Below are 72,089 nucleotides of genomic sequence, written 5' to 3' on the forward strand. Positions count from 1 at the left end.
AAAAAAAAAGGAAATATTTTCAAAGTAATGACAATCAAATTCAAATATAAATATATATATTTAAAATACTGCAAACTTGAGTTATTGAATTATTTTAGTGCAAATATGATAGTGGCTGTAGTTTATTATCGATCCGGTTACGAACTCGAAGCTTATCCTACAGAAAAGGAATGGGATATTAGATTGCTAATTGAACGTTCTCGAGCAATAAAATGTCCATCAGTGCAATATCACTTGGCAGGCACTAAAAAAGTATGTATTTTATTTTATTATTTGCATAAGAAAGAGCATATATGTAAAACTTCTTATTTACATAATTATATCAAATGATATATATCAAAGAATATTAAGTTATATTAAGTATTAAATGTATACCTGAACAACAAGAATTAATTTTTATATTTATTAAGCTGAAATAAGAGTTTTAAGTAATACTTATTAAACCAAAATGTTTAAAAATCAAATTTCATTTTTAGGTACAACAATCTTTGGCTCAGTCTAGTGTATTGAAAAAATTTCTAAAGGATGAAACATCTGTTGCAAGAGTGCAAGAAATATTTACTGGATTATACACATTAGACTTTGTAAGTAATCTGTTATTAATCAGAGCATTTAATTGTTTAATGTTTAGATGGAAGACACAATTTTTAAAACATTTTCTCATTTAAATATCCCCTTGAATGATACATCTAAGTATATTTGTTTCAATAACAGAATGAGGATGGAGAGAAAGCAATAGAAATGGGTATAAGTAAGCCAAACAAATTTGTTCTCAAACCACAAAGGGAAGGAGGAGGAAATAATATATATAACGAAAACATAAAAACGTGGTTGAGTTCGATGAGGGACTCTCAGGAGAGGACAGCATGGATTCTTATGGATCGTATTTATCCCCCTTTACAGAAAAACTATCTGATACGTGCTGTTGAAGACCCATCATTAGAGGATAACTTTGATTTATTGGAAGTTATAACAGAACTTGGTGTATATGGAGTGATAATTGGGTAAGTGTAAGCCAGATATCTCGTATTTAAAATAATTATTTGCTGTTAAATAATATTAATAGATGTAAATAATATTTTTTAGGGATAGCAATAATATAATAGTAAATAAACAAGTTGGACATATTTTAAGGACCAAAGCGTCGAGTGAAGACGAAGGTGGCATAGTGGCAGGTGTTGGTGCTCTTGATAGTCCCTATCTAATTAGTTGAAGCAAAATTATTTTTTAAAATAATATATATAATATATATAATAATATTAATAATGTATAATAATAATAATAATAATAATAATAATAATATATAATTATATAACATACTATAGAGTACAAATGCTATGCAATATTATCTGTGAATAAATGATATGCCATTAATTACCTTTGTCATAATTATTCTCATTATTCATTGTATAATATACAGTAAACATAGATACAGATATACATAGATACAAATATAGAATATATAGGACCTTTCACTTTCCAGATGATTAACTCTAAACTCTACCTAGATTTTATATATACATATTTTCTTACTCCAACACATTTAATAGCACTGAACGGATTAAAATTGTGCTTCCCATACAGTTAGATTCATTTATTTTTTTGAAATAGAATTTTTTTATTTCACGAGATTTGCTTCTTTAATTCACAGATTCTTATTTTCATCAATAAAATGTATATATGTATGTACTGCATAAAATACACAAGTTAATACATGGATCTTGTATAAATCAATTTCATGTGAATGATTAAATAGCATTTTAAGCTTCTAGAAATTATTTTTAAAGATTTAAGAATAATGGTTATTGTACATTTCAGATAAGAATCAAGATAAAAGTCAAATAAGTTTTTTTACAAATCTTTCATGAAACAGCTTTGCTCGACAGTTATATGAAATAATACAAGAGAATTAATATTTTTTAAAAATTTTATTATAAAACAATATAATTAAATTTAAATTATAATTTTTTTTATATGAAATAATAAGCGCATTATTTTATAAAATCTTAAAAATATATATATGTATATATACATGTATAACATGAGCTTTATGTGTGTATTTGAATTTTATAAATTATTTTACATCACATAATTATATAACAATTTTGAATGAAATTATTATATTATATAACAATTGTAACGATTTTGAATTATATAACAATTTTGTTATTTATTATTTATATAAAAAATATACATACACATCACGCGCGAGAAATTAAAATATATTAAGAATATATATTAAAATATATTAAGAATAATAAAATATAATAAAATATATTAAAATATATAATAATAATAAAATATATATATATATATATATATATATATATATATATAATATATTTTATTATATATTTTAATATATTTTATTATTTATTTTATAATATTATTTTATATTAATATTATTAAATATATATATTATATAAATATATTTATATAATATTTATATAATATATATTATATAAATATATTTATATAATATATACAGGGTGGCTCATTTTAATCCATCCAGTCGAATATTTCGAAAACTAAGCCGGGAGAGAAAAATGTTTCAGACAAAAGTTGTTTGGTTTCGAGGGGGCCATAAGATGATACCATTGGTTTGACCTTGAAGAGTCATTGTTAATTGCAATTGTTAATTGCAAATTCCATATTTTTTTAAAAAACAACTGTATCTTTTCTTTACACCAATTGATTCCTCTCATTATTTTGTACATAAAAATATTAAGGTAAGATAATTGAAAAATGAATATTTTATTATATATTTTATAGTTTATAGTTATGTAAAATTAAGAAATTATTTCAAGTCTCATAACTCGAAAAGTATTCGATGAAGAAATACTTATTTATAGTGTTTTGGAAAGCTCTCGAGATAAGCTACACGAATATGTAATAAAAAATAGGGAGTTCCATTTAAGAAATTGAAAGTGACCTTTACGTCACCTTCAAATGACTCTTCAAGGTCAAACCAATGGTACCATCTTATGGCCTCCCTCGAAACCAAACAACTTTTGTCTGAAACATTTTTCTCTCCCGGGCTTGGTTTTCGAGATATTCGACTGGATGTATTAAAATGGGACACCCTATATATATATATAATATATAATAAAATATATTAAAATATATTAAAATATATTAAGAATATATTAATTATATGTATTCTCTCAGTCATGATCAAGAACTTCCGTCGAAGATGTCGTCTCCAGGACCACGTTATACTTTTTCTAAAATGCAAATTATTACTTCAATATAGTATTGGATACCGGTCCCCTAGAATTACAACGAGAATTTTTATTTACATTCCGAAAATGCTAAACATACGTCAGTCTCGGCTTTCAGCGCTTCGAGTTCCATCTTCTTCCTTCTGTTAAAGAAGCCAATCTTTATTAGACCCAGAATCAACAATATCAGCAATGCAATCCCTAGGATCACTGAAAGCGCTATTATCCACACGGCTATTCGCTGAGCAACCGGCGAGCCTAAGAACGTCGTGGCAACCAGAACGGTATCCGGTTTATGTCCTTCTCTTTGGGTGATATTGAGATGAGGTCCGGTTATCGTAACGCTACCTTCAGTTACGTAAAATACGATATCTTTGTTCTTCATCAGGTCAGCTGCAAGCAGATAGCATTCAAAGAATATGAGCTCTCCTTCATTTATCAGCCACGTGATTATATTTACCGGGAAAATTCGACAGTTGGAGATCTAGCGTTATCAAGAACTTCGCAACGGACAAGGAACTTAGAAAAGGTCCCAATCTGCAGTCAATCTTCGCGCATTCAACCGCGTCATTTGTGCAATTGATGTAAAGCGTTCTATTCTCAGATGGTAGATTCATCGGGGTGTCTTCCTCAATACTGAACCTCGCGTACGTTTTATTTTCAGGACTCAGCAGGATCACGTTATCCGCCATTTGTTTAGACGCGATGGAGAGCCCATCATCCGTTTCGTTCGAGTCGCTGCAGTAAAATTGATACGCATCCATTCTGCCAGTAGTGTCGTTAATACTGACGATTGCTACATCTGCAGCATCATGGGATTGTCGAATATGGGTCGGAATTTTCACGGTCAACACCGCCTCCTCGATAGGACTTGCGCCGAATTTTTGGACCTCGTAGAAGTGTTGGAATCTGACGCTATTTAGTCTCATCCCGTTTTCCTCGTTGCGTAAATACGAGTACAGGTTCTCCTGTGCCTTCCTGTGATAAAAATATGTTTCATAAATTATTGTATTTATATACAGGATGTTAGAAAAGTCTGGAAACGGTCAAATATCTCCGAAAATAGTGGTCCTGTGGGAAAATGTTTCAGACAAAAGTTGTAAGATTTTAAGTGACGCAGCACACAGTAATATTACTATGACCTTGAAGAGTGTTGTTAAGGTCACGTAAAGGTCATCTTAAATTTCTTAAATGGAACCCCCTATTTTTAATTATATATTCTTGTAACTTACCTCGAGAGCTTTTCAAAACACTATAATAAAGTATTTTTTCATTGAGTACTTTCCGAGTTGTCAGACTTGAAATCATTTCTTAATTTTACATAAACCATAAAATATCTAGAAAAATATTCATTTTTTGATGATCTTACCTTTTAATGATTTTACCTTAATACTTTTATGTACAAAATAATGGGAGGAATCAATTGGTGTAAAGAAAACACAGTTATTTTTAAGAAAAAATATGTAATTGTTAATTGTAAATTACATATTTTTTCTTCAATCATCAAAAAATGAATATTTTACAAGATATTTTACGGTTTATGTAAAATTAAGAAATGATTTGAAGCCTCACAATTCGGAAAGTACTTTAATGAAAACTAACTTAATTATAATGTTTTGGAAAGCTCTCGAGATAAGCTATAAGAATATGTAATAAAAATAGGGAGTTCTGTTTAAGAAATTGAAGGTGATCTTGACGTGACCTTAACAACACTCTTCAAAGTCATAGTAATATTACTGTGTAATGCGTCACTTAAAACCCTACAACTTTTGTCTGAAACATTTCCCCACAGGATCACTATTTTTGGAAATATTTGATCGTTTCCAAACTTTTTTAACATCCTGTATATTTTATTAAATAATATATTTATTATATTATAAATTTTATAAAATTTTATAAAATTCTTATTATTTTCATATAAATTATTATTATATTATTATTACAAATTATTATTATATTTATTATTATATTATTTATTATATTATATTAATTATTATGTATATTATTATTATATTAATTATGTATATTTATTATTATATTAATTATTATTTATATTATATATTATTATATTAATTATTATATTATTTAGTATAATTATTATAATACTATTATTATAAATTATTATTATAAATGTGTAAGGTTTAAGGTCTTTTCACGCAAAATCTTGCAATTTCCATGGACAGGTACCAACCCGGCGATGGCTATATCAACGTCCACGTCGAAGTACACAGTGATGGCATGACTATTGTCATCCCAATTCGCCTCGTCGCTCTGAGTGCTTATATTTGCCCACAATTCCACTTGTCCAACGTCGTATCTTATCGCACTCGTGTCCAGCTGCAGCGTCAGTGTTTTCTAAAAAATAAATACACCATTATATCCGCCTTTTGTTCATCGAACGAGCCGACGCATCGTCATACATTCGTTCTCAGGGGATTGCCGATGTCGCAGGTCACCTCCAGGACGTCGCCAGGGTTTTCCGTGCACTCGGGCGGGACGCTCGCCAATGGCAGGGTCTCGGTGAAGACGCGTACCCTCGTCTGGTACGCTGGTTCCCCGTGATTGTAAGCGTCGACGCGCAGGGTGATTGTCGGCGCGGAACCGATGGTGTACCTGTCGCCCCGAGTCGAGTCGATCGACAACGCGACCCGGAGATCGGAGACGCATACGTTGTCCTCGCCGCAGTCCACCGCGAACGGGAGCTTCACCAGATCTTCCATCTTCGAGCGATGCTTGTTTATCACGACGCAGGCTACGCAAGACGAGGAGCTTCCGTTTCTGGCGTCGAGGTCGTCCTCCAGCTGCATGGACACCGATATTTCGAGCGGGTCTATGATGTTTCCGATGTTCTCCTGAAATAGACGGGAGCGTGAGCCCTTTGATAGAATGAAAACAATGATTAATATCGACGTGACGCACCGTGAGATGTATCTCGAGTGAATTATGCGCGACCGTAGACTTAGATAGGGTGTAAGGCAGCTTGTAGGTCTGCGAGCCGTCGTTACTTCTTTGCGCGCGATACGTAGCTCTGCCGTGCAATTGATCAACCTTCAGAATCGCGATAGATCCTGGAACGACAGCAGTTCCAAGTTGAAATGTTACACTTAAAATGTTGAAAATAATCAAGTAGCAACAAAGTTCATATGTAAATAATACATACAGGGTGTCGGATAAGTTTTGACGAGTTAAAAGTAAAAGAGTCCTGAAGAGAAAAGCCTTCTTTCATTATTAATTAATTTCTCATTAATTACTGCAAAGATCACAAAACGGCAAAAGACTTTTCTATTCAGTTTAACCCGCACTCTTTGGGTGTGTAGAAAATTATCGGACACCCTATATAATAAAATAAATAAAAAAAACAATATATGTAATAATAAATAATATATGTAATAATAACAAATATGTAATAATATATGTAATAATAAATAATATATGTAATAATAAATAATATATGTAATAATAAATAATATATGTAATAAAAACAATATATGTAATAATAAATAATAATAAAAATAAGTATAAAATAATAAAATAATAATAAATATAATAAATAAATAAATAATGAATAATAAAAATAAGTAATAATAATAGAAATAAATAAATGATAAATATAACAAATAAATGGGGTGTCGGATAATTTTTGACGAGTTAAAAGTAGAAGAGTCCTGAAGAGAAAAGCTTTCTTTCATTATTAATTAATTTCTCATTAATTACCGCAAAGATCACAAAACGACAGAAGACTTTTTTGTTCAGTTTAACCCGCACTCTTTGGGTGTGTAGAAAATTATCGGATACCCTATATAATAAAATAAATAAAAAAACAATGTAATAATAAATAATAATAAAAATAAGTATAAAATAATAAAATAATAATAAATATAATAAAATAAATAAAAAATAATATAATAATAAATAATAAAAAAATAAGTATAAAATAATAAAATAATAATAAATATAATAAAATAAATAAAAAATAATATAATAATAAAAATAAATATAAAATAATAAAAATAAATAAATAAATAATGAATAATAAAAATAAGTAATAATAATAGAAATAAATAAATGATAAATAAATAAATTATAAACATAACAAATAAATATATAATGTGTATAAAAAGTGTGACGTATAAAATATAAAATTACGCAGATACTGAGGTACGTATGCGCCCTCGTAGGACATCCAGATGTCGATGAGGAAGGACGTTGAGTTCCGCAGCAACCTGACCTGCGGATACGTCAACGTCACGTTCACAGTCACGACCGGCGCAGATCTCAGCAGGACCACCTCACCGGATAGATAAGCGCCCACGGCGACGTCGGAATAGTTGTCCCGGTCGACGTCTCGGGGTTCCGAGATGGAGATACCGAATCCTCGCATCGTCGGTGAGAATCGCGTGCCGATCAGTCTCTGGCTGTACCTGCGGGAGACGCCGTCCCTGTTCCCGTTGAACACGTACACCGCGCCGCCGCTCTCGTCCTCGTAGGGCGCACCCACGGCGATGTCCCCGTAGCCATCGTAGTCGATGTCGCCCAGACACGCCACGGCCGACCCGAATCTACCGCCGACAACCTCGCCCTCGATCGTCTGCAGCTCTTCGAAATTGTTCTAAGTTTTCCATGTAAGAAGATATATCATTTTTCAATGATTTTTTGAATTTTTCTTATTGTATAAAAACGTGGTTTCGCATCTATCGAGAAATTATTTGAAATAGAAAAATAAATAGATTAATATATATTTATTTATTATTTATTTTTTTATTTCAAGAAAATTACGGAAAATTTCTAGGAACATCTTAATATTTAATATTAAAATTTATAAAATATCACTTTAATTTTTTTCTTAATCTTTCCTTAATAATTTCTTTATCTCTTTTTTTATTGAATGATCTCGAGTCTTAATAATTTGAAGATTCATTAATAATTTTTGATTTTTAAGAAGTTAAGATTATTTGGAACTATTCCTTTTTTATTCAAACATAATTATTTTTATTAATTATTATAAATAATTTTACAGGATTATTTCCTTGTATTTTTATTGCTTTCAGGCACTTAAGATTTTACTTATATTTGTCATTAACTATTAATATTAATTAATAATTAAAGATTTTATATACATAAATATCAATATATTAAAGAATTTAAATAAATTATTTAAATTAAATTAATAAAGATTTTAACTTATTAAATATTAAGAATTTTCATAAATATTAAATAATAAGAATTTTTATAAGTTTATTATTTCTCGTTAAAAATAAAAAGGATTTTAAAAACATCAAGCTCAGAAATTCGACACGTTCTTATTGTTACATTAATTTTAATTGCTTGTTATTCAAGATTTTTTACCCGAGAGATTCAACAATATTATAGAAAGATTAAATCTTGAACTTTGATTCCCAATAGATATCCATGCTACCGTGTATTTATAAATTAGTACATTTCGTTGCCCCGTAAAGATGTAGACGAGGCCTTCGTCCATGTCCTTGGACCATTGTGGCGCGCCGACGATTAATTCGTGTCGGCGATCGTTATTAACGTCGCAAGACGTTAACGCGGCGCCAAAAAACTCGCCGTATCGCTGACCGTGTATCACCATTTTGATAAACATGCGCTGATTAGTTTTCGGGGGAAAGGCAAATACGAGAATCTTCCCGTACATGTTGGCGCTTTTCGGCGCGCTGCTGGCGTACCACGTGTCTTGCTCGTTGAAGTAAGTCCCAGCTGTTACAGCGTATCCTGAAACACACCGTGTACATATGTTACAGGATTTTGTAAATTCTTCTAGAGTTTGGTCTCTAAAATGACATCTCTTTGTAAATAAACAGTCGAAATTTCGATTAAAATCAAGAGCTGTCAATTTTTTTCCTCATATATTTATCACACTTTAATCCTTTATTAAGTAACATTTACAGGGTGTGCCATTTTAATCTCCCACCCCAAATAACTTATTAGCTAATAGCTTGAAATCATTTCTTAATTTTACATAAACCATAAAATATCTTGTAAAATATTCATTTTTCGATTATCTTACCCTAATTTTATATATAAAATAATGAGAGAAATCAATTGGTGTAAAGAAAACATACTGTTGTTTTTAAGAAAAAATATGTAATTTGCAATTAACAATTCCATATTTTTTCTTAAAAACAACTGTATGTTTTCTTTACACCAATTGATTCCTCTCATTATTTTGTACATAAAAGTATTAAGGTAAGATAATTGAAAAATGAATATTTTACAAGATATTTTATGGTTTATGTAAAATTAAGAAATGATTTCAAGCCTCATAACTCGAAAAGTACTTGATGAAAAAATGTTTATTTATAATGTTTTGGAAAGCTCTCGAGATAAGCTACAAGAATATGCAAAAATAAATAGGGTATTCCATTTAAGAAATTCAAAATGACCTTCACGTAACCTTCATGTGACTCTTCAAGGTCAAACTAATGACATCACCTTATGTCCCCCTTGAAACCATACAACTTTTGTCTGAAACATCTTTTTCTAAAATTAAAAATAAGAAAGTTATTTGGGGGACATTAAAATGGGACACCCTGTATAGCTGTTATTTGGTGTTTGCTGGGAAAAAAGGCTGAGTCTTCAGTTTTTTTAATAAAATATTCTCTTTACAATAAGAATAAAGATTAATGTTTATAGCTTTTTATATATTAAAAATTTCAACGATTTAAAAAATGTTTTAGAAAAAGAAACAGAGAGATAGTATTTGAAATATATTTCTTTTCGGAAAATGCACATGTAAAGAAAATTAAATTTGATATATTAAAAGAAAAAGATATTTATAAACTTAAAATTAATTATTAGTTTAAAATAAATTTCAAATGATACACGCGCTTCTAAATTTTTATTAAATTAATAAAATAAGTAATAAACTTTATCATTAATTACCAAAATAAATTAAAATAAAATAAAATAAATTAATTAATAAAATATAATAAATTAATAAATTAAAATAAAATAAAATAAATATTAAATAAATTAATAAAATAACAAATTCTTGATCAGCAAAACTGATTTGGTCATTGCTAGCTTGAAAAGAGAGAAGGAAAAAATGATGATAAAAGAAATACATTTTTACCGAAATAATTGTAACTGTGAACCTGTTGCTCTCTAGCGAGCGAGGGAATTATCGTACGCGAGAATGACCCGTCTAACGAGGTAGTAATTAATATCGCATCGCCTTTCCAATTGTACACGCCTGGGGCACCGAACGTGACCCTCGCATCGTCTCCCAGGGAGTTCACGTGCAAGGAAAAGCCAATCTGGCCCATCCCGTAGTTGTAGATGCCTATGTTGTTTTTCGACGTAGTCTGACCTTCAGGATTCGAGAGTGGTAGTAATAACTCCTCCGCTTCTCTCTCGAATACATCAGCATCGGTGATTCGTGTCGTATAACAAATACCGTTCATGAGCCAGTTGGGTCTGTTGCCGTTCACGATATTGTTTATCCATCGCGGTCCACAAACCTTCGACGAAAATTAAAAATAAAATTAAAAATCAAAAATTTAAAAAAATCAAACGAAAAAATTAAAAATGAAATTTATTAAATTATAGAAAAGAAAGAGAGAGAAAAACAAAAATAAGAAGCTATTGTTATCTTTTTTATAATTTTCAATTTTTAAAGAGATTAAAAGTCTTATAATTTTTCCTGGATATTCGATTTTTTTATATTAAACATTTAACAATTAATTAATATTCTTCTATTAATATTTTATTAACAATTAATTAATATTCTTTAGTGAAGAGTTCTTCTTGTTATTTATATTTTTAAATTTTATTTATATTTTATTTAAATTTTATTTATATTTTTAAATTTTGGAAACTTGATTCAGAGAGGTCATCAAAATAATCATACGTTTCAGTGATAATTACACGTAGTTTTAAAATTATCGCATATTTTTCTTCGTTCATAGATTGTATTCTGACGAAGTTGAAATCGATCATCTTTACAAAAAGATAAGTGAACAGTTGTCATTTTTATTTTTAAATTTGATAAGAAATTTTGAATTTTTAAGTATTATCTTGTAATCGAATGTTCGATATTAAATATTTACATAACACTAATTAATAAATATTCCATCAAAAACTGCTTAGCACGATAATAAAATATTCTTATTATTTATTTAAATCTCGACGATTTAATTAATCGCACACGAGACATTAATTATTCAATATTTAATTCAAATATTCTTAAACGATCAAGTATCTGTGCACAGAATTTTATTTAAAAAAATTCAATTCTCAAGAAAATTTGCAACGTGATAGCCTTGAAATATTCGTAGCTACAGATATTGAAAGAAATATTGATTATTAATATATTATTATTATATTGAAAAAAAATTGCAAGTCAAAATTAAAATATTCGTCATTGTTTAATATTTTTCAACGTATAATATTGACATAACAGATGATCTGAAACATGATCCTATTTTGTAATACATGTATTGTAAAAAGAAATCTGAAGAAAATTTTGAATTTTTAAATATTATCTTGTAATCGAATGTTTGATGTTAAATATTTACATAACATTAATTAATAAATATTCCATCAAAAATTGCTTAGCACGATAATAAAATATTCTTATTATTTATTTAAATCTCGATGACTTAATTAATCGCACACGACAGATTAATTGTTCAATATTTAATTCAAATTTAAAAAAATCCAATTCTCAAGAAAATTTGCAACGCGATAGCCTTGAAATATTCGTAGCTACTAATATTGAAAGAAATATTGATTATTAATATTGAAAAATTTGATTATTAATATTGAAATATTAATATTGAAAAAAAAAAATTGTCAAATATTTTAATTTTGACAAAAAGTCAAAATTAAAATATACGTCATTATTTAATATTTTTCAACGCATAATATTGATAATTAATATTGAAAAATTTGATTATTAATATTGAAATATTAGTATTGAAAAAAAATTGTCAAATATTTTAATTTTGACAAAAAGTCAAAATTAAAATATATACGCCATTGTTTAATATTTTTCAATGCATAATATTAACATAACAGATGATCTGAAACATGATCCTGTTTTTTAATACATGTATTGTAAAGAAAAATCTGAAGAAAATTTTGAATTTTTAAGTATCTTGTAATCGAATGTTCAATGTTAAATATTTACATAACATTAATTAATAAATATTCCATCAAAAACTGCTTAGCACGATAATAAAATATTCTTATTATTTATTTAAATTTCGATGATTTAATTAATCGCACACGAGAGATAAATTGTTCAATATTTAATTCAAATATTCTTAAACGATCAAGTATCTGTGCACAGAATTTTATTTAAAAAAATTCAATTCTCAGGAAAATGTGCAATGCGATAGCCTTGAAATATTCGTAGCTACTGATATTGAAAGAAATATTGATTATTAATATTGAAAAATTTGATTATTAATATTGAAATATTAATATTGAAAAAAAATTGCAAAGTCAAAATTAAAATATACGTCATTATTTAATATTTTTAACGCATAATATTGATAATTAATATTGAAAAATTATTAATATTGAAATATTAATATTGAAAAAAAAAATTGTCAAATATTTTAATTTTGACAAAAAGTCAAAATTAAAATATACGATCAAGTATCTGTGCACAGAATTTTATTTAAAAAAATATACGCCATTGTTTAATATTTTTCAACGCATAATATTAACATAATCGATGATCTGAAACATGATCCTGTTTTTTAATACATGTATTGTAAAGAAAAATCTGAAATATACCAATGACCGAGGGAAGAAGGAGGGTGTCTTATTCTTCCTTGCGCTTTCCTGGCTCTCGCTCGCCAGTTTTGAATAAATTTCTTCTATTATTATTGCGAAAAGATGAGAAATACCACAACTCTCGGCTCGGTCCTGTTTTCTACGACGACAGTCGCGCCGATCCAAGCGTTGTCTTTCAGCTGATGGACCAGTCTCTCTCGAGGACGCGGACCGTTCCCGGTCTTATCGATCGCCCACTCCTCACACACGCCGTTCATCGAGCACTTGAAGACTATTCCTGGCTCGGTCACCAGCGGCAACCCGCTGGAGTTGGCTCGGGGGGCTCCAACGAGCAGCAAGGACTCTCTTGGGCTGGTGTAAAGAGCCACCGAAAATCCAAAGTAGCTGCGACGCCCACCTGACACACGTGCAGGATCATCATACACCTTGGCATTGAGCACGTCGATGTTGTATGCCATCGGCCTGCGTTGCACGATCGTCAAAACGAGGATGAAACTGGCGCGTAGCATTTTTTCTAGGAAGGTCTTCAGGTCTCACAAGGTGATCTGCAAGAAAACTGCCAAGTGACTGATTTGTTTCGTCGCCGGATGTGGTGCTTGAATACCGCAGTATGACATCACTTACGTTAGTCAACGTTTATTCGTGTAAAACGCTCGTGGAAAACGCAAGGGACCTTCGTTCTTGAACGCAGAATAATTACAGAGTAATATAATAAATCGTTGACGCAGACGCCGCTGTTTCTTTTTCTCTTCTCGTTTATTCGTCATCAGTTAATAAAGATGTATATAAATGCGCATGATTAAATAATGTAATATACAGTTATAATAATTCCTCTTTTTTCTTTTTCCTTCAAATCTCTCAACGCATAGGAAAAAAATGTATATCAATTTATTACTTTTTTTTTTAATTACTTTCCATCGCACAAACCATGTCAACAGTACAATATATCATCAGCCAAGTCATCGCAAGATGCTCTTAAAGCTAATGCGGATGTGTGTGTGTGTGTGTGTGTGTTAATTCGCATCTATAGTTCTGCCTTGATTACATGCAATTTATTACGTCGCCAGATCCGCGAAAAATGTTTCACGCAATAATCGGCGACCGGTTTCTAGATACTTGGATCAAGTCGCGATGGCATTACGCGAGAGGAGAGATACGGGGAGCGGTATCAAACGGTGTAATTTCGTTTGCCTACCAGTGACTTGATTCGTGAACACGTCGGAACGCATCATCGCAAATAATCGATAGTATTTAAGACGTATTGTTAATGAAAATTTGGAGGGGAAAATACAGTATTTCCTCGTCTCATGCCATCTGACATCGAATAGAGTAGGATAGTTTAGAATTTACAGGGTGTCTGAAAACTTTTTGCAGACCCGAAGTGTGAAGGTAGATTGGCTCGAATTAAGAAGGAAAGTCCTCTATCGTTTTGCGATATTCGCAATAATTAATGAGAAATTAATTAAAGTGCGCGGCGCCGTCTTTACAGTGAGACCGCCTTCGCCGCCGCTTCTAGCCACGCGCATTGGCCGATCTTCTTTAATTAATTTCTCGTTAATTATTCCGAATATCGCAAAACGGTAGAGGACTTTTCTTCTTAATTCGAGCCGATTTACCTTCACACTTCGGGACTGCGAAAAGTTTTTAGATATTCCGTATAAAATTGTTTATCTTGCGAAAATTCTCCGGCGTCTCTCGAGGACAAAATCATCTAGGAATGAGAGAATACCAGAGGGCGATTATCAGTTCCCAAGCTAAAAATAACACAGGCCCCGCGAGGTTCAATTACAAGAAGCAGAGTAGGCACGTTAGGTTTTCGAGGTAATTTCTAAGTGAACAGCTCAAATATCGCTATTTCGGCCAATTTCACGAATTTATTACGGGGAAAACAAATCGTATTCTTATCCTATTCTGCTTTTCCTAACTTCACGAAAGCTCCAATTTACGCAGGCCTGCGTAATCGGCCACTTTAGGACAATCGTGTAAAGCGCAAAACTTGATTCATCATCGTAAAAATGTTGCGAAGCCAAACGTCTCCTCCGATCATGAGACGAGGAATTATCGTGCATTCACGACGCGGATGGGATTAAAAGATACGGACGATAGAGGGGATTCGGAATCAAATCAAAAAAAAAAAAAAAAGGGAATTGATCGCGTATTCGCGTGCGATCAACTTAGTGTTATAAAAATATACTTCAAGGAATCACAGATTATATTATGTACAAATGGAGAAAGAGGAGGGGGGAGAGGGGGAGGGAAGGAGGAGCGAAAACGAGAGCGGTTTAATCGGAAGAATCGCTCGTGGTCGTGGCTACCGTTTGGGGCTGGTGGGACCGATTACGGTAGCTTCTCCTCGTCAGTTCCTCCACCTTCTTTCGGAAACACTCTAGAGTTTTCAGTTTTTGCTCGTGATCGGAACCCGTATCGTCCGCACCCTCATCGTTTTCCTCAGTGGTACGCGTTTGCTCGCTGTTCTTGCCCCCCGTGGTCGAAACGCCTGATTTAATGCCGCTGTCGGGGGTGCAAGGAACTTGAGGCGATTTGTGATTCGGCGTCGACGGCCCGTCCTTCCCGGCGCTACCGTTCACCCGATTGGGATGATTCTTGGAGCCGGAAGCGGTCCTCTCCGTCTCCGACTCGTCGTCGAGCTTCTGCCGTTTGCATTGGGTCTTACCGGAACAGTTCTCATGACGAGAGCTGTTCTTGCACTTGCGATGCTTGCGCCTTTGCGCCTTCGTGGACGCGTCCGAGTCGGTCTTCGAGTGTTTTCGCTTCGTTCCGAGAGCGTTATTGTCCTCGGAACTGCTGCTGTTGCTGTTGCTGCTGTTGTTGTTGCTGCTGTTGCTGCTGCTGCTGCTGTAATTGGAGCGTTTGTCATCTTTCTCAATCGCGTTGGCGACGTATCGCGATCTTCGGGAGATGACGCCGGAACTGGTGCTAGGTTGAGCGGCGTCGACCGGTCGCTCGTCGTCACTATCCGAATCACTATTGACCTTTAACACAGTACACTTTCTCCTGGCGGATATTCTTCTTCTGTCGGTGAATAATTTCGAGTGTTTTCTCTTGACGCCCTTTGATTTCGATTTCGACTTGGACCTACGTCTCGCGTGAACATTGTCCCCCTCGCTACCGGAATCCGAGGCAGACGGCCGCTCCAACGCGGCCATTCGCATGAGTTTCTCCCTGCGATTTGCGATAAGCCGAGTTATGCGATTCGGCGATTCTTCGAACGGCCGTTCGGGAGCTACACCACCTTCTGATGCTGTAGTATCTAGGATGAAAAATAATAAAATGTAATAACTGAAGGAAAATTATATATAAACAATGTCGAATGAAATATACAATGCCATAGATGGAACTTTTGTTGAGCGACAAGCTATAAAACAAGAGTGGGAAACGAAGAGTACACTGAGAAAAATATCTGGTTGCATTAATTAGAATTCTGGTAGATTCAACTAGTATGTCTGTTTAATCAGATGAATCTGATTAATTTCTTCCTGCTAAATTTACCAAATTTTCTGGTTAATGATACTAAACTCGCCAGCACCAAGTCGTCTAAAATTTTTGCCATCTAATTCTTGTAGGAATTACCAGATGAATCTGATTAATTTCTTCCTGTTAAATTTATCAAATATTCTGGTTAATGATACTAAACTCACCAGCACCAAGTCGTCTAAAATTTTTCCCACCTAATCTCAAAAGTCTGTTTAATATTCTGAACTCCAACAAGATTATTGGATAAATTCAATCCAGATTATTGAATAAATTATTTTAAGTTCAGTTTGTTAGAAATTAAACTGCACTGAGAAAAAAAACTGATTGCATTAATTAGAATTCTCGTAGATTCAAGCAGTATGTCTGTTGGAAAATGGACGAACCAGAATTCTTGTAGGAATTACCAGATGAATCTGATTAATTTCTTCCTGTTAAATTTACCAAATTTTCTGATTAATGATACTAAACTCACCAACACCAAGTCGTCTAAAATTTGTTCTATCTAATCTCAAAAATCTGTATAATATTCTGAATTCCAACAAGATTATTGGATAAATTCAATGCAGATTATTGAATAAATTATTTTAAATTCAATTTGTTAGAAATTAAACTGATAAACAGTGATGCAAGAAGAGGATGCAGCTCAAACACAATCAGAGAGCTAGCATCCTCTTTCTGGAACTATTGCTCATAAGAAAAAAAAAGATACTTTGGATTTAATGTTAATACTAGTTCTTTATATACATTTCATGGCAAATATTTAATACGAGTAAAGTTAAGAGTGGCTCGCCGGCTAGCGGCAAGCAAAGAAATTAATGCAACAAGAAATTTTATAGATTCAATCAGAAAATACTAACCAAATCCTTAGTAAAGTCTATTAAATGTTCTAGTTATAAAAAATCGAGTCTTATCATGATAACTAGAAATTCTTGTTTGATTTAACCAAAATGCCTTCAAGTCTTGTTGGTACAATCAAACAATTTTTCTCAGTGTAATAACCGAAAGAAAATCATATAAACAATGTCGAATGAAGTATACGATGCCATAGGTCGAACTTTTGTTGAACGTCAAGCTATAAAACAAGCGTGTGAAACGAGGAGTAATCGATAGAAAATATTAAAATGTACGATTATTGAAACAGAACAAAATAGAATCATGTGTGAAGTTTGAGAATTTTTAAATATTCTTTTTAGCAAACACAACGCTTGGTCCATTTCCCATCATCGCTCGCGACACATGGCTATATTTTCGCGTGCGATCTTTTCGAGATTAAGAAACTCTGTTATGCTCTCTGTACCCTCGAAATCCGTCGCGCTGTACGGCTCGCCTGTTGCCGGGTTGATCTCGGAGTCGCTGGGGGTGTGCGGCGTTGGCATGTCCTCAGAGCTCCACCCTTCAATTTCTCGCTGTACAAGGGAATCGAAGAAGGCCATCATTCGCGGGTCCTCCTTAGTCGATTGGTGGCTATAATCGTGCGTCATGAACTGTCCGCTGCGTAAAACTAGCCCTATATATTCATCGTGCGTGAACACTCGGCGTTGTCTCTCGCGCTTGCCAGCGTCTCTCTGGAAAAACACGATGATCAACGATCACGAAAAAAATCCTAAGAATAAGTCAACTATAAAGGATTATCGGATAAACGATTGGCAACCTTTAAACCTCCCAAACATCCGGTTCCAAGCGGGAAGGGGCTCCAGATCTTGATGATCTTCTCGACGCCGGACGACGCGAAGATGCAGCTCGCTTGATTGTAGCGGACCTGATTGACGATCGATCTATGACCACGCAATACCATGTGGGCGGATTCTACCCACGGTTTGCCGTCCATAGGGGGGATTTTCCACATGTACAAGTTAAAATCGTCCGAGCCTATCAATCAATTCGACGCATCATTAATTGTGAGCATTTTCTTATGATAAGTAACTATAAAAAATAATTTAGATTTTATAGGAAAAAACATTAAGAGTATTATTATATTAATATAAATATAAATAAATATAAATAAAATAAAATTTAATAAAATAAAATAAAATAAAATTTCTATAAAATTTAGATTTTATAGAATAAAAAAATATTAAGAGTATTATTATATTTATATTAATATAAATATAAATAAAATAAAATTTAATAAAATAAAATTTCTATAAAATTTAGATTTCATAGAATAAAAAAACATTAGGGGTATTATTATATTAATATAAATATAAATATAAATAAATATAAATAAAATAAAATTTAATAAAATAAAATAAAATTTCTATAAAATTTAGATTTTACAGAATAAAAAAAACATTAAGAATATTATTATATTAATATAAATATAAATTAAAATGAGAAAATTAATATAATAATAATTAAAAATAGATTAGAGTTAAATATAAAAGTAAAAACTCTAAATCATTTTATAAACATCTAACAAACTATAAATACAGGCTAACGTTTCTCGTGTTAAATATACCTACCTGATAGAACGTACTCGTCGTTCTCACCAGCGAAACAACACGATTTCATGGTACAACTATTATAATACCCTGGATGATCGAATTCGCACAAATACGTGGGAGAATCGACCGCGTAAAGAACTGGTGGTAGTCTTCTTCGTAAAGCCAGCAATCGGTTGCCAACCGAATTAAACCTGACGTTCATACAGCTCTGCTGCGGACTTCCATAGGACAATACAGGCCTGTAAAATGGAAGAAACGTGAATAGCGAGCTCGAAGTCGCAAGCTACATCATTCTGACATTTTTAGCGATGTTCAAACTTTATCTGTACAAATCTTCATTCACTTACTCCAAAGGTTTTCGTACATCCCACATACTGACACCTTCCTTAGCATTGGCAGTAGCGAGCATTCTGGAATCCACAGGATTAAACATGACAGAGTGAAAGGCGCTTTTGTACTGCGCCAAACAGAGAGTCTCCGTGGTGCTATTGCTACGTATATCGTAAATCAAGACTCTCCCGTCGTCGCAGGCGCTAGCAAAGACGTCATCATTGTGCGGATGAATGGATAGTCCGTAGACTGGTTTCTCGTGTAGGAAGTAACTGAGTGGGTCGCTCCTACAATAATCAAAGAGACATTTGTTAATCGCAAAGTGGCAAATATTGGCTTGATATTTTCTCTTCTGTTCAGAAAAGCTGCTTTACGTTTGCAAATTATGAACTATGACTTGATCGTCGTTCCCCGCAGAAAATATCTTGGTCTTGCTGCTGTCGTAACCGAGGCAAAATATATTGCTGGCGTGTTGGGCCTTCATTACAACGGGCTTGCCCATACCCTGTATCGCCTGCTCCACTCTCCATAATAGAACTCTTCTGTCATCGCCCCCTGTGACAACAAGACACACATGATTCACCTTTATTATCAATGATTCATCTTTATCATATATGACTTATCTCTGTCGAAATTTATTTTTAATATCTTCCTAATGGTATATCTCTCTTTTACTGAACTTTAGACCAAAGTATTATTTCTCAAAGACATTAACATTTCCGTTGAACTTCCAGCTTGAAGTCAACGGGCACTGTGTCATGAGGGAAAAAAAGGGAGAAGAAAAATACAGTCGACATCGCAAGATCGTTGGCGATTTTAATTCAATCTCTCCCAACTTTGCTCCACAAGATCAGAAGAGACTTGATTAAAATCGTCAAGGAATTTAAAAAAAAATAGCCTCTCTAAAACACACTATAACTATAAACACTATCACGAGGGGAAAAAAGGGGAAGAAAAATACAATCGACATCGCGAGATCGTTGGCAATTTTAATTCAATCTCTCCCGATCTTGCTCCACAAGATCAGAAGAGACTTGATTAAAATCGTCAAGGAATTTAAAAAAAATAGCCTCTATAAATCATACTATAAACACTGTCACGAGGGGAAAAAAGGAAGAATAAAAATACAATCGACATCGCGAGATCGTTGGCGATTTTAATTCAATCTCTTCCGATCTTGCTCCACAAGATCAGAAGAGACTTGATTAAAATCGTCAAGAAATTTTAAAAAAATAGCCTCTATAAACCACACTATAACTATAAACACTGTCACGAGGGGAAAAAAGGGGGAAGAAAAATACAATCGATATCGCGAGATCGTTGGCGATTTTAATTCAATCTCTTCCGACCTTGCTCCACAAGATCAGAAGAGACTTGATTAAAATCGTCAAGGAATTTTAAAAAAATGGCCTCTATAAATCACACTATAACTATAAACACTGTCACGAGGGGAAAAAAGGGGAAAGAAAAATACAATCGATATCGCGAGATCGTTGGCGATTTTAATTCAATCTCTCCCGACCTTGCTCCACAAGATCAGAAGAGACTTAATTAAAATCGTCAAGGAATTAAAAAAAAATAACCTCTCTAAGAACCATCCATCAAACTTATATAGGGGACTCGATCTGAACCCTAGGGGGAATTATGCGCAATAACGGAAAAAAAGAAAAAAAAAGAAGAATATCGAAGCCTAACCGGACACGAGGAGGTCGCCCTGGTTCGAGAACTCGATCGCGTTGACGCATCCGTAATGCGAGAGCAGGTCCTTCCTGTAGAGGTTCTCGGAATTCTCGAATCTGGCGTTGACGAGACGCCTGCAGTAGTCGTGCCTGTCGTCGATCTGTCGCGCGACCACGTACGACAGGGCGCTGCACTCGGACGGATTCGCCTCCTCGGCCTCGGTGCCGCCTCCCCCCGCCGTCCCGCCCCCCCCGCACGACTGCCGCAGACGTCGGCGACGTCGCCTGAGGCTGGCGGCGCGATACCGCACGCGACTCTCCTCGTCCATCTCGGCGGCCGTCCGCGGCCGGTCGTCCCTCCTGGACGACGTGGTGGTCGTCGGCATCGTTGGGAGAATCCTAACCGTGCGCCTTTTACTATCCTTCGCGGGGGCGAGACACGAGCGCCGCGCTTCCTCCTCTCTCTCTCTCTCTCTCTCTTTCTCAAGAGCGCTGTTTACTCGGAGCGAGTGTCGTCCACCGGTCGCGACAGGGCTCCTCTTCTTCCTTTCTCACGAAAATTGTCGGGCGAGCGCCGCCAGCAGCCTCCAGCAGCTGCACGCCAGGGGCACGGGCCGATACGCGAACGCCACGACGCACGTATACAAAATACCACGACGGAGACACGAACTCGACGGTGCTACTCGAGCCACGACACCGTCGTGGTGTCACTACTACCACTACACTACCGTCCTAAATCCAATCCGATCGGCGAACCGACAGGCCCCGTCCTGTCGCTGCTCGTCCAGCCCGATCAGCTGATCGGCCCGCCCCGCCCCTCGCCCCGTTCCGCCCCGCACGCCACCAACCCGCGCGCGCGGTCGGTCGCGTTCGGCTAATCGGCGCGCTGTGACTCAGACGGCGCGTGCGATCGCATCCTCGTGGCGGTGCGTATCGGGTCTAAGGTCTCGCGCAAACGTGGACGTGTCGTCGTTGCCTCGATAACAGTTTTATTATTCGGAGAAATTACTCGTGCGTACTTCCGTACTTCCGCTCGCGCACACGACGTAAACACGCGGGCATGGAGACTGGTGGCGCCCCGCGGACGATGCGCGTACTACTTACGGGCCCGCCAGGTGAGCTTCGAAGGGAGACTGGATTTTCTTAATTGAAGTCATACGTGAGAGAGAGAAACATTTGAGAAAAATGGTTTTTCTCCTCAAAAAATGAAATATTTTTAATCGTATGTTATATATATATATATATATATATATATATATATTCAGATTTATTATTAATATTAATATAGGAGTACTCAATTTTTCCGATTTAGATTTTACTATAAAATCCTATGAAAAAGATATATATAATAGTAAGATAATATATAAGATATAAAACTCTTTAAAAAAATAAAACTCTATAAAAAGATAATAAAATAACATTATAAAATTCTTGTAAAAAAGTAATAAAACTCTATTAATAATAAAATAATAGATTAGAAATAGATATAAAATTCTTATAAAAAAATAAAACTATAAGATTATAAAACTCTATTAAAATTGTAAAACTCTTTTAAAAAGATAATAATAAAATAATATACAAGATCTAAAACTCTTTTAAAAAAATAATAAAACCCTATAGAAGATTATAAATCTCTATTAAAAAGATAATAATAAAATAATACATTATAAAATTCTTGTAAAAAAATTATAAAACTCTACAAGATTATAAAATTCTATTAATAATAAAATAATATAGATACAAAATTCTTATAAAAAAATAAAAACTCTATAAGATTATAAAACTCTATTAAGATTGTAAAACTCTATCAAAAACATAATAATAAAATAATATACAAGATATAAAACTCTTTTAAAAAAATAATAAAACTAAAATATTATAAAACTCTACTAAAAAGATAATAATAAAATAATATAGATATAAAATTTTTGTAAAAAAATAATAAAACTCTATAAGACTAGAAAATTCTACAAGATTATAAAACTCTATCAGAAACATAATAATAAAATAATATAAAAGATATAATACTCTTTTAAAAAAATAATAAAGCTCCTCTAGAATATTATAAAACTCTATTAAAAAGATAATAAAAATAATACAATAAATTTACTGCTTCGTATCCTATATGATTGTCTTTCCTCTCGCACAAGAAAGCTAAATAAATAAATATTTTTTATGCGGACAGAAGCACCTTAATATAACGCATCTAAGACTTTAAATATTGTATAAATCATAATATAAATAATTTAATTAAATAAATAAATCATAATATAAATAATTTAATTAAATAAATAAATTTTCTCATCAGATTTATGTATATATATGTATATATAAATCATTCCAATGATAAAATTTATTTATTAAATTATTTATATATATTTATACAAATTATTATATATATATATATATATATATATATATATATATATTTATTTATAATTATTTATATTATATATATATATAGGTATAGGTAAAACTACGGTGTGCAAAAGGATCTTATCTATCCTGGAGAAGAAGAGCAAAAGTTTTGATGGGTTTTACACGGAGGAGGTACGAGATCACAGCGGCTCCAGGATTGGTTTTGACATCGTGCGAGTACGAGATCCCGAAACAAGATTGTCCTTGGCACGACTAAAGTAGGTGTCTTCTCACTCGATACACGTATGATACACATGCAACTGAAAATATTGTTATTGCTTTCACACGTAGGAATTTAATAGACGCTCGACAGGCTTCTAGACATCAGGTAGGAAATTACCACGTTTTCCTGGATAACTTCGAGAAGGTGGCGCTTCCAGTATTGGACTCAGATACTGTAAGAGTAACATTTCTCTTAAAGTTAATTGGTAATCACCTCCTCAAAATTCGACGACATAAAATTATGCATTCCTTTTTCTCCACAGGATATATTATTCATTGATGAGATTGGCAAGATGGAGTTATTCAGCAAAGACTTCAAGGGGAAAGTAACGGAGATATTGTTGGGGTCCTCCAAGAGAGCTTTCGTGATTGGAACTATTCCGCAGATGCACAAAGTACCGCGAGAGCACGTGACGCTGTTTGAGAAGTTACACGCAGATGAGAGAATCAAGATTCTGAACGTGTCTCACGGAAATCGAAACCGCTTACCGGAAGAAATTACTCATCTTTTATAAACACACCTCGATTAATGCACTCGTAATTTATTGTGTCGTCATCTCATATATGTAAATGCATAAAGTAAAATATCGATTTTTATATATGTACATTATAAACATCATTTATTATTAACAGAAAACAAAATGTTAGATCAAAGAAATCCATCCAATCACGATAGATTTGTAAAAAATTGTCACAAATAACGTGACAAGTTGTGCGATTGGATGGATTATTGTACTACATAATTATGCTATCTTGCATATGCATTTATATATTTTCATAATAATTATTATATTTAAATTCCACCATTGGTCATTAAAGAATCGATTAAAAGTATCGCGATATAAGAGTCTGTGTGTTTCATATAAACAACAGATTATAAGTTAAAATGTATATAGAGTATCCCAAAAGTCCCGGTCGAATATTTCATAAACTATGCACTTTAGAAAGAAATGTTTCAGACAAAAGTTGTATGGCTTGAAGGGGGCCATCAGATAGTGGCAATGATTTGACATGGGAGAGTCATTTGAAGGTCACATGAAGATCATCGTCAATTTCTTAAATGGAACCCCCTATTTTTTATTACATATTCGTGTAGCTTATCTCGAGAGCTTTCCAAAACACTATAATAAAGTATTTCTTCATTGAGTACTTTTCGAGTTATGAGGCTTGAAATCATTTCTTAATTTTGCATAAACCATAAAATATTTTGTAAAATATTTATTTTTCGATTATCTTATCTACCTTATTTATCTTAATAATTTTATGTACAAAATAATGAGAGGAATCAATTAGTGTAAAGAAAAAACATAGTTGTTTTTAAGAAAAAAATATGTAATTTGCAATTAACAATTACATATTTTTTTTAAAACAACTATGTGTTTTCTTTACACCAATTGATTCCTCTCATTATTTTATACATAAAAGCATTAAGATAAGATAATCGAAAAATGAATATTTTACTAGATATTTTATGGTTTATGCAAAATTAAGAAATGATTTCAAGCTTCATAACTCAAAAAGTACTCAATGAAGAAATATTTTATTATAATGTTTTGGAAAGATCTCGAGATGAGCTATAAGAATATGCAAAAATTAATAGGGTGTTCCATTTAAAAAAATTGAAGTATCCTTCACGTGACCTTCAAATGACTCTCCCATGTCAAATCATTGCCACTAACTGATGGCCCCCTTCAAGCCATACAACTTTTGTCTGAAACATTTCTTTCTAATGTGCATAGTTTATGAAATATTCGACCGGTCGAGAACTTTTGGGACACCCTGTATATGTGTTGTGTGTGTGGAAAATATATATCTGGGAATCAAAATTGTTTGCTCTCCATTGACATTTGGTGCTCGCGGATATCTTTAACGAGCAAGGTGGTCCTATCGATTGAGGGTACAAAATAGAAATGTTTTCTCTTCGCGTTATTTTATACAAACAAACACAAATCACTAGTGTTTAAGTGGGCTATCGATTTTTCTCATCACGGATAAAATCATTTTTCTTGTCATCTACGATATATTATTCATAGATAAGAAAAGCCAAGTAGATTTGTCTGTATGTTTCTAAAAATAAGCAAACTTTTCTCACTTTTGTACCCATCAATATAATGCATTCTCATTTGCATTATTTTATAATACAGGAAAAATTCCTCCTGTAATTGCCTAGAAAGAATATAATAATTATTGTTATGGAGAAGCACCTAACTTGTCTCTTACCTTCTCCATTTTGGTATCAAATATATTACGCACACTTTGATTGGGCTACTTATATCTCAGTTATTTTATTTTTATTTATCAATAATACCTAGAGGTTGTTCCACTAGCACATGAACTTTAGTAAAGAATTGGCATAAGCCATCGGCCTTACATTAGGATGAGGCTGTAAGAAAAGGGTACATTAAACGATTTTTTTTTTATAGCTACAATACAAAATGTAAATGTATACAGGATGGCCCCGAACGTTCCAGCCAGACTTTGAGAGCTTATAGGAAATTTAATTCTGAACAAAAAGTTTCCTATAAACAAATAGAAAGAAAATGAAACTAAATAAATTTCTTGAAAAACGTCTTTATTCATTGTCTACTATTACGTGCTATTACTAAAATATTAGTTAAAAAAAAAATTATTTCATAAAAGAAAAAGATTTTTATTTTTTATTTTTATCATTTTTTTCAAGAAATTTATTTAGTTTCATTTTCTTTTCACCTTTTGCTCTTCCTTCATCAGAGGTTTTTGAGCGATAACTTCTGAAGAAAGCATTTTTCGACCTATGTTTATAGGAAACTTTTTGTTCAGAATTAAATTTCCTATAAGATCTCAAAGTCTGACTGGAACGTTCGGCGCCTCCTGTATAATAAATAATGTGAATAAAGTATACCATTGCTTCGTACGATGTAAAATATGGTTTCATATCTTTGCCGTTAAGTGTGATAAAGGCACCTCGGTTACCCATAGTATCGCTGAAATATAAGGAAATAATCCTAAGATATTATTGATAAGAATAAAAAAAAAAATCTAATAAAAATAATTAAATTTAATATAGAGTATTTAAGAATAATTTTAAATTCTTTAATTAGGAATTTAAAAATAATATTTCATATTATAATAAATCGTGAAGGAATTAATCAATATTGAAATGGAAAGATAAAAATAATTAATCCTATACTTAATCAGTTTATAGAAAATTTTATTCTAGTCAATTTATAGAAAATTTTATTCTAGAGGGGTCAAAAATTGAAAATAAGTTTATTATCATATTCAGTTTCATTTATAAAATTTTATATTTGATTTTTTTAAAGTTAAATTATTGGAGATTAATTTATTAATCCCCAATAATTTAATTGGGGATTATTAATTGCGGATATAAAAAAATAAAAATAAAAAAGGCGAGATAAAAATAAAAATAAAAAATAAAATAAAAAAATAAAAATAAAAATAAAAAAGACGAGATAAAAATTAATATTCATAACATAGCTATTATATGAGGTATAAAATAATATTTAATTAAAAAATATTAAATTGACAATTTAGTGTTTCTTTTAAACTAATTCTTTTCATTAAAAATATAATTAAATAAGATACATACACTCAATGCAATATTGAGTCATTGAAATTACATCATCATACAATTATAATGAAACATTAAATTATCAAGGAGATTGCTAATACAGACTGTATTGTTACAATGCATACCAATAGTTTGGAGCGGAGAATACTGTGATACATTTTCCATCATGCCCAACTTCATAACCGTCGTTCTTCACTTCGTGGCTCCTCACGATGTAATCGAGAGAATTTATCCTGAGGAAGTTCTGCGTGACATCAGGTCCGAATTGAACTCCTACGCCTCTCTTGCTGGGTGCCCTGCCCTTCTGCGGTTGCGGATCTGACCACAATAATTCGCACATCAACCCTTCGTCGGGTGGTTGTCTATTTCTGTCGATTTCCCTGATTTCTTGTAACGTTACGTCGTCCCGTGAAAATAATCCACCGTGCATCACCTGGCGATGATGAGTCCATTATAATTTCATCAAAATGATACATGCAATATTTTCTGCAAGGTATAAATATAAATTATGCGAGCTCTTGGATGATACATCATACTCACAAGTACTTTATTATTGAGGCAGTGTGCTAGGGGGAGCCAATTATAGACTTCTGTAAACAATTCTGCCATTTGAGTAGAGTATTTAGCTTTCACTTCGCCATCAAATCCGTACATTTGATTCATCGTTGCTGATTCATGATTGCCTGAACATAAACAAATGTTAGGTGTAAACTCTAATTCCAGAATGGCGAGAAATGTGGATTACGTACCTCTTGACATGAAAAAGTGATTTGGATATAATAATTTAAAACCGAATAGAGTAAATATACATTCTACGGAGAAGGAGCCTCTGTCTACAAAATCTCCATTAAATAACTATGCAATTATTAAGGAATATATTCTTGGATTAAAAAATTATAATAAATTAATATAAAATTTAATAAAAATTTATATAAAATTTTATATACGTGTATGTGTTTTTTTTATATACAGAGTGTCCCAAAAGTCCCGGACCGGTCGAATATTTCATAAACTATGCACTTTAGAAAGAAATATTTCAGACAAAAGTTGTATGGCTTGAAGGGGGCCATCAGATAGTGGCAATGATTTGACATGGGAGAGTCATTTGAAAGTCACGTGAAGATCACCGTCAATTTCTTAAATGGAACCCTCTATCTTTTATTACTTATTCGTGTAGCTTATCACGAGAGCTTTCCAAAACACTATAATAAAGTATTTCTTCATTGAGTACTTTTCGAATTATGAGGCTTGAAATCATTTCTTAATTTTGCATAAATCATAAAATATCTAGTAAAATATTCATTTTTCGATTATCTTATCTTAATGCTTTTATGTATAAAATGAGAGGAATCAATTGGTGTAAAGAAAACACATAGTTGTTTAAAAAAAATATGTAAATGTTATATAAATATGTAATTGCAAATTACATATTTTTTTCTTAAAAACAACTATATTTTTTCATTACATCAATTGATTCCTCTCATTATTTTGTACATAAAATTATTAAGATAATCGAAAAATGAATATTTTACAAGATATTTTACGGTTTATATAAAATTAAGAAATGATTTCAAGCCTCATAAATCGAAAAGTACTCAATGAAGAAATACTTTATTATAGTGTTTTGGAAAGCTCTCGAGATAAGCTACACGAATATATAATAAAAAATAGAGAGTTCTATTTAAGAAATTGACGGTGATCTTCACGTGATTTTTAAATGACTCTCCCATGTCAAATCATTGCCACTATCTGATGGCCCCCTTCAAGCCATACAACTTTTGTCTGAAACATTTCTTTCTAAAGTGTCGCCATAGTTTATGAAATATTCGACCGGTCCGGGACTTTTGGGACACCCTGTATATATGTGTGATATCAAAATCTAAGGTGTATTATTTTTTATAAATTAAACAAACTATCATCTACATTTCATCTATCTTTATAAAGGATACATATGGATTAGTCTCTGATGGTAATCCGTTCAATTTAAATATATTAAGCAAGTCGTAAAATTGACCATGAATGTCGCCACAAATTGTGAATTTACTATCCTCTGGAATTGTAATATCCACTAAACTAGGTTGTGCCATAAACCATGATTTAACGTCCAACAGAATCTTATAAGCATACTTGCGATGCAATTTATTTTGATTTTTATACCACTGTAGTAAATCTTGCATAAATTGCAATGTGACTTTTCCGTCAACCAATTTGGGTCCTGTGTATTCGTCCTCAATAACTAAAAAAATAATATCAAGATACTATCTTTTAATTGCTTATTATTAACAGCTCTAAATTCTTTGCATTATTTAACAAAATTTCCCATTTGAAAACAAGCAGTGTATAGCACTTTCTATTTTGTTTCTTCTTTTCTACAAAAGTTAAAGAATGTATAATCATATTCCAAAATTATATAATAAAAATTATTATAAAAATTACTTAGTAATACTACCAACTTTAAATTATTTGCATTTTTTGACAAGATTTTTCATTTGAAAAGAGAATATATATAGGACGACATTCTATCTTGTTATAAAAGTTAAAGAATATATAAACACATTAGCATAAAAAATCATATCAAAATTGCTGTAATAAATCAAAAGTTTGAAAATAAAATAAAAAATAAATAAATAAAAAGAATATATTTATAGTTTTGTATAAATCAATAAATAAAAATGAAATATAAATATTATGAAATATAAATATTATTAATGAAATATAAATATTATAAATAAATAAATATTATAAATATCATAAACTGACAAGTAGAATTTAAATAAAAAATAATGTTAAAGTAATTTATTCGTCTTATATTAAATGCACAATCAAATAATTGCTCACCCATGGCTTCTAAATTGATCATATCGGCTATATTTTTCTTTTCCTCTACAGAGATAGCCTTCTGGAAGGCTAATAATTTAACCATCTTATTACATTCGACGAATCTCTCATTTGCATCCTTGTCATTGGGCCTGGCCTTTACAACAGTTCTGTAATCCGTAAGGGCTAGTTTGAACTTGCCAAGAGACATGTAAGCAGCAGCTCTGCGATAGTAACCCTTTACATAATTTCTATCTAACTCGATGGCTTTGGACGCATCTGTCAGTGCGTATCCAAAGCATTCCGTCCTCAGGTAAGCGATACTTCTATTGCCATAGTACACAGCTACTGAGGGATTTAATTCTATGGCTTTGGTATATAATTCAATGGCTTTATCATACACTTGATCTGGAAAAAAAGGAAAAATTAATATAAAAATAATACCAAAATTTAAAAATTATTTATCATTTTTTGAAATTAATTTTATATTAATTTTATATTAATATTTTTTATATTAATATTATATTAAAATATTATATTATATAAAATGTTATATTAATATTATATTAATATAAAATGTTATATTAATATTATATTAATATTTATATTAATATAAAATTAATAAAAAAAATATATAATTATACCAATGACACAGTACATTTCAAGTAATATTTGAGAACAAGAGACTCGATTTTCTAGGAACGCAGGAATTTTTTGAAAAATATGAAAAAGAGGCCGATATAAAAAATTAGCTCTCGGAAAATAATAATAATTTTCTAATAATAATTATTTTTTGGATTCCTTTTTCTCGGTTAGTTGGGTTAGTTCGGGATACACGTGACTGTAGGGTGGATATAAAATATGCCGCGGGATACGAGCCCACGTGGACCACGTACTTTTGAAGTACACGTTCGCCTCCTCCTTGAAAAATTCCGCCTTCTTCGTGACTTCCGTCTCCGCTCCCTCGTTCTCGCTCATCCTGTGCGTGTGATGCGTCCGAGTCTCGTTAACGGGGATGCAGATCCGATATGTAACCCGATGGCGGCAAAGTTCACGCGGCGAAAAGTCACACGCTCGGGGTCACGCGGTCGCGTAAAAAAAACTCACGCATCAACGTGCGTTCCTCCCTCGTCGCACAGGGCGGCATATAAGAGAGCGTGCGCTTCCCGTTCCTCGCGACCCGTACCGCGAATTCCGCTTCTTTCCTCGTCCGCTACCTCCGGCCTCCTGACCGGCGATATTCGATTAATCGAATCGCTAATCGATCGTTCGTTGCGCGCGCGCAACAGAGGATGCCTCGTCTCGGCGCGAATTTTCGCCCCGTGCGAGTCGAATTTGACAATTGATCCTTTTCTTCATTTTTGTCATTTACGTACATTTTTGTATCGTGTCAAATGAGACACTCTGTATATGATATATACAGGATCCCATTTGATACAATATAAAAATGTAGCTGATACCTTCATTTTTATCATTTAGGTACATTTTTATATTGTGTCAAATGGGACACCCTGATATATCATATACAGGGTGTCCCATTTGACACAATATAAAAATGTAGCTGATACTTTCATTTTTATCATTTAGGTACATTTTTATATTGTGTCAAATAGGACACCATGTATATGATATATACAGGGTGTCCCATTTGACACAATATAAAAATGTAGCTGATACTTTCATTTTTATAATTTAGGTAGATTTTAATGTTGTGTCAAATGAGACACCCTGTATATGATATGTTAATATAATATACAGGGTGTCCCATTTGACACAATATAAAAATGTAGCTGATACCTTCACTTTTATCATTTAGGTATATTTTTATATTGTGTCAAATGGGACACTCTGTATATATGTTAATATAATATACAGGGTGTCCCATTTGATATGAGGAAATATTCTGAAGACAAAATAAAATTAAAAAAAAGATGAAACAAGTGTTACATGATTTTGAGAGGCGATCAAACTGACAATATTATTTATTTAATGCGTGAGCACTTTTAAGGCCATTTCAGGGTCAACTGTTTTTTAAGTGAAAGCCTATATTTTTTATTACAGAATCTTATTTTACGTAAAAGAACGAACTTTTGTCGGAAAAATTTTTTCGTACGATCTCTACTTTTTAAGATATTTTTTGAAATAACTAGAAAATTATTTTCATTTTTCAATAATTTTTAAATCGAATTTCATTAACTTTGCCGAAAAGTAGCAGAAATAAGTGTTTTCAATCTCATAATTTTCAACATTTTTATTCTGACGTTTCTGTAAAAAAAATTACATTTCGTTGTTACTAAAATTATTGTTAATAAAAATCTTTAAAAATAAACTAACACTGTTATTTATAAAATGTACTCTATTTGTACTTCATTTTGTAATTGTTAATCTATTATCCAATTATTTGGATATTTCCCTTTCTTGAGAATTCTTTTGTATACAAGTTTTGGAGTAAATCGTTGTGCAAAAATTCATCATGGAAGGAAAATCCGGTGATTACCTGCAATCAAAGATCTTTCACTTTTAATGTATATAATTTACTTGTAATTCTTTTCTGTTTCAAGTTTTAGAGATATTTTTCAAAATAAGAAAAAAAACTTTTAAGCACTTTTTTACAAAACTGAGATAATTTATAAAAGCTTTGAGAGAATTGTTTTGATTTTAATATTAACCCCTAGGAGAACATTTCTTTCAATTAAAATCGAAAATTAAATATATATAGTACAAACAAGATGCAACGATTTTGTTGTAACATTAAGACAAATCACAGAAATTATAAAAACTTGTTATTTTTTGAGTAACGAGTTATTTCTTATAATCAATAACGAGTTGCTCTTATAAAATAACTTTCTCAATTCTATATAGCATATTGTATTGTTCATATATTATTTTTTAACAACAGATAATATTATTTATTATAGTTTTGTAATTCTTAGTATAAATATATATCTTTAAAACTAGCTTTGAATTAAAATTCAATTAAAACAAGCTTTTGAAATTAATTTAAAAAATTAATTTTGTATTATTTGTTTGGCTATCTGTAGTTTTTCAATTGATTGAACTGAAGAATCATTAGGATTTCAACATTTATATTAAAGAAATATTTCAATATCTATCATCTAAAAATAATATTAAAAAAATAGAACTCTGATGTATGATAAATAATATAAAATAATATAAATAATATAAAATAATATCTTTCTTTTTTAAAAAGTTTCTAAAATATATTGTTTTCGAAATACTCGTGTTTCTTTAATGCATTTGCAGTTTCTTAATTTTTTGTGTAAATGACTGTGTAAAAATTTTAATAATTCTATTATAATTAAGTATACAATATATGATGGATATTAATATTTTACATATACAATATAGATATCCATCATGTTACATCAGAGCCGAAAAGCACGCTTTTGCCAGAAACAAATTTGTTTTATATCCATTTAAATAAAACAACTCTGATGTTACACCACAACTATTCTTAGCCTAAACTTTACTAATTCGCAAATATTTCATGATTAAAAAATGCGAATATTAAATTTAATTATATATCAGAATTACCACAATTGTTCTAGCAAGAATTATTTATATGAAAAGTTAAGGATTAGCGAATGCATAAGATTGATATATTGAAAAATGAGACATTTAAAACGATATATTTACGAAAATTTCAATAAGGTAAAAAATATGTATTTTTTTTTATAAAAAATGCAGTAGTATTTGCTTGTGGGGCAAATGTATTTACACTACAACATTTGTACACTTATATAAGGGATATTTTTAGACAGATATCATTTAAAATAAATGCATATAATTAAATAAGTAGATATATATATCAAATCATTTGATGTCAAATTAAGTCAAAACATTACATAACTATGTCATTTCCAAAGCATCATTATTTTTATTTTCAGTTTATGCAAACACCTGAATTTTCAAATTTTGATTCCGACAGTGACAGAGAAATATGCGCTTTCGAGTAAGTATTACCATGAAAATTTCCTAAGCAAACATCATATCCCTGCTAATAGAAAGTAAGCTAGAATATAAAAGAATTTCATTTATTACATTTATCACATGATTTGATCTTTCCATATAATATTCTTGCATATATATTTTACAATATATTTATATGCTAATATTTTGAATAATAAATTAAGATCGTGAATTCATATATAATTCAATTATTATTATGTAATATACTAAATAAATTCTAAATATATAATACACATATGTAAATTATAAAATATATTTATATAAGTATATATGTTATCTGATGAATTTTAAAAATTTTCAAAAAGTAAAATGTGTTGGAAGTTGTATTACAATTAAAAATACACTATACAATTTTTTTGACATTTAAATTCGAAAGTTTCTCTTAGATATTTTTCTGATAAAAGTGATATCAATTCAGATACATATATGTATATCCAGATGTAACCTCCAAATATTTCTTAAAGATTTTACCGAGGGCTTTGCCTTTGCCAAACCTAGTCAGCAGAACTGCAAAAAAACATCGTGCATTAGCAGCAAGTGTAGAGAACTGTTATCACCTGAAATATATCAATAAATAGCCATCCTCTGTCATTATGATGTCAGCCTCTGCGCGATAACCCGTTCTCCTTATCATTTCCTCCTAAAAGAAAAGTCAGTAAAATAAAATGTAAATACTTTAAAAGCTGATTTAAAATTGATTGAAATAAATTTTTACAAAAAGATACATATGCATAATTATTTTCTAAATAAATGGGGAATTTTAATATTAAACTTGAAATGCCAATATATCTAATTTTATGAAAATAAGTTATATAAAATAATAAATAATTATTTTTAATTATCTACAATTATCTATAATTATCTTTAATTATAAATAATTAAAATAATAAATAATTAAAATCCAAAACAAAATCGAATAGACATTAATTGTCTAATTACACAGGCAATTATAATTATCAGAAATTGCAGAACGAAATATTTTTGCATGATAAAGTATTAATATCAATGAAAATTATCTTAAAAAGAAATTTAGAGGATCATTATATTGTTATTCGCGTTTTTCCTCTCACTGCAATTGAAATAATTGTAATAACTATTTGACAATTATAATAAATATATAATTATGTATTTATACTTTTAATTACCTTAAACGTAATAAGCATAGAATTATAATACTAAGATAATATTCTTTTATATTTTAAATATCTGTATTTGAAAATAAAGAAAAATAATGTATAATGAAACAATTAGATGATATTAATAATTAAATATTAAAATAGCCAATATAAAAAACAAAAAAATATATATATACTATATACTAAATATATACTAAAAATATACTAAAAATATATATAAATACTATAGCAGATATTCCTAATCTTCCACAGTCTGTTCTTATATTTAAGATCATCTTAAGTATGGTCATAAGTGATTAAAATTAAAATTTCATATGGCCAATGAAATATAACATTTTTAAACTGTACTTAAGATGATTTTGAATAAAATAACGGACTATGAATACCGATTGGAATTTATATCTATTTTTTTTTTGTAGACACAATTAACAATGATGTATAATTTTGTAAAATATTTTGGTTTATGGAATAAAAAGCATCAATCATGCACAAGATAGTTTTCGAGCAATTTTTGACAAAATTAAATAAATTTAGTAAATTGAAATAATGAAAAATTGAATAAATTTAGTAAATTGAAATAATGAAAACTTTAAATCTCGCTTTAATAAATCAATCAAAAAAAATACACTTATTGTGTTGAGATCGACATCAAGATTGAATTCGTTTAACTGATTCCAGCTAGTCCATCCAACCAATTATTATTTCCATCAGCTCATTTGGTTCAAATGTTACATTTGTCATCGCATCTAGAAAACGAGAGTAGATACAATCAATCTTATTGCGACAAGCAATTCAAAAAATGAGTGCTGAGAATTCTTTAAAAAAATTAAAATATATAAAATAATTATATATAAATAATTAATATTAATTATTTGTTACAATTAATATTAATAATTAATAAATAATTAATATTAATTATTTTTTTATAATTAATATTAATATAATAATAATTATAATTAATTATAAATAAAAATAATTATAAAACAAAAATGCAAAAATAAGATGAATACAAGCGTGTACAGTTGTTTTTTATAATTATTTAATATTTAATATTGCAGTGAATTGTCATTCCGAGCTTTTTCCTTATTAGTTATGTGGCATCACAAAAAAATATATATATACATGTATGAGATACATAGATTGTTGAAATTGCAATATAAAAGAAAGTAGTTGCATGTATAATTAATGCTGTATGCTATGTGACAGTGTGATAGTAATATTTTGTTTTTCACATCGCTTTAACAAATTTTGTATGCAATTCCAATGTAACTTTGCCATCAATCAATTTAGGCTTTGTGTATTTATTCTCAAGAGACAATTAAAAATAATTTGAATATTTTTATTTGCTAATTTTTATTCATTAGTACTAGCTATGAATTATTTGCATCTTTTAACAGAATTTTGCATTTCAAAAAAATATATCTATCGCATTCTATCTTATTTCTTTTTTCCTAAAAATTAAAGAACATATAATCAAAATAATATAATATATATCAATATATATCAATATATCATAATCTTCAAAAATTATATCAATATTATTAATTTACATCCTAGTTTCAATATTGTTAAAAAAAAAGACATTTATACAATAATTTTATTTAAAAATATCACAAGTTAATAAACAAGATTTATATTAAAAAGTAATGTTACTAAAATCAAATATATTTGAGTATATGATTATGGTTTTTTTGTATCAAATTTTCTTGGAATCACTTCAAATATTTACCTACAGTTTCTGAATTCATCTTATGGGCATATTTTTCTTTTCCTTTAGAGAGATTCTTTTTTTCTGAAAGATTAATATCTTTTCTTCACATTCTTATCATTCCCATGCTTTTATGACAATTCTGTAAAGATTAGTTGGAACTTGCTGACAAACATTCAAGTAACAGTTCTGTGATCATCCTTTTATATAATTTCCATCTAATTGCTTTGCATCTATCAATGCATTTCCAAAGCATCTTATCTTCAAGTAAATTCTATGACTTTGCTTATAATATAATTTGATGGCTTTATCATACTGTAAGAAAAAAAATATAGTGATTAATATAAAATAAACAAAAATTATATCTCATTGTTTGTTTGCAATATATAACGCAGTAGGAAAAATTAATATTATATTCAACGCTCTTATTTATGCAAAAATTCATTCTTTCACGAGTTTGTTGAATCGTAATCAATTTGATCAACTCGAGATACATTTATTTGTTGAAATATTAAATATGCTGAGAGAAAAATACCGATCCCACAAATTCACAAATACTTGTTTGCCTCCTCCTTGAATTATTCCACTCTGGTTCATGACTTTCATCCAGGATCACCGTATCTTCGTCCTTGTCCTCGTCACTGATTTTCATTATCCAGTCAAACAGTTATCCTATTACTGTTAAAAATCCAGAAGTAATCATAATAAAAAAAATCCTTAAAAATAATTTACAGTTATTTTCTCCCAAAACAATCATTTTTAAAGAAATAAAACCTCAAAAAATAATTTTCCTCAAAAAAATAAAATATCATAACTAAATATGAAATCAATAATTACTATTAGCCAACTACTTGAGAGCATTTTGTAAATTTGATATTTGTCATGAAATGTTAATCTTACATTGTAGAAATATTGTACATAAATTTTCTCTAAGAAATTAAAATGCACTTTATTTTTGTTCAGAAAAACTTGACTTTTAAAATCGACACTAAATGAAAATTAGGATTCTTTTAATTCCTAAAACATTTTTTATATAATAAACATAATTTTAAAAAAAGTTTTAAATCGAAATATTATTGTGAGATATCCAGGAATAATCATAACAGAGAGAAGACTGAGAGATGTCATGCTCTGCTTTTAGGTGATTCCTGGAAGCGGATACTCCCTCTGTGGACATTAAAAACGTGAACATGAACTACAAAGCCAATATCCACGAATGTTCTCAGAGGGTAACATATATGTCTCTCTGATAATATAAATAATATAAATAAAAATATAAATAATTTAATTAATAATAATTTAATTAATATTAATTTATTATAAAAAATATTAGTATGTTGTCTCTTTTCACGCTATTATTTATTTATTTATTTATGTGTCTTCTTTTTCTTTTCAACATCATTTATTTATTTATTTATTTAGCTCGCTATAAGTCCATCTTTTAAAATGCGAAACTAAATATTATAGAATTTGACTTCGGAAAAGCGCGGTAAATAATCGAATAAATTCAATTAATTAGCTCCGTGATAAATTTTTTAATAAATAATCAATCTTAATCAATAAATTAAAATACTTCCATAATTTAATATTCCATGTTAATGTATATTTTATAATACAATTATTAATATAATAATTATCTCTCTTAATCTGATTCTTTCCCTTTGACCTATCCGGTATGGATGACCCTATCAGTAATTAAGGCCGATTTTATATAATCTTATATTTAAGATCGTTTCAAGTAAAATTTAGAAAATGTTTGTTATTTCATTGAAATCGAACAGAATCTTAACATGCGATCTAAAATCATATTTAAAGATGATTAAATATAAAAACAAATTGTATAAATACCGGCCTAATTACCGCCGGCATAGCTCTCCGGATCATTAAAGTACTCAAACCTCTTCACCCGGCAATGCCTTCGTTAAGATGGAGATATCATTGAGGAGGTAAAATTTTTTTACTTTATTTTTTTTTAATAGTGTACATTATTCAAATTTTCCAAATAGAAAACAATACAAAAAATTTATAAAATATTATAGTAGTGTATAATTACTAGGGTTGGGGGTAAGTTTATATTTTTTTTAAACTAAATTAAGTTAAAGTTAATGAGTTAAATAATTAATTTAGTTATGTTAAAAGTTATACAAATAAAAAATTAACTCAATAAAAGTTACGTTAAGATTAAATTAACGTTAGTTAAGATAAAAGTTAAAATTTTGAAAAGCATTATTTCATTTATATTAAATTAGATTGTAATTTTAAAATTAGATTATTCTAAATAGTAATAATATGAATCATCAAATAAATTTGAGGGAAAAGTTAATAAGTTTAAGTTTATGTGTTTTAAAAATAGTTAAAGTTAAAAATTAACTCTTTTTAAAATAACTAAGTTGAATTAAAAATTAAAAAAATTACGCTTTAAATTTCGCGAATATATATGATAAATAAATAAATTAATAATAATAGTAACATTTAATCACAATACACATAATTTCTATAATAATCGGAATACAACGTGCGCACACGCAATATAATTATTATCATTTTGTGCGATAATAAAAATATTGCAACATTAGAGGCGCATTTCATATAATTTGTACAATATTATAATTTTAATATACGTAAGGAATCAAACGCGGATGCAGAATCTAATATTCGATTTCTTTTCAAATATACATTTCATATAAATTTCGCGATCATAAAATGTATATCTTGTTCCGCGGATAATTGCAAACAGGCTAAACTTTAATTTCCTTATTCCTTAAAATAAGCGCGTTATCGCCATGTTCAATGAAGAATAACTGGCCCAACGATTAGACCAGATCAAAATCCCTCTGCCGAGTGACACGCTGGTTAATATCTGACAGAGAGAAGAATGATTCTAAAAGTGAAAAGCGACTTCAATTTGTCTTATTTCTTCTCTTGCGGATCTCGCTAAATCGATCCACAACGAATAGTTAAGTGATTCATTAAACATCAGAAGCCCCTCTACAGGAAGGAATTTTAATATTATATATTTTCAATACATAATATTAAAATTCGCGTGAAAAAACATCTTCCATTTTAAGAAATCTTTTTTTTAAAAAACTAAAAAATGACTGGATATATTAATTTTTATATACATGTTACAATCAAATATATTTAGGTAAAATGAAATACATGCGCTTATCGTTGCTTGGTTAAATGTGTGAATAATAATAATAATTTTAGGGTACCAAATGTGCTCAAAATTCGAGAAAAATCAAATCTGATAACAGCGAAGTTTAAAAAAAAATTCAATTTAAATATTTAGCAACATCAAATGAAAGATTATCAAGGAATAATTAATTTTTCTGTTGCATTTAACAGTTAACATTTAGCACGTAATAATAATTTGTAGATATCTTGTAATGACTGATATCAGAGTACCCATTCGATTTGTCTTGAATTTTTTAATTATTCACATATTTTATATTATATCATGCATTCCTAATATATTATTAAGAATAATATAAAAAAATAATTTTTCAAATATGTCACAATTTACGCACATGTATTTTATTATATATACACTTTTATCTAAAATAAACTAATTGTAATATACATAAGATAGTGGAGTATCCAATAATCCCTGCAAGTGATTTCTTAAAAGAGACCAAAAATAAAATTAATTCAAAATTAATTAATAAAATATACTTGTTTGTAACCATAATTTTTCAAATAATAAAACTTTTGCACAAAAATGTCTGCAAAGACTTATTAAATGAAATTTATATTTGAAAAAGTGAATTTTATCTATTATATACATTTTTTAACTATTATTAAATATTTTCATTATTAAAATAATATTGATATTAATAGAAAAGGTATTAATGGAAGAACATTTTTGATAAAAAAAAGAAAATATATCTTCTCTCAAAATATGTTTTATTGAATTTTGTGATTCGATTTCAAACAACGTACGGTGATCGTCGTTAAATCACTACCAAAAACATTGTTTCTAGGAACCGCCAAGAAAACCTGGGTTTAATTCCAACTCTGTAATGGAAACTTCCAATTTTTAATGAAGCATCGAACTAAGCGTTGAGGATAGATCCCTAAAATCGAAAAGAAATAATTCTCCACAATAAAATCGCTTCGACTATCCGCCAGTACGCGCATTTGCTAGCGTCATGACATAAGGAATAGCGATAAGGCTTTTTCGCCGAGACAGCGATCATATCCAAAAACGTGAAAAGAACGCAATTGTTTTCAATGTAATTTATTATAAAATCGTTCAATAAATATTTCACGTGACAATACGAAATAGATTCTCGATACGAAATACATTGTCGAAATACATTTAATTGAAAACGATAATCAAAGAAAATTATTTTGTTTTATAGATTTTAATTTCCGCGTGATCGATAATATTTAATTATCTTTCGTAATATTTTATTTTCGAATATACTTGTATTTTTGTAATATTAAAAGCGCGATAAATTTTACGAGTACAAAAGCTAATACCTAATTATTGGGTTAACATCGTGTCTCTTTTGATATTTTTAATAGTCTTTTAATAATCTTTATTATATAAAATAATTTTTTTTACGGTATTTGCGCGATTAGGAGAATTTCTCAAATTTATTAATAATCTTTTAGTATAAAAAGTAAGTTATCCAAATACTTTAATAATTTTACAATAAAAATATTCAAATAAAATATATATTAAATTTGTTAATTCAACAAATTTTGTTATTGTATTCTTCTACTTTCGTGTAATGTACAATAGATTTCTTCTACATCGTTACAATTAGATTACAATTTATATATAATTGCGTAGAAAATTATAAAAAATAAAATGTATTTTGATTTTTGCCTTATCATGTGTCATTACGAAAAAAAAATATACATATATATGTATGAGATACATAGATTATTAAAATTAGAATATAAAACAAAGTAGTTGCATGTACAATTAATGCATGCATGCTTCGATAATCTGATAGTAATAGTGATCCATGTTTCTCAATTATTGAATTAAATTCATTTTATTGTCTTTTACAAATTTGCCGTTAGTTTTAATCATTATTTCTTTTAGCATTTCACTTTTTATTTGTACCTTTAATTTGTGTTTATTTCACATTTATGATACAGTGAATTAAAAAAATTTTTAATTAAACTGAAAACTAAAAAATAAAGAAATATTAATGTCCAACTAGATCTTATGCATATATTTATAATTATTTATTATTTTTTGATTTTCATATTGTTTTAATAAATTTTGTATGCAACTTTAGTATTAATGCAATTTTAGTATTAATTAATTAAAAGGCCTTGTATGTATATTTAATCTCAAGAACTAAAGATAATTTAAATATGCGACTTTTTATTTATTAATGCTAGCTTTAAATTATTTGCATCTTTGAAGAGAATTTCTAAAAGTTAAAGACCGTATAATCATCTTAGAAAATTATATCAATATTATTTCTTTATCATAGTTTCAATATTGTTAAGAAAAAAACATATTTATACAATAATTTTATTTAGACACATTACAAATTGACAAATCAGATTTATGTTGAAAAGTATGTTATTAAAATATTTAACAATGTTACTGAAATCAAATATGTTTGAATATAATATATTTTTACACTTTTTGTATCTAATTTCTTTAAAGTTACTTTATATAAACTTATTACTTGTTATACGTTACGTTATTTGTTTCATGAGAACAAGTGAGATTCGATATCTCTTGTTTAAAAAAAAATTATTTTGTTTAACGCTTTTTTATTTATGTAAAAATTCGTTCTTTTATAAGTTTGTTGAATCGCGGTTAATTTAATCGGTTTAAGATACATTTACGTGTTTATTATTATTTAATATTAAATACACTTTAATATTAAATGCATTAGTCAAAAAAAAATAGGGAACACTTTTTGAACTTTAAAAATTGAGCTATTTTTAAACCGCTGAAAAATTATCATAGATAAAAAGTTAAAAAAGCATTTTGAAACTTGAGTATTAACTTTAACACGCGGTTGGTGGTTTTCAAAAATTTTTTATCTTCCTTATTCTGTGCTTCAAAAAAGAACACAGTGTTTAGTTCCTTAAAATTATGTATTTTTGACAATCGCAGAACGATAAAAAATTTTTCTCTCAAAATTTCTTTATCAAAGCAAAAAAGTGCTGGTTTATTTTCAAAATCATATTACTCGGTCAAAAAAAAATCGTAGGAAAATTTAAAAAAAGCGTTTTGTAGGCAAAATGTTGTAGTTTATGGAATTTTAGTTGAAAAGTTATCGAGAAGAATAAATCACAAAAGAAAAGGATATCAATTTTTCTCCAGTATCTTAAAAAATTTTAAAGAATAAATTTTTTTTAAACCTTGTAAAAAGAAATCTTTTACTTTTTTCTTTACTTATATTTTAATCTATAATCTATATTTATTAATATTTTATTTATTGGTACTTAATTTGTATTATCTCGCGTTAGGTTGGAATAATAATAGTTGGATTCGTTATTTATTTGCACAAAAATATATGCAAAGTACTTTTTTTAATATCTTCCTTAATTTCATATAAATGAAATTTGTAATATCATTATTATTAAAAAAAATAACTATAGCTATAATAGTATTATAAGCGTTACTAATTATACTATCAATCCTTATGTGTAACACCGAATAGAATATATCTGTAAACTTCTGGAAAATTGAAAAAAATTATATTTTATATAAATAAAATATAAATAAAAAGACGAAAAGATTTTTTGCAAAACTTTCCAAAAATTGATTATAAAGATTATAGAAAATTAACATCCCTTGTTTCACATATATTGTTAATTTCTACAGATTCAAAATGAACATCAGCAATATTAAAATTTTTTGGAAATTAATGAATAATTTTGATAAAATTCAACAAATTTTTTAAAATTAAAAATCCTGTATAATTGTTATATATTTGTTAACTTTTGCATGTGTTAAAAGTTAATTGGAATTGCAAATTTAGAATACCAGAATCTTTTTTTATTTTAAATTTTAAATTTTAAATTCAAACAATTATTTCGCATTAATGAATTAATCTTTAACAATATTCGCGTATATTACGTTATCTTAAGCACTCTCCGAAAAAGGATGTCATATGGTTTATAACATATGGTTTATATAAAGACTGGCACAAGGCTGATGACCATTTTCACCTTTCGAATTGTTAATTGCGAATTACATATTTTTTCTTAGAAACAACTATGTGATTTCTCTCATTATTTCGTACATAAAAGTATTAAGGTAAGATAATTGAAAAATGAATATTTTACAAGATATTTTATGGTTTATGTAAAATTAAGAAATGATTTCAAGCCTCATAACACGATAAGTACTTCATGGAAAAATAATTTATTATAGTGTTTTGGAAAGCTCTCGAGATAAGCTACAAGAATGTGCAAAAATATATAGGGTTTTCCATTTAAGAAATTCAAAATGATCTTCACGTAACTTTCATGTGACTCTTCAAGATGAAACTAATGGCATCTTATGTCATCCTAGAACCAAACAACTTTTGTTTGAAATATCTTTTTCTAAAATTAAGAATAAGAAAGTTATTTGGGGTGGGACATTAAAATGGGACACCATGTATATATGTATATATAATTTGAAATTAATAAAAATTAGTTGTTATTTTGTCTACATTAGAAACGTGAAAAATATGTTTCCTTAAATATGATTTTAAAAACGTTTTTATAGAAACGTTTCTTATTAATGTTTTACGAATAAAAAATATCGGATACGTTTAAGAAACGTATATAAAACGAATATATGCTACCTCGGGCATCATATATATTTTTGCATATCTTAAAGTTATTTATTGACGACAGCCACGTGTCATAAAATTGTGTTTTGTCATCTATTGACGTAATTAAAGGTTAACTGTCCATTTTTAAAGGTTAACTGTCCATATCAATGCTGTCTGGTTACAATGCAGCGGAAATTAAATCACTTCAAATTTTGCCTCGAAAATATTATAGTTCTAAGAAGTGACGTAAAAGAGATATATTGAATCCAATAAATATTATTGTTATATGTATTACCTAACTGATAGAAATAACTTATTGTTAATTAATGAAGAAAAAATTGAATATGCATGTATTAATATTTGAATGTTTGTTTTCTTACGATACTTATTAGATATTCAACATGTGTACTTTTGTATTTTATATAAGATCTCCACACTTTTTAATATTAACCATTTTGTAAATTCGTAAATGTTAATACACAATTGTAGTTTTCTTTTCAAGCTTTTTTATATTATATTTCGGAGTTTTTTCCTATTTCAAATTGTACATATAAATCTTTGTACATACATATATCATTGCTAGGGAGGGAATAAATTTTTATAAATTTCTAAAATATTTGAAAATACGTCTATTATTATGCATGAATTAAAAAAGAGACTATTATATAAATACTTATTTAATTATTCTTAGTTATTCTTGACATATAGAATTATATATACATATAATTATTCTTAATTATGCTTAGCAGAATGTTTCTTTAAAAATATAAAAATAGTTTTGAAAATAATAATGTTGTATATCATTTAATATATGAATGGAGTGAATAAGTTACAAAAGGAGACCGGAGCATTAGAAAATCACTTTTTTGAAAAAGTAATTGATTTATAACGGGGAAAGAGAGAATTTGATTGGATGCACTAATGCACACTGGTGCATATAAAAATTGTCGTATATAAAATAACAATAATATAATTAAAATAATAAAGTAATTAATATTATTAGTTTTTTATATTATTTATTATATTAAGTATATTATGTTAAGTTAATATTAAGTAAAATTATATTATATACGTTATTATAAGTTTATTCGATGCAAATAACGATAATAATAACTCGTATAATTATTTTATTTATTTTAGTTATTTATGTGCTATTGAAAATTTATATTTATTTATACTAGAACTACAAGATTTATATTAAAAACGCTATGTATTGATTCAAACTGAATTATATGAATGTCACAGAAAACGTATAAATCAATTGTTTAAATCGATTATTATATTTTCTTATAATCAGAATATCTTTTTATATGATAAACGTTCCCCTTATGCCAAAGAGAAGATACTCAGAAATAAATTAATATAAAAAGTTTATAATAAAATTCATTAAACAATTATATATACATATAATTATTTTTATTTATACATTGAACTATTTTTGTTTTATACATGTATAACTTTTTTGTCAAATAATTTTTAAAAATTTTAATTCTCTTTGAACGCGAGTATCTCCGTGGAAAAAAATAAATTACAAACGGAATGCAGTTAATGAGACGTCATGGCAACACATGATCAGATTGATCATTCGAAGTCAGTTAGTATTGTGACCGCTAGTCAAACACACTACCGCGGTACTTATCATTTGATTTAAACTGCATCATATGAATATCACAAAAAATTGTGTACGAATGTGGATTTTAAAAGCATACGTAGTAACACAATTGTATATAGTAACACAATCGTACGAACGAATTGTCATAATTACATATTTAATAAAACCAAAGATATAATAAATATTCAAGTGAATTCGATTACACGCTGCGTGTGCTTGAATATGGCTGAAAATGTTACAACATCTATAATTCTATAACTTCTCTTGTGTGTAATTTGATTGTGATTATTTTTTTATCGACGTTATTCTACTATAATATTAATAAAAAAGGCTAATAATAATTATATTCCTTTGTTTGCTATACAATCAAATCATTTTGTATTATTTTGCATTGCCATTTGTTCTCCTAAAAAAAATTATTTATTTTCTAAGAATTCCCTAATTTAATCTTAAGATATATATTGTGTTTCGACCATAAAGAAAAATCTAAAAACATAATATTAGAAGATAATAACTTACGATTCGTTAAAACTGAGTTTTAAGAAATTTATCGAAAATAAATTTATATATATTTGAATTAATATCAATTCGATTAACACATCAGAATTAGTAGAGTGAGAAAAACAATTAACTCAGAATTCAACGGGAACTGATTGAGTGCAAACGTTTACGAAAAATGCAAATCATGTTTGGAACAATTTTCTGTGTTTTATTGAAAGGTTTAGTATTAATAAAGGCAACTATCACGCCGAATGATTATACCACTTCAAACATCCTTCAGGAAGAAAATGTTTCCATGCGTCCGGAATTAAATTTCACGCAGGTAAGAGATATTTTCGTTTGATTAAGAAACAATTGAATGTTATTGCAGTTAGTAGTGTACCTAAACAAGAATGAAAATAAATTATATATTTTACATATAATAAGGTAAGATAAAATAAAATAATTCAATATGAAAAGAAAAGTATGTACGATGTAAAAAAAGATGGATAAAGTATATATATATATATATATATATATATATATATATAAAATAATTATTTCTAAAAATAACAATTATTAAAATTGATGAAGTTTTGTGTCTACTATCTGCTACATTAATATATACATACGATGGCACTTCAACAGATTTTTATGTTATTTTTCAATTTTTAAAAATTTTTTATTTTCCTAGATATATATATAATAATATTTATCGATCTAAAGTAAGCTTTATATTAATGTAGATTTTATTTTATACATTAATTTAGAAAGTTAGCATCATTTCTTTGTGTTTAGGATAATTATATAACGGGACAGAGCTACTAAATATCGAGATAGAAAATCTGTCTGATAAAAAAATCATTCGTTAAACATTCTTCAAGTTGTATCTATTAACGCTAATATTTCGATCGACAATATATTCAACAACTATCGCTAGAATTTATATTAATTTTTATTTGTACATATATTCATTTATATACAACTATATACACATATTCTTATCGAGACATTATCGGTTTATATTTATTATTTGCTGAATTTGTGTTAAAAATATAACGAACATTCGAAATAATTCGCGAAAAAACTTGACAAGATAATAAATAAAAGAATTTATATAATTCTATGACTAATATTTAATAACTGTAAAGAAACAATATTTTTAATCTTTGTATTCTTGAAGTACAAACATTAATAAAACTTTAGTAATATCGGCACATTTTTAAAAAGAAATATGAGTTACGCTATAATTGAATAGAGTTAACTAATTCATCGTGAGAAAGAATCAAATCGTTAGACAAAATTGTTTTAATAATTGCAAAGAGCTTTCGCTTGTACTTGACAAAGCTGTTATGAATCTTCATTGACTCTCGTTAACCTATTGATTGATTTTCTTTTTGATATGCGTTATGTTTGATATAGAAGATGCCTTAAAAAAATAAATTAAAAATAGATTTTATGATATAAATAAAACTACATCACATTTAATTTATATCATTTAGGAATGGTATATATCAAACCGGTATTATTAAGCAACCACGAACCAAAAACGAATGTCAATTTTTTGTTTAATTTTATATATTATGTAATTTATCATTAAAAGCCAGAAACAATCGCCTGAATGATATTCACTTAATTCTTTTCGTATGTTACACTTTATGAAGGATATTTCAATGTCCGAGAAAAGTGATCATCATATACTAAATTTCAAATCTGACCGGAGTCATTCTGATAGTACTGTGAGAAATGAGCGAGAAGTCGATGAAGTTATACTTGCAAATATTTCTATCATTCCAGAATCTATCGGTAAGATGCAAAAAAATAAAACATTAATAACAAAATCTATGATAAAAAAGTGTAAATATAATTTAAATTCAAGAAAGAGTGGCAATCAAATCTAAAAAGATCTTCCAGTATTGAAAAGAACATAAATTTTAATTCTGCTCTAAAAAGAAACAGAAAAGCATAATATAAACATAACATTGTACATAAAAATTGTTATAATTTAAGGTAAAATCAATTTTATTAATATGTTACTCTGTTTTAAAGCAGTCGCAAATATTATACTTCTGATTTCTTAAGCTATAGGAATTTTTCGAAAAGTACTTGTCGTTTTAGTAAAAGTTATTTATTTTTGCCATGAATTAACGATTATTTTTTTAAATCTTAAATGACGCAAAAAATTCTTATATTATCTTTTTGAAGATCAATACTGTGCTAATTTTCATATTTTGTAGTTTACATTTATTTTTTCTCTTTCCTTTATTTTCACATTAAATTGTTCTTTCTGATTTACTGAGATAATCCACTTAATCTTATATATAATTATGTTAATATGTACGATCCAAAAATCTGTAGAAAGCAGTTTGGACAAGCCAATCTCTCTCAGAGCATTCGTACAATTTGACAGTCAATTTACAGAAAAAGTAAACGACATTTTTGTGACATTGAGGTAAGAAATCTAAATTCTCAGTTTGTATTCTTTCATTTTTCTTTCTTTTTCTTAAATTCAACGACATAAATATATCAAAATGATAATTCTGTTATAATTTTGTTAAAATATAAGATGACTCAAATTTTATTTCAATTTATTATTTTAATTTATTTTAATTTAATTTAAATTTAATTTAATTTATTTTCTAACGACATCTCGAACATTGAAAAGGATCTTGAAAAGATCGAAACGTACGTATATATTATTTTTTGTTCACTCGAATCAATTTTTTCAGACATATTTTTTATATTTTTATATCTGACTGATTATTAATATAGTATGTCTCTTACTTAGAGTCTTTATTATTATTTCGACTTTTTTACGCTCTAACATCTTGCCATGTTCTTTCAGTCTTCCTTTTTATTTCGTTTTGCTAAAATTTTATGTTTTTACAGATGGAACCAACCAGAATTTGCCGATGAAATAATACAAATGTACCAAGTGCAGTGTTCTTTCTTCGAGGACTTTAAAGAAACCTGCGATGATAAAAATATCACAGCTACAAAATTGGAGCACACGGTGCACAATCTATCATCTAACACGACATATTATTTTCGAGTACGTGCGCATACTAAAATTGTTGCTGGTCCTTACACGGATTTAATCAATGTGTCGACTACACATGAAAATCCAATACCTAAATTATTATTAATCTCATTATGGGATGAAATAGAAATATTGGACGTGGATTTAAACGTTACTAATTTCGTAATGCAAGGGTACGTATACTAATAAAAAATAGTTCTAATTATCATAAATTTTTTTTAACACTAACTATAAAGTTAAAGTTATTATTATTATGCACAAGTTTATTATTATCAACATTATAGTAGGCATAACTATAAAATTAGAAATCTCGACTATAATTTTTTTATCATACAATTATAATCTTTTCAGATATAAATCCATTTTTTTTGCAAGATATGTCACTTATTTGATACAAGAACATAGAATTTATTGGAGTGACGGAAAAGATCTACTGACATTGAACATTAATGAAAATAATATCACAAAAATTGCTAGCTTTCATAATACTCTACATAATCTCTGCATTGACTGGGTAGCAAGAAATTTATATTTCACCTATCGACGGTCAAACTACTATTATATTGTAAAGTTCGACTTAACAATGTGGGAAAATGGCATAATTAAATTTAATGAGATTCTCAAAGAAGAAATTCCAATCGAGTATTTAAATGTATCACCGTCTATGGGGTACGTTTACTACTGTTTACCTGAAAAAATAATTTTCCATTAAAAATTTATGCAAATTTGTATTATAATTTTTCTATAATTTTACGAGGTTTTATAATTAAGATCACAAGTAAAAAATATAATAAGTTATTATATTATTATAAGAATTTCGAATTTTTACTACATATAAGTTTCTGTTTTTGTTAGAATAATGTTTTATAATGAGTAAAATAATTACATATTTTTTAGAATTTTATATTATATACAATTTTGGGGAGAACATTTAAAAATGATAAAAACTGATCTCGATGGAATAATCGAGCAAATTGTTTCTATAAATGCATCTTTTTGCTCTTCAAAACTTTATCATGCTGCTCGAACTTTCAAAGATATGATAATTGATAACATGAATAATAAGGAACCGTCAATTTACTGGTTAAGTGATGATTATATATTTGTGACAGACATTGACATTTCTATGTGCAATACAATTTTACACAACGAAAACATGCGTGATAACATCCTATTCAAATCTATGACGATTGACAAATCAAACATCTACATTTTACCATTTCGAAAAAATTATAAGGCCATGTTTCCATATATGTACGTTTTGAAAAAGAAATATGCAAGTCTCAAGAGCGTAAATGCAGCTGAATATGTTGAAAAGACAATAATAGAAAGATCATATAAAATGTTTTATAAAATTTATGCTTTTGATAAATCTGTACAACCATATTCTCCAGCCATATCAATGAGATGTCTGACACCTTATGAAAAAGTTTACAATTTTGAGAATGTGTCTGCAACGGCAAACAGCATCTTTGTAAATCTTCCGGAGCCGGTTGTAAAAAGTGGATGCAAAAGATATAATTTACCGACTACTATATATACTATCTCTGTAAGCCAGCATTGTGTAGACAAAAATCTCAACAAGTCTGAAGAATTCAATGTGCAGACGTGCGAGCAATATTACGAGATTCAGAACTTAATACCGTTTACAGAGTATAAGTTGAAATTTACTTTAAAAAATGTTTACTTTGATCAATTATCAATAAATCCATTCGATTCGAATGTGATACCAATAAAAATTAATTCGGGCAAGCTTAATGCACCAGAAAACATAAGTGTTTTAGTTTTGACGCCTACTATAGCAGTAGTTCATTGGATGCCACCCAAGAAATTAAACTGTGCGGACCTGACTTACGAAGTGCATTGGACGTCAGTTATATTTGTGAACGGCATACAACAAAAGAGCAAACAATTTATTAATATGCCGAAACGTATGGTAGATGGCAGATTTTTCACAAAGATTAACTTGTCGCTACCAGTACAAGATTACTTGATATACGTGCGTGTGTACCCAATTAATTCAAGCGATTTGTACAACGAGAGTTTAAGCAAGATCGTTCACATATCCTCAGAACCAAACAATATTACTTTGGACGAGGTCGACATAAATAGCATGAACATTTCATGGATCTCCAACATTAATCTGACAATCTTTTTTACACTAGAGTACAAAGATATTGCAGCAGAAAAGTGGCAAACAATGAATTATTTTAAAATGAATTATAAAGATAAAGTAATATACTATGTCAAAAATTTACAATCGGGAACTTTATACAAGTTTCGCTTGATATTGAGATATCTCGAATTTGAGGAAACTTTTATATGGCCAGCTGATGAAAGATTTATTTTTTCAACACTTGGTAAGCAAACGAAGATACTTATGTAGCACATTAAGGTTTATTGAAGAATAATTTCATTGAAACATTGCAATATTGCAAATCAAATGGGAAACTTTGCTGAGTTATTGTTATAAGCTTGTGATAAAGTTAAAGTATCCTCTTTTTGCAATGAAATAATATTACAGTGTAATATATTGGAAAGAATGTAACGTTACTGCAACCATTTAATAACATAACGTATAAAATATTTTTGATGGATGAATATCTTGGAAACATTTAATTAAATTAAAAAGCTTCATATAAATATTAGTTTATGATATCTAATATATTGCAAAATTATATTTAAACATAACATCATATAAAATAAAATGTTATATTTTTATACAAAATTGCTCTAAACTATTACTTACGAATCACTTTTTTTATTTTAATTGTTGTATATACTTTTATAATGGGTATTTTATACACATTTATATACTAGTTATAGAATTAATTATACATTCCTAATTACATTTTTATTTAAAAATTTAAATTATCTTTGAAGATTAATATCGTATTCGTACATGAAGTGAAAATATATCATAAAATATTTTGTAACATTCATATAAAATATTATCTATATTTTAATAAAAAACAGCAAGGCTTATCTGTAGCTTAGAATTATATTTACTCGATATTATTTGTGTCAATAATTCATTTGACTTCTGCAAAAAAGTAAAATTCATCGCATATATATAGACATAAAAAATGTATTATTATATTATTTTTATAGATAAATTAAAGAGTGTTATAGTTTTAAAGTGTTTTCAAAATATGAACATCATATTGCTAATATCTAATACACATTTTGTTAAATTATATTTCTACAATGTTTCCGTAATGTTGCCTTGCAATTTGTAATATTGCAACATTGTTGCAAAGTAGTTGTAATATTTTGTGCTGCACAGATATTATAATATTATGTGCTGATATTTTTTGGATATGAATAGGCCTAAAATTAAAAAAAATTAAATCTTATAATAAAGTTACAAGTAACAATAAATTTGTAAAAATATACACACACGAAGATATTAAAATTATATTTTTGCTTAATCTAGATATTCCGAGCACTCCTGGAATAATAGCGAATAAATATTACTTATTATTGACGTTAAGTTTCATGGTTATAGTTCCTATAATCTGCGTTTTCTACATTTATCGTTGTAAGTATATTTGATGTAGATGTCGACTTGAATTGTAGATTATACATATATATCTGATATAATATCTAGAGATTTACTGAAAATAGTAATTTACTTATGTAAAATTAAACAAATAACTTTACTAAAAAACAGTAAATCTTATAATACATATTATTACATAATTAAATCGAAATTTTATAATAGTGTATCGTCAACGCAGAGGTAATAATGAACAATTTTTGTCTTCAACAATGACCGATGTAGAATTGGCGATTCTACATGAAGTACCTTGGCGAAACACTCTGGATGAATGTGCGATAACTAAAATCGCACGAAATCAAATTACACTTACAAAACATCTTGGTAGCGGAGCATTCGGAACGGTAAAAATTAATTTTTTCAAATATTGTTTTAAATTAATTTTTGGATTAACAAAACAGATGAGTGTTTTCTAATAAAGATATAAGTTACATGAATTTTTTCCATAGATTATAAGTAATATAAAATTTACATGAGACAACAAGCATGCACTTTATTATATATTTTTCATTGAATTATTTAATATAAAGTAAAATATAATATTACTTGACATTAACTATACATTTTCTAATAAAGTACTCATGTAAATTTATGTGAAATATTTCGCAGGTGTTTCAAGGAAAGGTGAAGGATTTAGAAAAATCGGGCACAGAGATATCCGTTGTAATAAAAACGCTTCGAAAAGATGCTTCTTCCCATGAGAAAGAGAAATTGTTAAAGGAAGCCAAGCTTATGAATCATTTTCAACACAAACATATATTAAAATTGTTTGCCGTTTGTTTAGATGGAGATTCTCCGTTACTAGTGTTGGAATTGATGGAAACTGATCTGTTAAAATATTTGAGAGAATGTCGAAATTTGCAAGCGTCAGATTCGCCTGCTCTGCGGTTGCAAGATTTGCTCGCCATGTGCGAAGATGTTGCGCGAGGTTGTTGTTACTTGGAAGAGTTACGTTTCGTACATAAAGATCTAGCGTGTCGCAATTGTTTAGTATCTTCGAGAAATCGAGAGAATCGTGTCATAAAAATTGGAGATTTTGGACTAGCTAGAAATATCTACAAGGATGATTATTATCGCGTGGTAAGTACAATTATGAAAAAATTTAATGATTAAAAATTGAATTCTTTTTAAAATACTTTCCATTTTTTTTATCCTAATAGTATTCTGCATTGTTTCTTTAAGTAATATAGAATATAATATAGAATATAAATAGTTTTTATTTATATATAGCAAGAGATAAATGAACGTTTTTCATTTTGCACATATTCTAAAAATGAACAATTTGAACCAGAAAATTAAATTTTTGTTTAAATCATGTGTTTTAGAAAGGAGAACGTTGGTTTCCTATTCGCTGGATGGCACCCGAATCTTTGATAATTGAAATATTTACTTCTCAAAGCGATGTTTGGTCATTTGGGGTATTAATGTGGGAAATTACATCGTTGGGTGAGAAACCTTATGTTGCCAAGACTGATAAAGAAGTGATAAATTATGTACGTGCTGGAGGCAGGTTACCGATGACTCTTAACTGTCCGTCATCTTTGTACCAGTTGATGCTACGTTGCTGGAATGCAGCGGATGCTAGACCAAATTTCGAATTTTGTCTGAAAAATATTACAGCATTAAGAAAGAACATAGAGGATGCCTTACTAAGTCCAGTCGATACTATTTAGCCAATATACTTAAATTAATGTTTATCTTATTTTCCAAACAACTCAATAAATCTTAATGTAGAAAAAAAATTTCTAGGATATTTCTAAATTAATTCTGATCTGATTATTTTTAGGTTTAATCTTAATGTTACATATATCAATGAAAATTAAAGAAATTTTGTAATCTTACTTTTCACACAATTTTCATTATTTTTAAAAAATATCACATCCGTTTTCATGATTGTACAAAATCAAATAATATAATGATATATCTAATTTGTCTTTTTGAGTAATCGAAGCAAAATTTAATGATTATGATTATTTATATGTATATGTATAAACAATATTCTTTTGAACATGGGAATATAATTAATTTTCGACATTATATATGACCGATAATTACAAACTGATTGTAGAATTATGAGTGAAAGAGGAAACGCGAATAATGTCTTCTATAATTAGTTGTAAATATATAAATATAATAATATAATTATTTTTAAGTTTATAACAGTTATTATATATGAATTTTTTACATCATTCGAGATAAGTATATACATATATTATATCTTTTTATTTAATGACTCACTATATATTTAAATTATATTGATTACAAAAATATGCAGTTGTAAAAATGAATTACATTTATTGTTTTATCTTCAATAACTGTTTAATAAATCTAATAATGTATAAATATGTATTCACACACAAGTACGGTCTATCATTTCGAACAAATTCTTGCACGTACATATATTTTTATTGGGTAAAAAGTTTTTATAAATTTGTAAAATGTTTAAAAATACATCTATTATTATGCATGAATTGATAAAGAGATCTTTATATTAATGTTTATATTATTAAAAATATTCTTATGCAGAATGTCTCTTTAACAATATAGAAACATTTTTGAAAATAACAATGTACATCATTTAATATATGAATGGACTAAATATGTCACGAAAGGAGACCGAAGCAACATAGAATTATTTTCAATTATATTTCACGTAATTAAAGCGTTTATCACATTTTTTGGAAATAAAGTAATTGATTTATAGCGGGAAAAATGGGGAAATTGATTAGATGCACTAATGCACACTGATGCATAATAAACACTGATGCATAATAAACACTATATAAAATTACAATAGTAGAATTAAAATAATAAAGTAATTAATATTATAAATTTTTTTATTGTATTATATTATATATATATATATATATATATATATATATATATATTAAGTATATTATATTAAGTTAATATTAACTAAAGTTATATTAAATAAGTTATATATTATATTATAAGTTTATTCAATGCGAATAATGATAATAATAGCTCGTACAATTAATTATATTATTTATTTTAGTTATGTATGTGCTACTGTAAATTTTTACTTATTTGTACTAATATAAAAACGGTACTACGTTACGTATCGTTTGATTCAATCTGCATTATGTGAATATACAGAAAACGTATAAATCGTTGTTTTTTTAAATCCATTATTACTTTTCTTATAATCAGAATATCTCCTTATATTAAACAAATGCTTCTTATGCCAAAGAGAAGATACTTAGAAATAAATTAATAATTAAAATGTTTATAATAAAATTTATTAAACAATTATATATACATATAATTATTTTTATTTATACATAAAACTATTTTTGTTTTATATATAACTTTTTTGTCAAACAATTTTTAAAGACTTTAATTCTTTTTAAAATAACGCGAGTATCTCCGTGGAGAAAAATAAATTACAACGGAAGCAGCTAATAGAACGTCGTAGCACCACGTGATGAGATTGATCGTTCTAAGTCAATTACTATTGTGACTGCTAACCACATCATTCTAAGTCAGTTACTATTACGACTGCTAGCCGAAACGCACTATCGCCTTACTTATCGTTTGATTCAAACTGAGTTTTAAAGAATTTATCGAAAATATATGTATATATATATGAATTAATATCAATTTGATTAATACATCAGAATTAGTAGAGTGAGAAAAACAATTAATTCAGGATTCAACGGAAATCGATTGAGTGCAAACGTTTACGAAAAATGCAAATTATGTTTGGAACAATATTATGTATTTTATTGATAGGTTTAATACTGACAAAAGCAACTAACACGCCGAAGGTTAATATCACTTCAAACATCCTTCAAGAAGAAAATGTTTCCATGCGTCCGGAATTAAATTTCACGCAGGTAAGAGATATTTTCGTTTAATTAAGAAACAATTGAATGTTACTGCAGTTAGTAGTGTAACTAAACATGAATGAAAATAAATTATATATTCTACATATAATAAGATAAGATAACATAAAACAATTCAATATGAAAGAAAAAAGTATGTACGATGTTGTAAAAAAAGATGGATAATGTTTCGAAATTTTGTTTACAAATGGATGTTATATAGTATATTAAATTTAATTAAAACAGTGTTTTAAAATTTGACTGTATTATTTTGTCTCTCTCTCTTTCTCTCTTTCTCTCCCTCTCTTTTTCTATATATATATAATTATTGTTTAAAAATAACAATTTTTAAAATTAATGAAGTTTTCTGTCTATTATCTGTTATTATATTCCATACTTTCTACATTATTATATACATACGATAGCACTTCAACAGATTTTTATGTTATTTTTCTTTAATGTTTAAAATTTCCTTATTTTCCTACATATATATAATAATATTTATTGATATATAGTAAGCTTTATACTAATGTAAATTTTATTTTATGAAATTAATTTAGAAAGATAGCATCATTTCTTTGTGTTGTTAAGAATAATTATACAGGATATCCCATTTTAAAAGTTCCACCCTCATAACTTTTTTAATTTTGATTGTAGAAAAAAATGTTTCAGACAAAAGTTGTATGGTTTTAAGGGGCACATAAAACGGTGTCATTTGTTTGACATTAAAGAGTCATCTGAAAGTCATTCTTTATAAAAAAGACACATAATTGTTTCGAAGAAAAAATATAATATAATTAATTAAATAATTAATAAAATATAATATAATTAAATATAATATAATATAAGTATATAATATATAAAAATAAATTATATAATATAATATAATTTGCAATTAACAATTACATATTTTTTCTTAAAAATAAATGTGTGTTTTCTACATCAATTAATTCCTCTCATTATTTTGTACATAAAAGTATTAAGGTAAGATAATCGAAAAATAAATATTTCACAAGATATTTTACGGTTTATGTAAAATTAAGAAATGATTTCAAGCCTCATAATTCGGAAAGTACTTAATGAAAACTAATTTAATTATAGTGTTTTGGAAAACTCTCGAGATGAGTTATAAAAATATGTAAAAGCACATAGAGTGTCCCATTTAAAAAGTTGGAGGTGACTTCCCGTGGCATTCAGGTGACTCTTCAAGGTCAAACTAATAGCACCGTCTTATGTGCCCCTTAAAACCATACAACTTTTGTGTGAAACATTTTTTTCTACAATCAAAATTAAAAAAGTTATGAGGGTGGAACTTTTAAAATGGGACACCCGGTACAGAGCTACTAAATATCGAGATAGAAAATCTGTCTAATGAAAAAAATCATTTCTTAAACTTTCTTCAAATTGTATCTATTAACGCTAATATTTCGATCGACAATATATTCAATAACAATCACTAGAATTTATATTAATTTTCATTGTGCATATATCCATTTGTATACAATTATGTTCACATATATTTATAGAGGCATTATCGGTTTATACTATCGATTTATTCTATCATTTCCAGGATTTGTTTGTGTTAAAAATATAACGACAATAGAGAATAAAATACTTGACAAGGTTAAAAATAAAGAATTTATATAATTTCTAACACTGATACTTAATAACTGTAAAGAAACAATATTTTTAACCATTTTATTCTTGAAGTACAAACATTAATGAAACTTTAGTAATATCGGCAAACTTTTGAAAAGAAATTTGAGTTACAATAGAGCTAAATAACCTATCGTGAGAAAGAATGAAATCGTTAAACTAAATAGATTTAATAATTGCAAACAGCTACACTTTCGCTTGTACTACTTGCTAAAAGCTGTTATGAAGCCTCATTGACTCTCGTTAACCTACCCAATTTCGTTGATTGACATGAGTTATGTTTGGTATACAAGATGTCTTAAAAAAAAATAAATATAAATTATATGATATTGAATACATCACATTTAATTTATATCATTTAGGAATGGTGTATATCAAACTGGTATTATTAAGAAAACAAAAAACGAATGGCAATTTTTCGTTTAATAATTTATATAATTTAACAATAAAAGCACCAGAAACAACCGATACTTCAACAATATTCACCTAATTCTTTTCGTATGTTATATTACGTGTTATATTTTATGAAGGATATTTCAATGTCCGAAGAAAGTGATCATCATATATTAAATTTCAAATCTGACCGAAGTTCTGATAGTACCGTGAGAAATAAGCGAGAAGTCGATGAAGTTACACTTGCAGATATTTCTATCATCCCAAAATCTATCGGTAAGTTGCAGAAAAATACATAAAACATTAATAACAAAATCTCTGACGAAAAAGTGTAAATATAATTTAAATTCAAGAGAAAGTGGAAATCAAATTTAAAAATATATTTTATTAGTGAAAGGAATATAAATTCTATTCCATCCAAAAAGGAAATAGAAAAGCATAATATAAACATAACATTGTACATAAAAATTGTCATGATTTAAGGTAAAGTCAATTTTATTAATTTGCTACTTTGTTTTGAAGCAAATATCATACTTTTGATTTTTTAAGCTGTAGGAATTTATCGAAAAATACTTGTCATCTTATTAAAAATTATTTATTCATTTTTGCCATCGATTAAGGTTTACTTCCTAAATCTTAAATGACGCAAAAAATTCTTATATTATTTTTTTAAAGGTCAATACTGTGCTAATTTCTATATTTGGTAGTTTACATTTATTTTTTCTCTTTCCTTAATTTTCACATTAAATTGTTTTTTTCTGATTTACTGAGATAATCCACTTAATCTTATATATAATTATGTTAATATGTACGATCCAAAAATCTGTAGAAAGCAGTTTGGACAAGCCAATCTCTCTCAGAGCATTCATACAATTCGACAATCAATTCGCAGAAAAAGTAAACGACATTTTTGTGACATTGAGGTGAAGAATCTAAATTCTCAGTTTGTATTCTTTCATTTTTGTCTCTTTTTCTTAAATTCAACATAGACACATAGAAACGTTAAATCTGTTATAATATTACTAAATATAAAAAGACTAAAATGTTATTCTTTTGCAGATGGAACCAACCTAACTTTACTGATAAAATAATACACAGGGTACACAGTGCAATGTTTCTTCATCGAGGATTTAAAAGAGATTCAAATCTGCGACGATAAAAATATCACAACTACAAAATTGGAGCACACGGTGCACAACCTGACGTTTAACACAACATATTATTTTCGAGTACGTGCGCATACTAAAATTGTTGCTGGTCCTTACACGGATTTAATCAATGTGTCGACTACACATGAAAATCCAATACCTAAATTATTATTTACAACGGATGAAGATGAAGGTGGAAAGATCGAAATATGGGACTTGGATTTAAACAATACTAATTTCGTAAATTTTACAAAGTACGTATACTGATAAAAAAAAAGTTATAATTATCATAAATTATTTTTACACTAACTATAAAATTAAAGTTATTATTAATATGCACAATTTTATTATTATCAACATTATAGTAGTAATAATTATAAAATTAGAAATCTCGACTATAATTTTTTTACCATACAATTATAGCTCCTTTTTTTCAGATATGTAAAAAATGTCGCTTATTTGATACAAGATTATAGAATTTATTGGGGTGACGGTGGAGATCTAATGACATTGAAGATCAATGAAAATAATATTACAAAAATAGCTAGCTTTCATAATACTCTACATAATCTCTGCATTGACTGGGTAGCGAGAAATCTATATTTCAGCTATTACGATTCAGGCTACTGTCATATTGTAAAGTTTGACTTAACAATGTGGGAAAATGGCATAATTAAATTTGATGAGATTCTCAAAGCAAGAATTCCTATCAACTATTTAAATGTATCACCGTCTATGGGGTACGTATACTACCGTTCACCTGAAAAAATAATTTTCCATTAAAGATTCATGCAAATTTGTAATTTTTCTATAATTTTACATGGTTTTATAATTAAGATCATAAGGAAAAAATATAATAAGTTATTATATAATTATAAGAATTTCGAATATTTACTACATACAAGTTTCTGTTTTTGTTAGAAAAATGTTTTATAATGAGTAAAATAATTACATATTTTTTAGAATTTTATATTATATATCACAATTTTGGACGAGGGGAGAAGATTTAAAAATGATAAAAACTGATCTCGATGGAATAATCGAGCAAATTGTATCGATAAATGAATCTTTTTGCCATTCAAAATTTTATCATTATTTTCGTGATCATGAGTTCAATGATATGATAATTGATAACATGAATAATGAGAAGCCGTTAATTTACTGGATAAGTGTTCATTATATATTTGTGACAGACATTGACATTTCTATGTGCAATACAATTTTACACAACAAAAACATGCGTGATAACATCCTATTCCAATCAATGACGATTGACAAAACAAACATCTACATTTTACCATGTATATTGGACTACGACATAATTCCATATATATATGTTTTGAAAAAGAAATATGCAAGTCTCAAGAGCGTAAATGCAGCCGAATATGTTGAAAAGACAATAATAAGAAGATCATATGAAATGTCTTATAAAATTTATGCTTTTGATAAATCTGTACAACCATATTCTCCATCCATATCAATGAGATGTCTGACACCTTATGAAAAAGTTTATAATTTTGAGAAGGTAAATGCAACGGCAAACAGCATTATTGTAAATTTTCCGATGTCGGCTGTAAAGAGTGGATGCAAAAGATATAATTTACCAACTACTATATATACTATCTCTGTAAGCCATTGTTTAGACAATAACCTCAACAAGTCTGAAGAATTCAATGTGCTGACGGGCGAGCGATATTACGAGATTCAAACCTTAACACCATTTACAGAGTACAAGTTGAAGTTTACTTTAAGCAATGTTTACTTTGATCAATTATCAATAACTCCATTCGATTCGAATGTGATATCAGTAAAAACTAATTCGGGCAAGCTTAATGCACCAGAAAACATAAGTGTTCTAGCTTTGACGCCTACTATAGCAGTTGTTCATTGGACGCCACCCAAGAAATTGAACTGCATAAGCGTGACCTACGAAGTGCATTGGAAGTCAGTTATATTAATGAACGGCACGCAACAAAAGAGCAAACAAGTTATTAATGTGCCGAAACGTATGGCAGATGGCAGATTTTTCACAAAGATTAACTTGTCGCTACCAGTACAAAATTATTTGATATACGTGCGTGTGTATCCAATTAATTTCAGCGATTTCTACAACGAGAGTTTAAACGAGATCGTTCACATACCCTCAGAACCAAACAATATTACTTTGAGCGGGGTCAACATAAATAGCATGAACATTTCATGGATCTCCAACATTAATTCGACGATCTTTTTTACACTAGAGTACAAAGATATTGCAGCAGAAAAGTGGCAAACAATGAATTATATTAAAATGAATTGTAACAATGAAATAACATACCATGTCAAAAATTTACAATCGGGAACTTTATACAAGTTTCGTTTGATATTGAGATATCTTGAATATGAAGAAAATTTTATATGGCCGGCTGATGAAAGATTTATTTTTTCAACACTTGATAAGCAAACGAAGATACACATATAACACAATAGGGTTGCGGATATATTGAAGAATAATTTCATTGAAACATTCCAACATTGCAAATCGATTGCGAAAATCTGCTGAGTTATTGTTATAAGATTGTGATGAGAAAGAAAGAGAAGTTAAAGTGTCCGCATTTTGCAATGAAATAATATTACAGTGTAATATATTGGAAAGAATGTAACGTTACTGCAACCATTTAATAACATTACGTATAAAATATTTTTGTTTTTGATGAATGAATATCTTGGAAACATTTAATTAAATTAAAAAGTTTGATATAAATACTAATTTGCGATATCTGAGATATATTGCAAAATTATTTTTAAACATAATATCATATAACATAAAATGTTATATTTTTATACAAAATTGCTGTAAACTATTACTTACGAATCACTTTCTTTTATTTTAAATGTTTTATACTCTTATAATGGGTATTTTATACACATTTATGTATTAGTTATAGAATTAATTATACATTTCTAATTACATTTTTATTTAAAAATTTAAAAAATCCGTTATAATTATATATATTTGCATGTGAAAAGTACAGAAAAATACATAGAAAAATATAATGATAGATATAATAATATATATTCTTAATATAATAAAAAGATATATTATCGTTCAAAATTAATATCGTACATGAAGTGAAAATATATCATAAAATATATTTTAACATTGATATAAAATGTTATCTATATTTTAATAAAAAAATAGCAATGCTTATCTTTAGCTTAGAATTATATTTACTCGACTGATATTATTTGTATCAATAATTCATTTGACTACTGCAAAAAAGTAAAATTCATCGCATATACACAAATATAAAAAAATATATTATTACATTATTTTTATAGATAAATTAAATAGTGTTATAGTTCTAAAATGTTTTCAAAATATAAATATTCTATTTTTATCTTCTACTTTTATCGTTGTAAGTATATTTGATGTAGGTGTGGACTTTAATTGTAGATTATACAAATATATCTGATATAATATCTAGAGATTTAATGAAAATAGTAATTTACTTATATATAACTAAACGAATCAATTTACCAAAAACCAGTAAATTTTATAATACATATTATTACATAATTAAGTCGAAATTTTATAAAATATAAAAGTATATCGACAACGCAGAGGTAATAATGAACAATTTTTGTCTTCAACAATGACCGATTTAGAATTGGCGATTCTACATGAAGTACCTTGCCGAAACACTCTGGATGAATGTGCGATAACTAAAATTGCACGAAATCAAATTACATTTACAAAACTTCTTGATAGTGGCGCATTTGGAATGGTAAAAATTAACTTTTTTCAAGCAATGTATCAAATTAATTTCTGGATCGACAAAACAGATATGTATTTTCTAATAAAGATATAAATTACATGAATTTTTATAATAGATTACAAGTAATATAAAATTTACATGAGACAACAAGCATGCCGTTTATTATATATTTTTTATTGAATTATTTAATATAAAGCAAAATATAATATTATTTGACATTAAACTATACATTTTCTAATAAAGTACGTATGTAAATTTGTGTGAAATATTTCGCAGGTATTTTAAGAAAAGGTGAAGGAGTTAGAAAAATCGGGCACAGAGATATCCGTTGCAATAAAAACGCTTCAAAAAGATGTTTCATTCCATGAGAAAAAGAAATTGTTCAAGGAAGCCAAGCTTATGAATCATTTTCAACACAAACATATATTAAGATTGTTGGGCGTTTGTTTAGATGGAGATTCTCCGTTACTAGTGTTGGAATTGATGGAAACTGATGATCTGTTAAAATATTTGAGAGAATGTCGAAATTTGCAAGCGTCAGATTCGTTTGCTCTGCGTTTGCAAGATTTGTTCGCCATGTGCTAAAATGTTGCGCGAGGTTATTGCTACTTGGAAGAGATGTGTTTCATATATGGAGATCTATCATGTCTCAATTGTTTAGTATTTTCGAGAAATCGAAAGAATCGTGTCATCAAAATTGGAGATTTTGAGCTAGCTAAAGGTATCTACAAGGATGATTATTATCGCGTGGTAAATACAATTATGAAAAAAATTAAGGATTAAAAAATGAATTCTTTTAAAAATATTTTCCATTTTTTATCATATTAGTATCGTGCATTGTTTCTTTACGTAATATAGAATATAAATAGTTTTTATTTATATATAGCAAGAGATAAATTAAGGTTTTAGATTTTGCACGTATTCTAAAAATGAATAATCAGAACATAAATTTTTAAAATCATGTTTTAGGAAGGAGAACGTTGGTTTCCTATTCGCTGGATAGCACCCGAATCTTTGATAATTGAAATATTTACTTCTCAAAGCGATGTTTGGTCATTTGGGGTATTAATGTGGGAAATTACATCGTTGGGTGAGCAACCTTATAGTGCCAAGGCTAATGGAGAAGTGATAAATTATGTACGTGCTGGAGGCAGGTTGCCAATGACTCTTAACTATCCGTCACCAATGTACCAGTTGCTGCGTTGCTGGAACACAGTGGATGCCAGACCAAATTTTAATCTTTGTCTGAAAAATATTATAGCATTTAGAAAGAACATAGAAGATGCCTTATTGAGTCCAGTCGATACTATTTAGCCAGTCGATACTATTTACTATATAGCCGATATAATTAAATTAATGTTTATCTTATTTTCCAAACGATTCAATAAATCTTAATGTAGAAAAAATATTTTTAGGATATTTCTAAATTGATTCTTATTTTTAGGTTTGATCTTAATATTATATGTATCAATGAAAGTAAAAGAAATTTTGTAATCTTACCTTCCATAAAATTTTGATTATTATTAAAAAATATCACAACAACTTAATAAATCTTAATACAGAAAAAATATTTCTAGGATATTTTTAAATTGATTCTGATCTGATTATTTTTAGGTTTAATATTAATGTTACATGTATCAATGAAAATTAAATTTTGTAATATTACTTTCCATACAATTTTGATTATTATTAAAACATATCACATTCGTTTTCATGATTGTACAAAATCAAATAATGATGATATATCTTATTTGTGTTTTTGAGTAATCGAAGCGAAATCTAATGATTGCGGTTATAATATATATGTACAAACAATATTTTTTCAACTTGGGAATATAATTAATTTTCGATATTATATATAACCGATAATTACAAACTGATTGTAAAATTTATGAGTGAAAGAGGAAACGCGTATAATATCCTCTATAATTAGTTGTAAATATATAAATATAATAATTATTTTTGAATTTATAACAGTTATCATGAATGAACTTTTTGCATCTTTCGTGATAAGTATATACATATATTATATCTTTTTATTTATTTATTCATTTTATATTCAAATTATATTGATGATTACAAAAGTATGCAGTTGTACAGGGTGTTTCCGCAACATACACATCTTTAAGTCTGGTTGCCTGACTGCCCACCGTCAGGCGCATGCTTTATTGGGCTCGCAGAATAAGATTAGAATGCGAATTCGGCGAAGAGTAAAGAAAAGGAAATCAACTTTTATCATTCTGTTATAGTGAACAGTTGCGAAATTTAATAATATAGATAAAATATATTTAATAATATAGATTATAATAATATATAATAATATATAATATATATAATATATAATAATATATAATAATATATAAAAATTTAATAATATAGATACAATACATTTAATAATATATAGAGAAAATAATATATAGGGAATGTGTGTCCTCCACATAGTTTATTTGTTATTTAATATAGGTTATAACATATTATTAATTTAGATTATTACACTTTATTTAATTATAATATTTAATAATATATATTAATAATGTACATATTTTAATAATGTAAATAAAATTTAACAAATAAATTTAAACAAAAAAATTAATTAATTAATAAAACATGAAAAATAATAATGAAATTATAATGAAAAATATTTTTGGTCTTTAAATATAATATAATAAATTATAATAATTGTTCAATATAAACAACCATTTTCTTCTAAACATAGAGTAATTCTGCGCATGAAATTTTCTCTCACTCGTCTTAGCATGAGAGGAGTGATCTATGCACACGCATTACGAATACTGTTTTTAAGAATTTCTGCATTTTCCGGCAGGGTTTAGTAAACTTTATTTTTTAAGAAATCCCACATGAGAAAGTCCGTGGGTGTGAGATCCGGAGAGCGTGGTGGCCATTCCTGAAAACCATGAAGTCCGATCCATCTTCCAGAAAATTTTTGATTTATAATGGTTCTTGCCAAAATAAAAGTGTGAACGCCATGTCCGTCTTGTTAAAATATTATTTCCCTCCTGTTAGCTAGTGACACATCTTCAAGGTGTTTAAGCCGATGGAATAAAAAATTTGCATAATAATCTGCATTGCCTTGAATAAATTCGGGACGATAATGTGATCCCCTACTATTCCTAGCCACACATTTATAGCCCATCTGCCTTAAATGTTTACTTCCTTCATACAATGTGGATTATGCTGCGCATAATGATGCTCATTATGTCTGTTTTTGCATCCGTCACTTTTAAAAATTGCCTCGTCACTCCAGAGAATATTTTTCAAAAATATATCGTTTCCGACATTGAAATTCACCTGCGTAAATCGATTATAAATTATTAGTATAAAGTTGACGACTGATGTCCATCGACATTAAAACGTTTGATATGTTGCAACAAAAAAATAGAAAATAAATTTTTAAATATAACTATACTAATATAAATATACTTACGTGTTCAATAACCCATTCACAAAAATTTATTCGTCGTAGCATATCACCAGGTATGAGATCGTATGTTGTATGTCATTTAAATGGATGTAAACACAGGGAATATTTAATAATTTTATGAATGGTAACCTGATTCATGTTTAAATCTGCGGCGGCTGCTCTTGTGCTTATATGAGAATTTGTTATAACAACCTCTTGAACAGCATCAATTATAACATACAGTTGTTTTTAAGAAAAAATATGGAATTGTTAATTGCAAATTACATATTTTTCTTAGAAATAACTATGTGTTTTCTTTACACTAATTGATTCCTCTCATTATTTTGTACTTAAAAGTATTAAGGTAAGATAATCGAAACATGAATATTTTACATGATATTTTATGGTTTATGTAAAATTAAGAAATGATTTCAAGCTTTATACGTCGAAAAGTACTTGATGAAAAAACACTTTATTATAGTATTTTGGAAAGCTCTCGACATAAGCTATAAGAATATGCAATAAAAAATAGGTGGTTCCATTTAAGAAATTAAAGGTATTTTTGACCTGAAATTAACGATGCCATCCAAGATCAAACCAATGACACCATCTTATGTTCCCCTCAAAACCATACAATTTTTGTTGAAAACGTTTTTCTCTAAAATGTTTAGTTTTTGAAAGAAAAGGAGTGTACGGATGGTCTAGAACACCCTGTATATATCTTTTTTGTCAAATAATTTTTATAGATTTTAATTCTCTTTGAAATAACGCGAGTATCTCCGTGGAGAAAAATAAATTACAACGGAAGCCGCTAATAAAACGTCATTGCACCACATGATTGATCATTCAAAGTCAGTTACTATTATGACGCTAGATAAAACGCATTACCGCGTTACTTATCGTTTGATTCAAACTGCATCATATGAATATCACAAAAAATTGTGTACGAATAGTGGATGTTAAAAGCATACGTAGTAACACAATTGTATATAATAACACAATCGTACGAACGAATTGTCATAATTATATATTTAATAAAACCTTAGATGTAATAAATATTCAAGTGAATTCGATTACACGCTGCGTGTGCTTGAATGATATGTGGCTGAAAATGTTACAAGATCTCTAATTCTATAACTTCTCTGATCGTTTGTAATTTGATTGTGGTTATTTTTTTATCGACGTCTTTTTACTTTAATATTAATAAAAAAAAGCTGATAATAATTATATTCCTTTGTTTGCTAGATATATATTGTAATCGCGACCATAAAGAGAAAGATCTAAAAAAACATAATTATTAAGAAGATAATAACTTACGATTCGTTAAAACTGAGTTTTAAGGAATTTATTGAAAATAAATTTATATATATGAATTAATGTCAATTGATTAACACATCAGAATTAGTAGAGTGAGAAAAACATTAACTGAGAATTCAACGGAAACTGATTGAGTGCAAACGTTTACGAAAAATGCAAATCATGTTTGGAACAATTTTCTGTGTTTTATTGAAAGATTTAGTATTGACAAAGGCAACTATCACACTGAAGGATTTTACCACTTCAAATATCCTCCAACAAGAAAATGTTTCCATGCGTCCGGAGTTAAATTTTACGCAGGTAAAAGATATTTTCGTTTGATTAAGAAACAATTAAATGTTTGCAGTTAGTAGTGTAACTAAACATGAATGAAAATAAATTATATATTCTACATATAATAAGATAAGATAAAATAAAATAATTCAATATGAAAAAAAAAGTATGTACGATGTTGTAAAAAAAGATGGATAAAGTATATATATATATATATATATATATATATATATATATATAAAATAATTATTTCTAAAAATAACAATTATTAAAATAAATGAAGTGTGTCTACTATCTGCTACATTAATATACACATACGATGGCACTTCAACAGATTTTTATATTATTTTTCTTCAATTTTTAAAATTTCTTTATTTTCCTATATATATATATATATATGTATATATATATATATTATATATATATTATATATATATATATTATATATATATATATATATATTATATATATATATATATATATATATATATATATAATATTTATTGATGTAAAGAAAGCTTTATATTAATGTAAATTTTATTTTATAAAATTAATTTAGAAAGTTAGCATCATTTCTTTGTGTTTAGAAAAATTATATAACGGGAGCTACTAAATATCGAGATAGAAAATTTATCTGATAAAAAAATCATTCATCAAACATTCTTCAAGTTGTATCTATCAACGCTAATACTTCGATCGACAATATATTCAACAACTATCGCTAGAATTTATATTAATTTTCATTGTACATATATCCATTTATATACAATTATATACACATATTCTTATCGAGACATTATCGGTTTATACTATCGGTTTATATTTATTGTTTGGTGAATTTGTTTGTGTTAAAAATATAACAAACATTCGAAAGAATTCGGGAAAAAACTTGACAAGGTAATAAATAAAAGAATTTATATAATTCTATGACTAATATTTAATAACTGTAAAGAAACAATATTTTTAATCTTTTTATTCTTGAAGTACAAACATTAATAAAACTTTAGTAATGTCGGCAAATTTTTAAAAAGAAATATGAGTTACGGTATAATTGAATAGAGTTAACCAAGCTATCGTGAGAAAGAATCAAATCGTGAGACAAAATTGTTTTAATAATTGCAAAGAGCTACACTTTCACTTGTACTTGATAAAAGCTGTTATGAATCCTCATTGACTCTCGTTATCCTATTGATTGATTTTTTTTTGACATGAGTTATGTTTGATATACAAGATGCCTTAAAAAAAATAAATAAAAAATAGATTTTATGATATTGTTACGTCCGGTGGACTCCACGATTCTTTTCTTTCTTCAAAATGATACCGTGAAAGAAAAATCAAGGATCGGTTTGCATTTGAAGCACAAAACAATCCTTGTTCGAATAATGATAGCACATAGAAAAACGGAACCTAACCCGCGTATATAATCATTTAATCCTAATATTGAGAATGGCCAGTCGAGATAGCGCTAAAGAAACTTTAAATTAACTTTTGAATTATGAGACTCGGAAGTATATGAAATTCGAACCATTCGTATCCATGGTTATAACTTGATTTATCTTAGAGATTTTAAACAAAGAGCCTGTGGTCCTCGAGAAATTGATCAGAAGTAAACATAAATTAATATTGCACGTTCGACAGGGCATTCTCAATCATCACGCGATAAGATAATCAGCTCTTCGCTCCCACTCTCTACTGGATGGAGCTAAATCTCGAGCAAAAGGGCTTAACCAATTAGAATCTTAAGACACTTCTCTCTTATTGAAAAGCTAACTCCTTGGCCCTAAGAAGGGAGTAATAGAAATCATTTGATTCGATTTTTAAAGATTCCCACCATCCAGTAAGGAGGAGGAGCAACTACCTTAAAAAATGCAAGCGCAAGGTGCGAGCACTCTCTTGGTCTCTAGTTCATTAGTTCATTAAGTTCTCTAGTTCATTAGTTCACTTCCTATCTAGTTTACTAAGCGTTCACTAATAAGTACTAACTAGCACTATAAGCAGTACAGTTGACAGCTCCAGTCAAGATTCAGCCATTCAATTTTAACATTATATAGCCTCGGGGATCCTTTTTTTGCATTATGCAATTAAGTTATTAATTTGTTTTATATCACAGTGAAAATGATTTTGTTAACATTTAATTGTGCATCATGTGAAATTTCTGATGAGCATCCCCACTACTCGGCTCTTCATGTTATAAACCTCCGACTTCAGCCATTGCAAGTTTATCAACGCACTTATTTTTATGATCCCAACGAGTTGTGAGTAAATTTGAATAATTTCTATTTTCTCCCTTTCCCATATCTTACTATCTCATAATTTAAAAATCTATGTCTGACTAATAATTTTAAACAATTAATAATCATTAAATTTTTATTAATTACTATCAATCCTTGTCTCACCTCTTCTCCAGTCTTATTCCTAGTTCTTTATAATTCGCCTAGAATCTCCGCAAGGCGGTTCGTGAATAATTTACCTGTTCGTCGAGAATCTCCGCAAGGCGATTCACGAACATTTCCTTGTTCGTTGAGAATCTCCGCAAGGCGATTCACGAACATTTCCTTGTTCGTTGAGAATCTCCGCAAGGCGATTCATGAACAATTCCTTGATTTTCAATTCCTTTTAATTGCCTTTTTTGATTTATTTATCAACAATTCGTATTGTTTTCTATCTTTATATTTCGTTTAAGCCCTCCTTTATACATATTTAACTCTTCATTTCTATTTTTCTTTACTCCCTTTCATTTTCTTTTAATTTCCCATTCCTTGCATTATTAATATTTTTTTTTCTTTTTCTTTCTTCCCCTTTATATTATTTTCCTATGTATTATCACTACTTTGGGAGAAATCATTGAAATAGATGAATAATTTTCAAACTTAGACTTGGCGAATCTTTTATCTTAATTTTATTATTGTATTTTAATTTGGATCTGTGTTTCGCCGAATTTAGAAAATTTTAATTTTAACATACTCGAGAATATATACTCACGCACACATACTCACTCATGCATAACTACAACTGCTAAGATGTATTTTTCTTTCCT

At 28.4% G+C, this 72,089-nt stretch overlaps 8 protein-coding genes and 1 long non-coding RNA gene across 14 annotated transcripts in view; 5 read left to right on the forward strand and 4 right to left on the reverse strand.

Moving 5' to 3' along the window:
- Positions 1-27: 27 nt before the first annotated feature.
- On the forward strand, positions 28-1,238 carry LOC112638224 (glutathione synthetase-like). Its single transcript, XM_025409470.1, has 4 exons — positions 28-252; positions 477-584; positions 715-1,004; positions 1,087-1,238. Exons 1-4 carry the CDS (start codon positions 28-30, stop codon positions 1,211-1,213), a joined length of 750 nt encoding a protein of 249 aa, XP_025265255.1. The 3' UTR covers positions 1,214-1,238.
- Positions 1,239-3,033: 1,795 nt separating this feature from the next.
- On the reverse strand, positions 3,034-13,795 carry LOC105252331 (integrin alpha-4-like). 4 transcript variants are annotated; one of them, XM_025409482.1, is made up of 11 exons: positions 13,614-13,795; positions 13,103-13,534; positions 10,318-10,705; positions 8,659-8,957; positions 7,368-7,830; positions 6,141-6,289; positions 5,642-6,073; positions 5,413-5,576; positions 3,682-4,199; positions 3,322-3,614; positions 3,034-3,224 (listed from the first exon to the last, which is right to left on the reverse strand). In XM_025409482.1, the coding sequence occupies exons 2-11, from the start codon at positions 13,496-13,498 to the stop codon at positions 3,165-3,167; spliced, it is 3,162 nt and encodes a 1,053-aa protein (XP_025265267.1). In that variant the 5' UTR covers positions 13,499-13,534; positions 13,614-13,795; the 3' UTR covers positions 3,034-3,164. The 4 variants fall into 4 exon arrangements, with proteins under 4 accessions (XP_025265267.1, XP_025265266.1, XP_025265269.1 ...); XM_025409481.1 differs by having other exon boundaries at positions 13,103-13,727; XM_025409484.1 differs by lacking the exon at positions 13,614-13,795 and having other exon boundaries at positions 12,990-13,147.
- An 89-nt stretch (positions 13,796-13,884) lies between these two features.
- Positions 13,885-21,627, reverse strand: LOC105252323 (DDB1- and CUL4-associated factor 5). Its single transcript, XM_011259654.3, has 7 exons — positions 20,954-21,627; positions 19,633-19,813; positions 19,276-19,545; positions 18,947-19,167; positions 18,136-18,353; positions 17,782-18,049; positions 13,885-16,260 (listed from the first exon to the last, which is right to left on the reverse strand). Exons 1-7 carry the CDS (start codon positions 21,321-21,323, stop codon positions 15,272-15,274), a joined length of 2,517 nt encoding a protein of 838 aa, XP_011257956.2. The 5' UTR covers positions 21,324-21,627; the 3' UTR covers positions 13,885-15,271.
- Positions 21,628-21,773: 146 nt separating this feature from the next.
- Positions 21,774-24,132, forward strand: LOC105252351 (cancer-related nucleoside-triphosphatase homolog). The gene is made up of 4 exons (XM_011259685.3): positions 21,774-22,052; positions 23,402-23,573; positions 23,647-23,752; positions 23,841-24,132. Exons 1-4 carry the CDS (start codon positions 21,998-22,000, stop codon positions 24,090-24,092), a joined length of 585 nt encoding a protein of 194 aa, XP_011257987.2. The 5' UTR covers positions 21,774-21,997; the 3' UTR covers positions 24,093-24,132.
- Positions 24,133-25,246: 1,114 nt separating this feature from the next.
- On the reverse strand, positions 25,247-31,193 carry LOC105252341 (serine/threonine-protein phosphatase 5). Its single transcript, XM_011259674.3, has 8 exons — positions 30,862-31,193; positions 29,987-30,373; positions 29,098-29,384; positions 27,898-28,003; positions 27,689-27,831; positions 27,274-27,581; positions 26,459-26,540; positions 25,247-25,960 (listed from the first exon to the last, which is right to left on the reverse strand). The coding sequence occupies exons 1-8, from the start codon at positions 30,941-30,943 to the stop codon at positions 25,901-25,903; spliced, it is 1,455 nt and encodes a 484-aa protein (XP_011257976.2). The 5' UTR covers positions 30,944-31,193; the 3' UTR covers positions 25,247-25,900.
- A 3,149-nt stretch (positions 31,194-34,342) lies between these two features.
- LOC105252359 lies at positions 34,343-37,824 on the reverse strand. Of its 3 annotated transcripts, none has more exons than XR_889290.3 (5): positions 37,700-37,824; positions 37,335-37,477; positions 36,821-37,114; positions 35,718-35,837; positions 34,343-34,595 (listed from the first exon to the last, which is right to left on the reverse strand). It is a non-coding gene; the product is annotated as an uncharacterized LOC105252359 (long non-coding RNA). The 3 variants fall into 3 exon arrangements; XR_002192591.2 differs by lacking the exon at positions 37,700-37,824 and adding an exon at positions 37,637-37,652; XR_889289.2 differs by lacking the exon at positions 37,700-37,824 and having other exon boundaries at positions 34,344-34,595; positions 37,335-37,578.
- Positions 37,825-46,735: 8,911 nt separating this feature from the next.
- Positions 46,736-54,971, forward strand: LOC112638227 (proto-oncogene tyrosine-protein kinase ROS-like). The gene is made up of 10 exons (XM_025409475.1): positions 46,736-46,985; positions 48,307-48,448; positions 49,001-49,094; positions 49,532-49,855; positions 50,034-50,351; positions 50,580-52,042; positions 53,119-53,223; positions 53,407-53,585; positions 53,851-54,321; positions 54,567-54,971. Exons 1-10 carry the CDS (start codon positions 46,839-46,841, stop codon positions 54,912-54,914), a joined length of 3,591 nt encoding a protein of 1,196 aa, XP_025265260.1. The 5' UTR covers positions 46,736-46,838; the 3' UTR covers positions 54,915-54,971.
- A 5,419-nt stretch (positions 54,972-60,390) lies between these two features.
- LOC105254615 lies at positions 60,391-63,023 on the forward strand. Its single transcript, XM_025409479.1, has 3 exons — positions 60,391-60,537; positions 60,721-61,023; positions 61,247-63,023. The coding sequence occupies exons 2-3, from the start codon at positions 60,788-60,790 to the stop codon at positions 62,742-62,744; spliced, it is 1,734 nt and encodes a 577-aa protein (XP_025265264.1). The 5' UTR covers positions 60,391-60,537; positions 60,721-60,787; the 3' UTR covers positions 62,745-63,023.
- A 5,888-nt stretch (positions 63,024-68,911) lies between these two features.
- Positions 68,912-72,089, forward strand: part of LOC112638225 (proto-oncogene tyrosine-protein kinase ROS-like) — a 10,516-nt gene continuing 7,338 nt past the window's right edge. Inside the window, exon 1 of the mRNA XM_025409472.1 lies at positions 68,912-69,079. Coding sequence (XP_025265257.1) covers positions 68,933-69,079 — 147 coding nt within the window. The 5' untranslated portion in view covers positions 68,912-68,932. The remainder of the gene's footprint in view (positions 69,080-72,089) is intronic.

This window comes from Camponotus floridanus, unplaced genomic scaffold, assembly GCF_003227725.1.
Source record: "Camponotus floridanus strain SB8 unplaced genomic scaffold, Cflo_v7.5 scaffold268, whole genome shotgun sequence".
NCBI classification, from domain to species: domain Eukaryota; kingdom Metazoa; phylum Arthropoda; class Insecta; order Hymenoptera; family Formicidae; genus Camponotus; species Camponotus floridanus.

Excerpts from the sequence above, each read along its gene's own strand:
- LOC112638224 (XM_025409470.1), top strand. The coding sequence starts at position 28 with ATGACAATCAAATTCAAATATAAATATATATATTTAAAATACTGCAAA. Across the intron at positions 253-476 it reads ACTTGGCAGGCACTAAAAAA|GTACAACAATCTTTGGCTCA; the intron begins GTATGTATTTTA and ends TTTCATTTTTAG. Across the intron at positions 585-714 it reads GATTATACACATTAGACTTT|AATGAGGATGGAGAGAAAGC; the intron begins GTAAGTAATCTG and ends TTTCAATAACAG.
- LOC105252331 (XM_025409482.1), bottom strand. The coding sequence starts at position 13,498 with ATGCTACGCGCCAGTTTCATCCTCGTTTTGACGATCGTGCAACGCAGG. Across the intron at positions 4,200-5,412 it reads GTTGATATAGCCATCGCCGG|GAAGGCACAGGAGAACCTGT; the intron begins GTTGGTACCTGT and ends TTTTTATCACAG. Across the intron at positions 3,615-3,681 it reads CCAACTGTCGAATTTTCCCG|CTGACCTGATGAAGAACAAA; the intron begins GTAAATATAATC and ends ATCTGCTTGCAG.
- LOC105252323 (XM_011259654.3), bottom strand. The coding sequence starts at position 21,323 with ATGCCGACGACCACCACGTCGTCCAGGAGGGACGACCGGCCGCGGACG. Across the intron at positions 19,168-19,275 it reads GATGTACGAAAACCTTTGGA|GCCTGTATTGTCCTATGGAA; the intron begins GTAAGTGAATGA and ends TCCATTTTACAG. Across the intron at positions 16,261-17,781 it reads CAGCGCGACGGATTTCGAGG|ATACTACAGCATCAGAAGGT; the intron begins GTACAGAGAGCA and ends TTTTCATCCTAG.
- LOC112638227 (XM_025409475.1), top strand. The coding sequence starts at position 46,839 with ATGCAAATCATGTTTGGAACAATTTTCTGTGTTTTATTGAAAGGTTTA. Across the intron at positions 50,352-50,579 it reads AATGTATCACCGTCTATGGG|AATTTTATATTATATACAAT; the intron begins GTACGTTTACTA and ends CATATTTTTTAG. Across the intron at positions 53,224-53,406 it reads CGTTTTCTACATTTATCGTT|TGTATCGTCAACGCAGAGGT; the intron begins GTAAGTATATTT and ends ATTTTATAATAG.
- LOC105254615 (XM_025409479.1), top strand. The coding sequence starts at position 60,788 with ATGACATTGAAGATCAATGAAAATAATATTACAAAAATAGCTAGCTTT. Across the intron at positions 61,024-61,246 it reads AATGTATCACCGTCTATGGG|AATTTTATATTATATATCAC; the intron begins GTACGTATACTA and ends CATATTTTTTAG.
- LOC105252351 (XM_011259685.3), top strand. The coding sequence starts at position 21,998 with ATGGAGACTGGTGGCGCCCCGCGGACGATGCGCGTACTACTTACGGGC. Across the intron at positions 23,574-23,646 it reads TTGTCCTTGGCACGACTAAA|GAATTTAATAGACGCTCGAC; the intron begins GTAGGTGTCTTC and ends TTTCACACGTAG. Across the intron at positions 23,753-23,840 it reads CAGTATTGGACTCAGATACT|GATATATTATTCATTGATGA; the intron begins GTAAGAGTAACA and ends TTTTCTCCACAG.
- LOC105252341 (XM_011259674.3), bottom strand. The coding sequence starts at position 30,943 with ATGAGCGAGAACGAGGGAGCGGAGACGGAAGTCACGAAGAAGGCGGAA. Across the intron at positions 28,004-29,097 it reads CATCAGAGACTAATCCATAT|TTATTTAATGGAGATTTTGT; the intron begins GTATCCTTTATA and ends ATAATTGCATAG. Across the intron at positions 27,582-27,688 it reads GCCTCAATAATAAAGTACTT|GTGATGCACGGTGGATTATT; the intron begins GTGAGTATGATG and ends CATCATCGCCAG.